The sequence below is a fragment of the Cryptomeria japonica genome, chromosome 1 (assembly GCF_030272615.1).
Source record: "Cryptomeria japonica chromosome 1, Sugi_1.0, whole genome shotgun sequence".
Lineage (NCBI taxonomy): Eukaryota > Viridiplantae > Streptophyta > Pinopsida > Cupressales > Cupressaceae > Cryptomeria > Cryptomeria japonica.
In genome coordinates this window covers 347,988,720-348,060,808 of record NC_081405.1, presented here as the reverse complement: position 1 = coordinate 348,060,808, position 72,089 = coordinate 347,988,720, and the positions used below count along the sequence as shown (strand labels likewise).

At 36.8% G+C, this 72,089-nt stretch overlaps 1 protein-coding gene across 3 annotated transcripts; it reads right to left on the bottom strand.

The window, feature by feature from the left end:
- Positions 1-40,085: 40,085 nt before the first annotated feature.
- On the bottom strand, positions 40,086-66,176 carry LOC131069151 (uncharacterized). Of its 3 annotated transcripts, XM_058004510.2 has the most exons (11): positions 65,834-66,175; positions 64,696-64,756; positions 64,208-64,479; positions 63,754-63,955; positions 43,353-43,496; positions 43,000-43,109; positions 42,753-42,871; positions 41,460-41,676; positions 40,986-41,031; positions 40,753-40,870; positions 40,086-40,507 (listed from the first exon to the last, which is right to left on the bottom strand). In XM_058004510.2, exons 1-8 carry the CDS (start codon positions 66,098-66,100, stop codon positions 41,610-41,612), a joined length of 1,242 nt encoding a protein of 413 aa, XP_057860493.1. In that variant the 5' UTR covers positions 66,101-66,175; the 3' UTR covers positions 40,086-40,507; positions 40,753-40,870; positions 40,986-41,031; positions 41,460-41,609. The 3 variants fall into 3 exon arrangements, with proteins under 3 accessions (XP_057860493.1, XP_057860492.1, XP_057860494.1); XM_058004509.2 differs by lacking the exon at positions 40,753-40,870; XM_058004511.2 differs by lacking the exons at positions 40,086-40,507; positions 40,753-40,870; positions 40,986-41,031; positions 41,460-41,676 and adding an exon at positions 41,727-42,085 and having other exon boundaries at positions 65,834-66,176.
- Positions 66,177-72,089: the final 5,913 nt, after the last annotated feature.

Sequence of the window (72,089 nt, the reverse complement as noted above, 5' to 3'; positions counted from 1 at the left end):
ACTTACAAAGCATAGTACCATCAGACCAAGAGAAATCTACAAACCTATTTTCAATAGTTACACATCTTTTCGGAAGTTGCAAAGCAACACAAGCATTATACTTGATGTTATAAGTCCTCTTATTAGAGGCAGGGAGTTGATACTTACTAGAGAGGTCATCCCATGAGATGAGATCATTATTCAAAAAAATATCCTTGAAGCAGCAAATGCCTTTGTTGGCCCAATTTTTGGCCGAGCAACCTTGAGTAAGAGCTAGGGGTTTGCCATTGTAGAATAAATTCCACCAAATTGACCTCTCCCCACATGTGAGATCATCCCTATTGGCCCAACTATTAGCTATATTATGCTTAACAGTCTCCCACACCCTCCAAATTAACTTGAACATCGATGAACCTGCGACAGAGACAAGGAAACTTCCAGCTAAAAGGTCACTAAGAGGGAGGGATTTCCAGGATTTAGCAGCTTTAGGAACTCCCAACCTGATATTATTCCTGATAAGTATCTTCCATGGCTCATTACCATCCAATGCATGGAATATCCATGTAGCTGCTAGTGCAATCCCTTGAACTTTAAGGTCCTTCAGCCCCAATCCCCCAATTGCCTTGTCCATACAACACCACTACCACTTAACCAAATGTACCTTTCTATTCCCTTTTTTATTCGACCACAGGAAGTTTTTGATGATCTTTTGTATATCATTAATTTGGTAATTACTGAACATCCACACCAAGGAGTAGTAGATATTATATGAAGGGAGAATTTTTTGACAAACGTGTACTCTCCCTACTAGTGAGAGGTAATGGTTGTTCTAGTTGGTGAGTTTCCCTTCAATCTTGCTTTTGATCCAACTCCAAATATCTTTGAGGCAAGGAGAAACTGAGAACAAAATCCCTAGGTATCTGATAATCTTGTTAGGTCCTCCCCACTGAAACCCATAAGGAGCAAGCCAGTCTAGGGGGGTGATCAAACCAACTGAGCAAGGGGTGAAACCACAATAGTGGGTTACAATTTTTGCTAACTTTGACACTGCAATATTCTTTTTCAGAAAAAAAACTTCAGATTCAAACACCTATTACTTCTAAATCGTAAGGAATTTGTAGATGATGTGAACTAGTGATTTGTGTCACCTTTTATGTAGATTCTAAAAATATTTTTTTGATAATTTTTGGAATCAATTTGTGTCCATTTTTCTATCTCCCTCAAAAACTAGTTTTTCTCAAAAAATAACATTTTTAAAGAGTGATACTCACTCTGTATAGCATAACTTTTTTTCTATAAAAGATATGAATGTGATTCTTGCGAATTTGGTTTTGTAACATCCACATCTAGTGTTTGCAATTGGTTTTGTAACATTAGCTTTAATATTTCATATTTTATTAATATTTAAAGTCAAGTTAACTGTAATTTTGACATATGTTCGTTTAATATTACATAACTTGTTGTATATGCAACTAAAATCAATTTATTTATTTTTGTTGGAAAGAGGACTTCAATACCTAGTGCGTAAATATTTTTCAGAAATTTTTGGGTGACATTTACTATTTTCCCATAAGAATTGAACAAAGAAGTTTATGTTCGGTGAAACCCTACATTCATAAGAAATAAAATAAAAATATATTAATGAAATTAAATATATTAAAAATTATACTATTTGGAAAGATTATAACAAGGGCTAAATACTTAAAAAAACAAAAATTCTAAATGAATTCATTTGAACCCCCAAAAGCTAATGTAAAATTGGTTTTTTATTAGCATTTGATAGATGCAAAGGAGACTCCATTACAAGTATGATTTAGAAGTAGAGAGGTTATATCCAAGAAATTTTGATCTAAGAGCCTTTGATCTAACTCTCTTCAATTAATTACTTCAAATGGGACCTCTTAAAGCTTAAATCAATATATTTTCTAAAAAAATGTATGATTTCAGCAAAAATCAGGATGTACGAAAAAAGTGGGAACCAACATTGTGAGTTCACCCTGGGGTAGATTTAAACTTAGAAATTCTGCACCAAATGCATCACAGAACATCTTAAGTTTGGAAGATAAAGAATCCATGTTACTCTCAGATAACTCAAGAAATAGTGCAGTATCATCTGCAAACTGTATGCTAAGCAGATCTGATTTATCACTTAGAGTAATTCCCTTAACTTTAGGAGATAGGGTGTCATGTCTTAACAAGTAGTACAAAGCATCCGAGGCAATAACAAAAAGGGTAGGGGAAAGAGGACAACCTTTCCTAATAGACCTACTTAACTCAAAGGTCTGTGAGATGGATCCATTGACTTCAATCTATGCATGGGCATCCTTGAGGAGGACCTGGACAAAGTGACATAATACCTCAAGAAACCCAAATGCTTCAAGCATCATGGTGATGAATTTCCATTCAACCTTGTCATAGGATTTTTATCAGTCTAGAAGAAACTTGGCTACCTTCCGATCCAAGTTTTTGGCCCATTCCATTGCCTCCCAACTGGTGATCAAGTTTTTAAGTATGTATTTGCCTTTAATGAAGCTTGTTTGAGTACAAGAAATGAATCTAAGAAGGATATTTTCCAGTCTAATAGCTAGCATTTTGGCTAGAATTTTATTATAAACATTGAGGAGGGTGATGGGCCTCCAATTTTTTATAAGAGCCTTGCCCCCCTCTTTAGGAAGTAATTTTATGAGGTCTCTATTAATTTCAGCCCCAAGGGAACCTTTCTCAGTGGCTTCCCTGTAAATTTCCTGCAAGTCATCTGCAATCCATTTAATGTTGTATTTATAGAATTCAATGGAAAGCCCACCAGGGCCTAGGGCCTTATCATTATGAAGTGAGTTAATGGCTCTCTTGATCTCCTCCGCCATAAATGGTTGATGGAGTCGTTGGTCTTCTTCAGGTGAAAGAAGCTTGGGAATGAGAGAACGACATCTTTCCCTTGCAAGAAGGGAGGTAGGTGAGCCTTTAGATGAAAAAATATTTTGGTGGAATATTAGGAATTCTACCATGATGCCTTCCCCACTAGATATCTCTTTGTCTTCCACCCACAACTTATCAATTCTTTCCCTAGTTTGTTTCTGCTTCAAAAACCTAAAGAAAAACTCAGATCCTTTATCTTCCTGATCCAACCATTGCATTCTACCTCTCGCCCTTTCTCCTATTGCTTTGTCATGTTGTAATTTCCTAAGTTTGTCTCTATCCATAGCCACTGAATGGATGATGTCAACATTACTCAGATCATTTTGAAGTAGTTCTTTTGCCTTGTGCAGTTTGGAAGTGAGGATAAGTTCAACTTGCCTCACATCCTTAGCTTTCTTTTTGCCCACAGTCTTAAGGATGTTTTTCCAACTGGCCACAGAGGTGTTCCATCTTACAATATTGGAGTTAGACTGAGAGTTCCATCTGTTAAAGAGCCTGACAATGTGGATAGCAGCGAGAACATCTTGATCTTCCAACAGTTTTGTGTTGAGAATAAACTTGTTATTACCCTTAGTCTGCTCCTTTATACCATCCTTGAAATAAATTTGGGCAATAATGGGGTGATGATCAAATAGAGAGGAGGGTGAGACCCCCACTGGGCAACCTTGTTGATCAGGTGCAAAGGAGAAGAAGTCCTTATTGGCATAGATTCTATCAAGTCTAGAATAGATTCTACTATGCCCTTTTTGGTAGTTACACCAGGTAAACCAAATTTCTTTGTGGGTAGATCTCATGCCTTCTAAAGGATCATACGATCTATTCATTCCTTTTAGCATGTCCCGATTAATCTTTTCTCTACCTTCCAATCCAAATTAGTGCCTCCCATCTTATCCTCCTACCGCTCAATCATATTAAAATCTCCTCCCATGATCTATGGGATGTCTGGCAAGGACACAAGCCATTTCCATAGATTGGCTCTCTTCCTATAATCATTTGGAGCATAGACTGTACATATACCAAAGGTGTCATCACCATTTTTAATGGAGATCCAAACTGATCAATTACATGGGGATATTTCAGAGCAGACGATTAAGTCTTTCCATTTGAGGTTGATGAGGATCATGACTCCCCCCTTCCCCTTGTCATGTTTGGTGCAAAACTTCAGAGCATATTTCCAAACACAATTCAGGTTGATATCCAATGAGAAATTAATGACTTTGACTTCTTGGAGCATGAGAAAGTCCAAGTCTTTGTGTTGATTCATCATTCTTCTAACAGTGTATTTCCTAGCGGGAGATTCCAACCCTTGGATATTCCATGAAATGCATTTCATGGTCAACTAGATCTTAATTGTCTTCCTTGGCAGCTTTGAAGCTGCTAAAACACTTTCTCATGCTGGATTTTTGATTGGACTTCTTATGCAGAGGAGATTTTTTATTTTGGACCCTAGAGGTCTACCTCTTTTCTCCTAACATTTGCTTCTGCTTTTGAAATCTCCTCATCCAAAGCTCCTCTATCCCGAACCCCATCACCTCTAGTGACAGAGTAGTTGGAAATTAAATCAGTCTCTACTTCAGACTCATGAATTCCCACTGAGGAATCATCATTCTAGTTATCTACCTCGATTATGCCAAGCTCAGCAAGAGTCGGAAGCTTGTTAGGATTGGGTTTGCCAACCATTGGGTCACCAAGGATGATCTCATAAAAAAAACTATCAAAATCAATCAACTTGTTAGCTTCAAGGGGTAGACACCATAGTATCAATGGATTGAGAAGGATGGGGGCAATCTCCCTCCCCTCGGGAATCCATGGAAATAGTCAATTCCTTGGTCAGTTCAAGTTGGCTAGCAAGAACCTAAAATTGATTAGAATATGAAAAAAATGGAGGGATTGCTGGGGGGAGGGGAGGTTATTTCCATCCTTCCCAAGTAACTGGTGTCTCGTTCTAACCCCTCAAAATTCCTAATAATGGATTTAATGAGATAATTCTTCTTGTTTTTTTAGAAAATTTAATCTCAGACAAAGCTTCAAGAGAATCTTCTTCCATGAGTGTCGTGGAGGAGCACTTCTTATCATGCCAACGCGCTCTAATTTTTTCCAATGCAAGTTCTTATGCATTTTTCCTCTTAGACCTCTTGTTCTTCCTAGTCACTACCTAGAAGCCTTTGTCCTTCATTTCCTCCAACTGTAAAATGACTTCTAAAACAACAGAATGAGACAGAGGATCGACATTGAAGTAACCAAAAGCGGCAGAGTTATCAATAATAGGGGGTTCAAGTGGTTTGTCATTCAGGAAGCCAACAATGACCTTGTTTATGGCTTCTCTGAGGGAGTCAATTTTTCCCAATAGAGGAGGATTATCGCCAGGATTGGAGTCCAAAATGGAAGGGTTACCTCCATTAGTGTCAGGTTTACAAACATGATCAATAGGGTTTTTAGAAGCCCTTTTCCTAGCATTGAGAATAGGGCAAAATCTTCTGATATGCCCTTCCTTCCTACACGGAAAGAAAGTGTTTAAACCACCTAGGGTTTCAATAAGATAGGTGAATAATTCACCACCAAGATTAATTACAATGAATCTGGGAATATCTATGCCAGGATTGACAGGAACTAGAACTCAGGAATCTAGGTGGGGAACAAGGTTCGACAAGTGGTCAATCCTTATCACTCTATCGATGGGTTCCATGATTTGAGTAATAAAATTCCAAAAAAATGGGTGGAAAATTATTGATTTGAATCCATCGAGGGCATGAGAGTGTCAATATTTCCTCATTAATCGCATCAAAAGACCATTTTAGAGCCCTAAATGTGGTTTTCCCCACGACCCAAAATTGTTTCTTGAGGACTTCCGCCTGAGATTTATTATCATTGAAAACATAATGAAAACACCTTTTTGAATCATTCTGCAAAAAGAGAATTTAAACCCTAATTTTTTTAGCCAAACATTTTTCATCTAATCATCCAGAAATTTCCTAACCGGACATTTATCTATGTCAATAGTCACAAAAAAAATAGCTATATCTTGCAATCTAGTCTTTTCCAGATCAATAGCCTTAGCCATCGATTTGTTAGGCCAAATGGATAAGGTAGGCAAAGAAGAGGGAGGGACCTTACCACAGTTTCCTCCTCTACCATCGCTATCTGGTTCAGTCGCACTTACCAGAATGAATTTTGCCTCTTCGAGAACCTGCACAAATGAGCCAATAATGGCATCTTTGAATGTTTTACCATTAAGACCGTCGGCCTCGACCTTTGAAACCAGCGGCTGAGACGAATTAATGATCAGCCCGTTCGAATCCTCGCCCATAGGGAAGCATGTACGATTACACAAACCACAGTCCTACCTACACCAGTAGAAAAGGCACAATAAATACAGACAAGAAGGGTTGCTAGAGAGAAAAAAAAAATAGAGGCCTTACCACCATGGAGGAGGCCTTACCACTACCTCCACACGCAGGAGGGAAACCTCGTCATTGAGCCTATGTGTGCGGGCCACGTCAGAAACCCTAGGTTGCAGACCCCCTCTAAACATTTATTAGTGTTAAAAAAATATTTTATATTAAAAACAAAAAAATGATATGGTAAAAATATTTTTTTTACAAAATAATTTTTTTTAAAATATTAAATAATAAATTATCAAAAATGTTCTTTCTAAAAAATAAATTTTACGTAAATTCAATTTATAGTACCATTAAAAAAATTAATACAATAATTACAACTTTCTTGCAAGTTGCAAAAAAAAATAAAAATTATGCAATAAATTATTTCAAAAGGACAAACAAGACCAATTTTACATGAATGAAAGCTAGTTACAAATTGTTCATTATTGGGTCCAATAGAAAATTTCAACGAATAGAGCAACAAAAAAATGGTAGACCATGCAATTACTTTACTCTCAAAACTATCATATTGAAATAGGAGAACATATAAAAATAATATCTTTTCCTAAAATTTACAAATAACTTTAATTGTGGAATAAAGAATCAAATGTGACTATTGTTGTTGTGATAGATATTGTAGTCACATAAATCCGTCCATTCTAATTAAATGAATATTTGCTATTTATTTAATTAAAAATCCACTAGCCATCAGTTAATTAAATTAATATTTAATTAATTCATCTTCAAACATTCTCCTATTAATTAAATAAATTATTCAATTTATTTTAATTAATTCATTAAACCAAATTCAAATCAATTAAATGAATAAATCATATTTATTTCATTTAATCCCCTATTCCTCTTTTAAATAAATTAAATCAAACATTTATTTAAATCATTTATCCCCCCCACTTGCATTTTCCTACAAATGCAACTTGCACACATTTATTGAAATAAATTAATTTATTTTAATTAAAAATCTTATTTTCCCTCACCCACAAAATCCACTTGCATTCCTAAACACCCTTCTAGATTCGTCTAAGCCCTTCCTAATTAACCTAATCCATCCTGTAAATTATTGTCACATTCCTAAGCAACTTGGAGTCACTTCTCAAAGACTTCAAAGTCTTTGAAAAGCATTTAATGCTTTGTGTGTTCAACAATTTAACCTCCAAAGTCTTCCAAAACCACTGATGGCTCTTACATGACCATCAATGGCTCGTACATAACCATTTATGGTTATTTCAACTTGCATTCATGTGTCTCCTCAAGCATTTATTGCTTTGACCATGTTTATCCCTTTTGCCTTTGCACAAGAGTTTATCCATTAGATAAAAGCTTTATTCTTTGAATAAAGATTTTATTCATTCAACTAACCTTGACCTTAACTTCCAAGTTAACTCCCAGGTCATGTCAAGCATTTAATGCTTATTCCCTCTCCTCTCAACCTATCTCACATTGACACTTGTCATCCTAGGATTGGGTTGAAAGCCCTCACATGGATCTCAAATCATTCAATCTTGACCCTTGTTGAGATTACTCAATCTCAACCATCCATTGCTCCATTTTTCCTATAAATAGAGCCCATTCCTTCATAATCCAAATCCTGAAAACTTGTATGCATTTAATCTATAGTGAATTGTAGAGAGCATTTTAGCATAATAACTCATATAATTGTCATTTTGGTTTAAATCAAATCATCTTAGTATCTAAAGCATTTAGTATTAGCTTTCATTCATATTTAGAACAAATACTTTAATCGTGAATCTCCATAAGCATCCATAGTGCAAAAAGCTGCTGAGAGCTACACTATTTTGGAACTTGGAGAGGAGAGGAACAAGGAAGGAGAAGCTACCAGCATGGTAGAGAGCATTTGGAGGAGTTTAGTTGCTTTTTGTAGATTCCTTAAGCTTTCTTTTTGCTTAGTAGTGTCTTTCTTGATATGCTTGCTTAGGATAGTTTTTAATTTATGATTTTCTAACATCTAACAATCGACTCTTGTGGTTTCTTGTTCAGGTGTTTGTTTATCCTAACATTGTCCTTTTTTGTAGAGCATCATTTGGTGAACCCGACATGAATCCAAACACCCAAAAAATTTTAATAAAAACCAACTAACATGTTTGAATGTTGAAATTGACACACAGGTCGCGCTTTAGCGCTTTTGATCACGTTGTAGTGCTATTGCAACATGTTATTCTAGTGCTATTGTTCTTACAATAGTGCTATTGTACCAAGTTTGGCGCTATTGACATTATTTCAGCGCTTTTGAACTTGTTTTGGCGCTTTTGAAATTGTTTTGGCGCTTTTGCAGTTGCTGTCAATTTTTTTCCTTTTAGCGTTGTTGTATTTATATTAGCGTGTTTGTGTTAAATAACGCTTCTGTTTAAACACAGAGTAGCGCTATTGTAACATAACGTTGTAAAAAAGACCTTGTAACCAAAAAAGTAAAAAAAATTACGCTTGTAGAAGCCCACAATAGGTTCGGTTTTTACTAATTGTTCGCTTTTTGAGCAGGTCTAAAGATAACTTACCTAAAAATCAAAAAATTAAAATTGGACAAAAACAACTTTCATTTCCTTGCAAGTTTGGATCATGCGTTTTTAGTGCTTTAAAATTGAATAAAACAAATTTGTTTTCTTGCAAGTTAGGTTCACTTTATTTGGTGCTTAAAACAAGACAAAACAAATTTCTTTCTTGCATCAAACTAAGAATTCACAATCCACACTTCCCTTTTGGTGCAAATAAAACTCACAATCAACTTGTTTCAAAGCGATTTTTCTTCATGCATACGTCCTTCAAATTATGTTGACTAGGATTTTCGAAGTTCTAGTTTACTCAAAACTTTGCATTTGAAGTTAAAAAGAACACCATGATTGTTGGAGCAACATCTCCAAATAGTTAAAACACATTGCGATGGCAAGTTAAAAAGAACAAGTGCATGTCGTGTTTGGCACACTTGTGCAAAAGAGTTGGTCAAGTGGTCCTACTTCTAACACACACTATCCTCTCCCTTGGCTTTCATGGTCCTAGGTGCAAGAGAAAAGTGTTAGTAACACTCAAAGTTTATATTTTTAAGAGAGGCCTGCCAAGAGACACATCACTCTTGGGAACGACCTCGAGCGGTAAATCCTTCGAGCCGCTATAGAAATCAGGTGAGAGCGAAAGTTGTAGCCTTGGGTATAGTTGTTCCTACAGTGTAACTTGCCGGAAGGACAAATGGGCCCCACCACAATTTACAAGGCTCTTAAGTGAGTCACTGCAGAATGAACTTATGTCCAAAAATATCAAACATTACTAAACACCTTTAAGTAGTAGCCCACCCATTCTATTGATTGAGAATGTTTGAGATACAATTCAGTGCAAGAGCATAGATGGTTTTGCTCCCAAGATACTCACCGTACATATTTCCTTGAGTAGAAACATAGCTTTTTGAAAAGTCACTTGTGGCTTGATAAAAGTGGTGACTCCCCCATCATAGGGATTATCTATTTGTTATACTCATGCAAGACTTAGTATATCACATCCTTACCTGCCACGGTGGGATTCATAAGGTATGTAGTACCAAAGTCAAAGAAATATCAAGATGTGGGCTGAATTTATCACAATTGGCCATTTGACTTTAGGGATACAAATTGTTTGAAGTGTTTTTGTTTTGAGTCAAAGACCAAGTACAAATTGAGCCGACTTCAGGCTTTGGAAAGAAAACCACCTAAAATACACTTAAAGGAAAGGGTCATAAAAAGTCCAAGGATTGGGTTGATCTAGACCCATACTCATTTGTGCCTTTAAGGCAACCTTCTTGTGTTTGTGTGCTTGCTTTGTTTTCTTGTCAAAGAAACATCATAAAATCCAAAAATCAAAACAAGTCATCCAACCAAACATCTTTCAAAAACAACCAAAAGATCAAAAACAAAGAGAAAAGTATCAAACTTTATGACCATTCTTCACATCTTGAGAAAGAAGAATCTTCATCAAAACATCAACTTGAAAAGAAGACCATTGAGTTCAAAGCCTTTGATCAAAAGGAGGAAATTCTTCTATCTAAATAGACAAATTTTTGTCTCTCATAGAGAGTTTTTTTACATCACATGCGTCTCTACCTTCAAGGCAAAACAAACGAATTTGATTCAGAATCATTAAACCGCAGAGCTTTTATGCAATATAGAGCTTTGAGTTATCACAAAAACCAAGGAGGCAAGATTAATCCCAACTTCTTCCCAAATGTTTGTATCACATACAACATAGCTCGAGAAATGCCACCAATGCCTAAAAGGGAAGAGGTAGAATTTGTTCCATTTGTGACACAAAGCTTTTATTGAAGTTAAAACATTTCATCCATTATCTCATTCATACATCATCACTTCATCATCAATCCGTTCCAACACTCAAAACATTAAGAGGTTCTTGTCCTAAGTTCTCTTTTGGATATTGCTTGAATCAAACACATCCCATCACTTTTTAGATTGTTTCTACATCTAGGATAAGCTCATCCTAAGAGACATATCTAAGCAAGTTAAAACTAGTTCATGAGTGAATCCTCTCATTACTAGGCAATTAAGTCTGTAACACATCTCAGATTTCTCTAAACCTTATCACAACAAACCTTGTCAAAAACAAACAAGCAATTCAAAGAAAGAATTTCGGTTACATCTACCTTTAAGTGCTAGAGATCCACATGCAACACAATTCATCAACCATCAATATTTCATTTCATCAACAACTCATCATCATTTTTCACCCAACTTCAACAAAGACTCATAAACAAAATGTCTCAAACCTAATTACAGTCAAGGCAATGAGAAATAGAAGTTGAAGAAGAAGAGGAGGAAAATATCAATGAATTTCAAGGAGCACTTGGAGGAAATGCGAATGACGAAAACCCAAGTACTCCTACTCTTGCAACAATAGAAAGGCCCCAGCATAACCCTCTCTTTAACAGACTTTTTGATGAAATACTCAAGAGCAATACAGATGCTCACTTTTTAAAGCTCGCTCAAGAAGGAGCCAAGCTTCCCTTTGACTTTGATCTTGCCCAATTAAGACAAGCATCAGAACGACAAAGTCACCATGAAGAAGAAAGAGGTAGAGATCCCGTCAGATATAACATTCCTCGAGGTAACCCATCACCTCCTCCTCCAAATGAAATAGAGATGTTGCGGCAACAAGTTGAAAATCTCACCCAACAACTTCGTAGAGGTGTGAAAACTAATCAATTCTCACTCAATGACATATGTCCCTATCCCTTTGATAGGAATCTTTATATGCCACCTTTTCCACGAGGAATTGAAACACCCAAATTCAAAAAATATGGAGGAAAGGGAGATCCTCGCGATCATGTCAGAGAATTTCATTCAGCTTGCCTCGAAGTGGCATATGAGGACACATACCTAATGCGACTTTTTCCCGAAAGCTTGGGAGGAACAACCACATCATGGTTTTCCTTACTACCAGGTGGCATTAGGACCTTTGAAGAGCTAGTTCAGAAGTTCTTGGCACATTACTCTCATAACATTGAATGCGATATCACCATGGTTGATCTGTGTAACACTAAACAAAAACCAAGTGAACTATTCTCAGTATTCCTACAATGATGGCATCAAATGTCTAGCAAACGTTCTCTTCAGTTACCTGAACAAGAACTAGTGGAAATATTTATTTCCAACTTAAACGAAGAAATGGAGTTTCACCTAGATATCAAAGACATAGACTCTTTTAATGACATGATCACCAAGGGCTTAAAATGTGAGTGAGCTCTCATCATGAAAGGACTTATCAAAATCTATAATGAACCAAAGGATGGTCCTCGCCCATGCTTCAATAGTGAAAAACCAAGCTTCTGGAACAAAAACAAAAATATCATCAACGATGGGGTTGTGGATGCCAGAACTATCAAAAGTGCACAACCTGTAGTTTGATTTGCAGGACAAAATCCCCCACCTCAGACTAACACAGTTGTTCCTTCAAATCAAGGCCGCATCACATCTCACGATGAACCCAAACCTCGTCAACAAAAACAAAAGCGAACATACACTCCCTTAGGGGAACCCATCGAAACAGTGTTGCGACAACTGGTTTCTCAAAATTTGGTAACTCTACCTAAAACATCAAACTATGAACCTCAAGTCAAACCTGCATGGTGGAGGGATACTGAACATTGTGATTTCCATCAAGGGAGAGGACACAAGACAAGTAATTGTCACAGATTGAAAGATCTTATTCAGGATTTTATTGACCGAGGTGAAATTGAAATCGAAGGGCATGACCCAAAGACAACAAACAATGATCATCTGATGTTCAAAAATCCACTTCCATCACAAGAACAAAGGGGTCCTTCCACTTCCAGGAGAGACACTAATACCACTGATTATACGCAGGCTGCGTATAATTATACTGTAAATCACCTGTATGATGCCAGTTAACAAATTGCAACTATAACCATCAAAAATCCCAGCTCCAATTGCAATGTTGTTACATGTTGCGGCAAGGTTACCATAAAGGCAGCTCCACAAGGCACCACCTTCATACCAAAGTAGTACAATCTTGTGGAACAATTAGACAAAACGCCTGCGCTTATACCCATTTTAGAGCTATTGCGCCTATCTCCATCTCATTAAATAATCTTGGATCAAGCTCTCCAAGAGGCGTCAGTCTCTACAAACCTAAATACAGATCAATTCCAAGCCATGGTTGGAAGTCTAAAGTCATCACCTTGTTTCACTTTTTTCGAAAGTGACAACTCTTCCTTCCAGCAACCTCATAATGTTTCACTACACATTGAAGGCTTTATCAACCAACATAGGATCAAGTGAGTCTTGATCGACAATGGAGCAGGCTTAAATATTTGTACACTACATTTGGTCACCGCTTTGGGATATGCAATAGAATCAGTGGATCCCTGTAAGAAGATCACAATCAAAGCCTATGATGATGCAGAGCGTTCAGCCAAAGGAGTTGTGGTACTACCAATCCGAGTGGGCCATGTGGTGAAACACATCATCTGTCAGGTTCTGGACCTTCCTCTACCATACAATCTATTGTTAGGAAGACCTTGGATACATTTCATGCAAGTCATTCCATCTACCTACCATCAATGTATCAAGTTCCCACATAATGGTGTAGAGATCACAATCCTGGGCGATGCAAATCCCGTTGCATATTGTCATAATATCATTCATCAACCAGAGATTACTGTTCCTAACAATAGAGAAGCCATTTCCTCCACATCATATATAAGTCCAGCCTCTCTTGCCAGTTCAAATACCACTATACCCAAGAAAGAAAAGATTAAGATGAAAATAGCAGAGGAAGGTCCTGGGGAATACAACTTAAGTCAACTCTTTTGTGTGGGACAAATTCCCACTTCTCCTAGAACACATGGCAAACCGTAACAGTTACTTCAGCAACCACTGGTCACGCCAGCATGTGTTTTGACGCCTTTCATCCTTGGGAAGAGTCAAGGAGAAGAAACCAAAGATGAGGACTTAGCGGAATGGATGTATAAAGATCCCATCACCATTGATATGCCGCAAGCTACACTTCCCACGGATCGGTATGGCAAAGGCCTCCTCATTATGCAAAGAATGGGTTATGATGGTCAGAGTGCTTTGGGACCTTGCAAACAAGAAAGACATGAACCATTGCTGCCAGAATTAAAGCCCAAAGATAATACAGGCCTAAGCTTTGAAAAGGAGATCTTTCCTAAGCTCAGATTCAAAGGAAAACCCAGCAAACCACTATATCAACCTATTACAAAGAGGACACCTTTCATTATCAAAGCAGCATCAAACACCATCGCAACTGCCCCACTGAGGCTCAAAATCCCAACACAACCATCTACAATGCCAATCATCCCACCAATCAAACCAGTAATCCCATCAGCAACAACAATAACATCAATAGTACCATTAGCAGCAACAATTGTATTAGAACCCATAGCAGTATCTACAACACCAGCAGTTCCAGGAGAAGCAGCTAAGTCAACATTACCGATACTCCTTATATCGTATTCATTGATCCCCATCATCCTTCCTGCAGCAGCGATCATTTCATCTACAAAGGTACATCAACCGATCACACCTACAGTATTTAACACAAAGGACATCCCAATATGGTATAGTAATCAGATGCTGGAAAGTGATTCAGAGACCGACTCACATGAATGGGAATTTGATTCCATTCATCTTAATACTTCAGATGAGGAAGACACATCAATACCTCCACCTCGCAAAGGCATCCCTGTTTACGGAGAAGCACAGATAAAGACCTCTTGGGTTCTTGAGCTGGAAAATTCTTCCATAGATCCTACGTCTAATTCCGATAGGGAGAGTACCATCAATGACCTTCACCATAACATCTTAACCCTCAACAATACATCTAATGAACTTAACCTAATCGATGAAGTAATGCCCATTATTCATCATTAACTCATTAAATGGAACCAACCAAATCCCCCGTGTCTTGACCTTTTCCAAAATGATGAGGCACTCATTGACTTTTTCGAACTACGGGATAACATACCAAGCGGGGATAACAAAGCTGGATTCACCATTGAACTTAATAGCGTAGCATACTTCGGGGTGGATGCCAAACCTTTCAGCTGCAAAAATATAACAATAAAACATGGATCTTCCAGTGAAAACCACATCGTGGCACTATTTGATTCAACAAAAGTAAAAAGAAAGAGTGTATCCAATGGTGAAAACCTCTCTGAGGCGCTCGGGGATGAAAGGTTTGACATCCTTCCCTACAGTACACAATGGGAACAATCAACGATTCTCATCGAGGAAACCAAAGAATACAATGTGGGGACTCCTAAAACTCCTCACCTCATACATCTGGCATCTTTTTAACTCCAGAGGAACAACCTAAATTAATAGAGTTCTTTCAGAAGTGTCAGATAAACTTTGCATGGTCATATGCAGACATGCCTGGGCTTGATCCTAATTTAGTCATGCATCACCTCACCGTAGCGGAAGGAGCCAAACCTGTCAAGTAGAAGCTTTGTAAGATGCATCCTCAGATTGCAGTACTAGTCTAAGCAGAACTCAAGAAACTTCTGGATGTTGGTTTCATTAGACCAATTGATTATGTAGATTGGATATCCAATATAGTGTCGGTCGGCAAACCAAATGGGGGCATATGTATTTGTACTGACTTCAGAGATCTAAATAAGGCATGTCCTAAGGATGACTTCCCCCTACCAAACATCGACATCATAGTAGACCTAATAGCAGGGCATGCCATGCTTTCACTCATGGATGGCTTTTCAGGATACAATCAGATAAAAATCGCACCAAAGGATCAACATAAGACAGCCTTCACATGTCCATGGGGCACATACTGCTGGAATGTAATGCCTTTCAGTCTAAAGAATGCAAGAGCAACCTATCAACGAGCAATGACCACCATCTTCCATGACATGATGCATACTATGATGGAAGATTATGTAGATGACTTACTAGCAAAATCACTCACCAGAGAAGGTCATCTCAACATATTAGATAAAATCTTTGATAGACTGGAACAATACCATGTTCGACTCAACCCAAAGAAATGTGTCTTTGGAGTAACCTCCGGGAAGCTTCTAGGATACAGTGTCTCAAACAAAGGCATTGAGGTCAACCCAGCAAAGGTAAAAGCAATCTTGGACATGCCACCTCCAAAGAACATCAATCAGCTAAGGACATTACAAGGACGGCTACAATCCATCCGCAAATTCATTGCACAACTAGCAGATAAGTGTCACCCCTTTACACATCTGCTACACAAAAACATTCGCTTTCAATGGGATGCAAGATGCCAGCAAGCCTTCTAGATGCTTAAAGATTATCTCATGAATACACCATTGTTGATCCCACCAGATCCAAGTAGACCTCTGTTACTCTATATATCAACAACAAGTACAGCATTAGGTGTACTATTGGCACAACTTAATGCAGAAGGGAAAGAGTGTGTTGTTTACTACATCTCTCATACACTGGTGGGCTATGAACTCAATTACACACCTATTGAGCGAGCTTGCCTAGCAATAATCCTGGCAGCCACTAAACTGAGGCACTATCTATTAACACACAAGGTACAACTCATTGCAAAGATTGATCCACTCAAGTATTTACTCAGCAAAGCAGCATTAACAGGCTACTTGGCCAAATGGGTGATGATTCTAAGTGAATTTGACATTGATTATGTAGACCGTAAAGCTATCAAAGGACAAGTCATTGCAGATTAGTTGGCCGATGCACTCCTCATAAGCGATCATCCCCTCATTTCCAATTTTCCAGATGAAGAGATATTCATGATCACAACAACACAACCATGGAAACTATACTTTGATGGTTCATACACTAGGCATGGCTCGGGGGCAGGCATTTTGTTTATCACACCTCAAGGTGACAGCATCCCAAAGTCTTACAGGCTCGCATTTCCATGCACCAACAACATAGCAAATTATGAGGCCTTGATCATAGGACTCAGGCTAGCCGTACAATGGAAATTACAAGAACTACAAGTATATGGCGACTCCCAACTAGTCATTCGACAAGCAATTAATGAATATCAGACCAAGGATGACAAACTCATGCCATACAAAAACATGGTGGACAAATTAAAGGCATCATTTACTACTATCACCTTTGAGCAGATACCAAGAGATCAGAATTGAGTTGTTGACGCTATGGCTACCATCGCATCTCTCCTAGATCTTCCACAGAATTCAACATGCTACGAGTTCTTGGTAGAACAGCTTTGGATCCCTGCTTATGATATCCCCGAATCCGAGATGATATGCCACCTTGTCGGTTCTGAATCCCCATGGTACGGTGAGTTCTACACCTATCTCCACAATCACGCCCTTCCTCCTAACCAATCGAATAACCAATGTAAAACCTTCATTCGCCAAACTGCTCGATATACCATTATTGCCGAAACCCTATACCGATACAGTCTTGATGGTACTCTCCTTCGATGTCTGGAACAGGATGAGATAACAAAGGCCTTGGAAGAAGTACATGAAGGAATTTGTGGAACTCATGCAAGTGGTCAGTCACTAGCCAAGAAACTCCTGCGCAATGGATACCATTGGCCATCTATGAAAAAAGACTCCTACTACTTTATCAGGAAGTGCAAAAAATGCCAAATTCATGGAGACCTAATACATGCACCGGCACAAGAATTGCAACCAATCACGACACCATGGCCTTTTTGTCAATGGGGCCTTGACCTTGTGGGTAAAATCCATCCATCTTCATCCAATGGTCACAAATTCATTATTACCACCACCGAATACTTCACAAAGTGGATCGAAGTTGTTCCACTTACCCAAGTCACTGAAAAGCAGATCGCCTCATTCATCCTTAATTACATCATCTTTCGGTATGGTGTACCCATGTCCATCATCACAGATAATGGGCTTCCTTTCAAGAATCAAGATGTCTGTGAACTTTGTGAGAAATTTCACATCCAACGTCGCTTTTCCACTCCCTATTACCCACAAGGCAATGGTCAGGTCGAAGCATCGAATAAAAACATATTAGGGATCCTAAAGAAGACAGTCAATGATGTCAGTCGTGATTGGCATGTTCAATTGAATCCAGCACTATGGGCATATCAAACTAGAATTCGAACCCCTATAGGCGCAACTCCATACTCATTGGTCTATGGTGCAGAAGCTATTTTACCTATTGAAGTTGAGATACCATCACTATGGGTTTCCTTGCACAATCTCATCGATGATGAAGCATACAGAGTATCCCGTCTTCAGGACTTAGAGCTACTTGATGAGAAGCGACAAGCTGCATACAATCACCTCAAAGCCTATCAGTAGCGCATGAGCAAAAGCTATAATCATCGAGTTAGAACTCGTACATTCAAGGTAGGTGATCTTATTCTTCGAGAAAATCCTCGTAACCAGCCCAATCGAGAACATCAAGGAAAGTTTGAATCAAATTGGTTGGGTCCATATGTTGTCACTGTTGTATTTGGGTCTGGGGCATATCAGTTGGCTATGTCAGAAGGAGAACTGCTAGCAGATCCGATCAACAGCATGCACCTCAAATGATTTTATACCTAAAAGTTGTACAGAGCATCAAGCTCCCATATATACCGGCAAAAATACCAAAAACATCCAGATAAAATGACCTGAAGAAAATACAAAAACACCAAAAAGTGTAAAGAAAAATCATGCATCCAAACAGTGAACAACCACTCTGGTGGCACCTTGGGTAAGTGCGATGGTGAAAACCTCGCAAACAGGTGTCACTCATAAAGGCTATCGCTCCATTGTCTTTCAGACTTGTTGTGATCACATTCACTGTATCCATATCCATCTGTCCACACCATGGCTTGTTATTAATCTAAATCAAAATAGTGCTTCATTCGTCTTGCATCCCGCTTTTCCATAGCCATGTCAAAACTGGGGGCAATGCCCCTAACATATTTTGATGGAGGTGGATTCTACATCATTTTTATGATTCATTAAATTCTTCATTCAAAACTATCTCACAAAATATCAAAAAACATTGGAAAACTATTTCACAAAATACCAAAAACATTCAAAACAATCATCAAAATCCAAAAACATTCAAAACAATCACAAAATCCAAAAACATCAGAAAACATCAAAAAAATCAAACAAAAACATGGCAACACATTGAGCATGCTCATCCGAGCGGATACAAAACAAACATTGAACAATTCTCGCACGATGATCACTTCTCCAATCGACCAAACAATCAACATCAACACTCAAAACTATCTTCAACAAGGATGCATCCTTCCTTACCAAAACAAAGACAAAATGACGTTTTCTTTGACAAGAAAATTATGTGTTAAGCTATCAAATACTTGGTTGATTTGTGATTAATTCATTCATTTATATGTATCAGGTTCCTACAGCATTGTTTGTGTATCTTCAGCACATTATTCCGATGAAGTTCTGGGGCATGTACTAATGGTGTCTACATGGGAAGTTCACTAAGCTACATGATCTTATGCAAAATGTAGTCATAGATCACTACGGCTTGCTGACTACAGCGTATACCTCGACCATATGAGCATGAACCATTACCAAGGATCCATATTCTTAATTCTTTATGTACATATTGTTTGCTTCCCTAACAATGCTCCTTCTTTGGTTCCTCCTCATCCAATATGGAGAAAGGTTTTTGTCTCTTATTAAGGTGTGAACTTGTCTGAGGATATGATCAGCCCAAGATCAAGGAGGACGATCCAAGTCATGCATAAACGGAGATGATCCTTGTCTGTTCCACAAGCAATACCCTAGTCAACTTGACCCATTATATCAAGTCATTTGTATTAACTTGCTATATCAAAATCCATGTAAGAACTACTTTGGTCATCTTGAATCATTATGTCAAGATGCTTGTATTTTCTTACAACATTTTAAAGCTCAATGATGAAAATAGAGCACTATGGATCGTCATTTCATCCCATCTGTATATATATTGCATTCTATTCCATATCGCCCATCCATTCACTCATTCATATGTATGATTTTTGTATGCCAATATGAACAAGGTTAATATGAACAGTTATGTAAGAATTGAGCTGGTCTTGGATACAATCGCGACCGAGTACTCTGATACATCATCAATGCATCATGCAAAGTCTCAAAAAACCTTGCATTCAGCATGGTCATATCATCATTACATTTAGTTGCATTTTGCATCAAGTACATTCATGTCATTTTTAATTAAATTGCATATAGTTCATTTAATTTATTGACATTAGTCTTCTTATATCATTTGCATCATTGCATAATCATGATGATTAGATTCATTCATATGATCAAATTGTCCTTGATTGTATTAACCATTTACCATGCATTCATCTAGTGTCAGTTATCAATTATCATTTTATCATCCTTTATCATCCTTTCTCATTTATCGTTGCACCCATTCATTTATCTATTCATTAGTTGAAAGGTGTATTCATTCATCAATTATTAAGTGTCTTAGTATGCTCATTTTAGGATTCATTTACATTGCATTCATTATCCTTTTTTAATTGCATTAAGGTGCAGTTATTAAACCATAAGTTGCATTATCATCACATTATCATTTTTACTTAATCATATTTAGGCATTTAAAATCATAAAACCATTTGTCTCCAAACATTGGTTCATACCATTTTATATATCCATTATACATATGCATTCATTTAGACATCATCATATAAACATTTGTACTTTACATTTTGTTTATCCATATTACATTCATCTAAAAACATCTAGATGCATATCCATACATAAACCATTCATTCTTTGCATTAACATCATTGCATATCATTATCTAACCATTCATTCAAAATATTGCATGCATCATTTTGAATATATCAAACAGGAAACACCAAAATCCTGTTGATAAATCATCATGAGCATACATCATCATCATGGCATTACATACATAAAGCATTACATCAAACAAAACATGCACACATGTATAAACCTACATTCATATGTCAGTATCCAACATCATAAATCATCATAAAAACATGCATATAGGAATCATCTCATAAATGCATACATGTACATGTATCCATCTAAGCAATAAACTCATAAAAACACCATCCTGAATAGCATCCATACATCACAATATGCATATAATCAAAATATGGGATCTCCTCATATATATCATCTCATGTATCAGAGTACAATGAAGTCTACAAAATCGGCTACCAAGAGCCATCCAAGACATAGTCCAAAATAACAATACAAATATATATATGCACAATGCTCTCTCAGATGTCACTCTGACCAGATGTTGCACCACCATCACCCCCTACTCCCCCACTAGTCCCCGCACCATTCGATCTATCTCTCCGTGGAGGCCCCATCACACCTCCACTGCTCTACATCCTCTGGGATCGCTCTGATCTGGCCTGTCACATCTGTGAATAGCTCAATGCTCGTTGACTAGATGGTACCACCTGCTCATATAGGCCCCACCAATAATCAACCTCTCCACTTGCTCTCTGTACCTCCCTCGCCAATGCCTCTACAGATGGCCCCTGTCCTTGTACTCCCTCCAAAACCCTCACTCTCTCCTGTAACTGGACCACCTTGTCAATAGCCTGATCTCTCTCCCATAGCACTACAGTCAGCTCCGACTCTCATGCAAATAGCTGCACATCTCTCACTGCAACCTCTACCTCCAGATCCTCCACCCGTGTCTCAGCTGCTGTCAGACGAGTATGCAAATGTGCTAGCATATGCTCCCGAGGATCACCACCCCCTGTTGCTTCCTCCCCTATCTCCATAGGTGCCTCTCTAGTAGCTCCCTCCCCTCTGTCCATCGAGATCTCCCTCTCCATACCTCAGCCACCTAATCTGTCTCCTCCCAGCACCAACGGCCCCTATGGTATTCGCAGTGGCAATCCACCTCTCCCTCTCTGCTAGACCTGACCACCTAAGCCACCTAAACCGCCACCTCCACCATCTCCTCCTCCTCCTCCCCCACCTCCACCATCTCCTCCTCCACCCCCACCATCTCCTCTCCCTCCTCCACCTGCTATCAATCCTTGACCTCCTCCCCTCCTCTGTCTCTGTCCCCTCTCATCCTCAAACACAGGAACCGGCTCTACTGGATCCAATATTCGTAGAATCGGATGAGCTACCATATACTGTGTATACTCATCTGACACCCCTGCATCCACCACCCTCCGTCGTATCTCCCATGGCCTCGCCTGAAGCATCTGGAACTCCACCAATGCCTGATCATATGGAAGTACTGCCCCCCATGCATACCTCTCTCGGACCACTCTCGCATACTCCCCCAATCCCCTAGGCAGTCCCTGCTGCCATCCAAACTACCTCAGAACCCTGCCCGACACCTGTCTCTCTACATGATAAGATGTCCTCCCAATGAGGAATCGGGTCATGAAAACATATGGCAGTGCCTCCGCATCATCCTCCCACGGCTCACACTCCAGATAAGGTCTCCAAATCATGGCATCCAAATCATCCAATGTCCGCCACCACCACTCTAACTTCCCCAGGTGGGGTGACTCATCATACCACTATACATAAACATATAGGGCTAGTCGACTGCCCCGAAATCTCAAACTCACTAGTCGGGTCACTGGTAAGTGCTCCCACGCCCAAATGTACAACAGCGTAATGAGCCCCTCCCGCGGTATACCACCTCATGCAGCTCCTGATATAAGTGTGCCAGCACGCACGGTCCCCAGACAAATTGGGTCCCCTCTGTAATCATCATCTCGATCACGTGCCCCCAACCAACAGCCAGACCATGTGATCGCCTATTTGGGCACAGTAGTCCTCCCACAATGCCTGACAAAACTACTGGTAGAGGCTCGTACAATGTCGCGATGTCCTCCCAAGCTATGGAGCCATCATCAATAAACACGTCCTCATCAAAGACTCGTTGAACTGCTATAGTCCCCCATGATCTGTCATAGGTGACTAGCTCACCCCGAATGGGAATATGAAGGGTACGCCACACATCCTCCAAAGTCACTGTCATCTCCCCCTGTGCAAGGTGAAATGTGCACGTCTCACTGTGCTAGCGCTCTGCTAAAGTTGTAATCAACCCATGATATATCCGAATCACAGGCATATGCATCACATCGTACAGCCCAGTCGCTGCAATACAATCAATCTCAGCCTCTGTCAGCCGATCCCACAACCCCTATGTCGTTGGATGTCTCTCGCGTAACTGTAACACGCGTAGATCCTCCTGCATACGGGCATCAATCAATCATCATCAGTTGTTTTGTTTTTAAACTTTCTTAAGTTTAAACCTAGACTATCAACAGATACTTTGATCAAGTATCTTCAGGTCTCAACAGGTAAGCAATCATGGCACACCTAGACTTCAACAGGCATTTATCCTAATGACCTAAGTCTCATCAGGGCTGCTATGGTTCAAAACAACTCTCACTTCACATCCCTATCCATCCATAATTGGCATCAGGAGATTTTTTTTCACACACTAGGGCATCTATCATCCTCAAACAATAGCGCTAAACCCCTAACAAAAGTGCTAATCAACCCTACAAAAGCGCTAAAATTGCAAAAGCGCTACAAGACATATGCAATAGCGTTGCTTAAAGACAAAAGCGCTCAATTGACCCCTCAATAGCGCTCATCAAACAAAAGCACTTAAACATGCACACAATAGTGTTAGTATTTTAACCAACGTCCAAACAACAGCACAATAGCGCCATTGCGGCAAAAAAGCGCTAGTTAATTGGACAAAAGCGTCAAAACATAGTTTCAGCACTATTGTCCTGATTCAACTTAGACTCAGCAAAAAATATTTCAAAAATGCATGAAATCCAAAATTTTAAATTTGTGTACCGCTGGTTCGTAGTCGTCTGGCTACTGGAATCGACGGTCTCGCTCGAAACGGTGCTCTACAATAGGTACCGGCATCCTGACTGCTGCTCACTCCTCTCAAATGTCACTATCAGAGCTCTGGTTTCACATTGGTCACGGTAACAAATGATCCTGTTTTCACTCATTTAAACCCTTCGCAGTCACCGTAACTTTCCCCCGCTCACCGCCATGGTCCCCGTACACTTCCCAAGCCTCCCATTTCTCCATATTCACTCTGTTTTCTTCCATTCTTTTATCGTTATTGTTAATTCTTCTCTTCTACCACCCTGCCAATTTTCATTCTTTTCCGCGAGATTGCCCGATTTTTCAAAAAAAATTGGCCCATCTCTCGAGGGGGCATACCACCCACTAAACTAACATTTATGGGGCATATTCTTCACACCTATTTTTCTTTCTTTGAAACGACCCAATAAACTGCACTGTCTCAAAGAGGGGCAAATGTAGTCACATAAATCTGTCCATTCTAATTAAATGAATATTTGCTATTTATTTAATTAAAAATCCACTAGCCATCAGTTAATTGAATTAATATTTAATTAATTCATCTTCAAACATTCTCCTATTAATTAAATAAATTATTCAATTTATTTTAATTAATTCATTAAACCAAATTCAAATCAATTAAATGAATAAATCATATTTATTTCATTTAATCCCCTATTCCTCTTTTAAATAAATTAAATCAAACATTTATTTAAATCATTTATCCCCCCCACTTGCATTTTCCTACAAATGCAACTTGCACACATTTATTGAAATAAATTAATTTATTTTAATTAAAAATCTTATTTTCCCTCACCCACAAAATCCACTTGCATTCCTAAACACCCTTCTAGATTCTTCTAAGCCCTTCCTAATTAACCTAATCCATCCCCTAAATTATTGTCACATTCCTAAGCAACTTAGAGTCACTTCTCAAAGACTTCAAAGTCTTTGAAATTCATTTAATGCTTTGTGTGTTCAACAATTTAACCTCCAAAGTCTTTCAAAACCACTAATGGCTCTTACATGACCATTAATGGCTCTTACATAACCATTTATGGTTATTTCAACTTGCACTCATGTGTCTCCTCAAGCATTTATTGCTTTGACCATGTTTATCCCTTTTGCCTTTGCACAAGAGTTTATCCATTGGATAAAAGTTTTATTCTTTGAATAAAGATTTTATTCATTCAACTAACCTTGACCTTAACTTCCAAGTTAACTCTCAGGTCATGTCAAGCATTTAATGCTTATTCCCTCTCCTCTCAACCTATCTCCATAAGCATCCATAGTGCAAAATGCTACTGAGAGCTACACTATTTTGGAACTTGGAGAGGAGAGGAATAAGGAAGGAGAAGCTACCAGCATGGTAGAGAGCATTTGGAGGAGTTTAGTTGTTTTTTGTAGATTCCTTAAGCTTTCTTTTTGCTTAGTAGTGTCTTTCTTGATATGCTTGCTTAGGATAGTTTTCAATTTATGATTTTCTAACATTTAACAATCGACTCTTGTGGTTTCTTGTTCAAGTGTTTGCTTATCCTAACATTGTCCTTTTTTGCAGAGCATCAAATACCTCAAGCAATGCTCTAGCAAAGGAATGAAGGAGATTATATTGTTCAAATGGATAGCCACTAACTTGTTCACCAAACCATTTTAAATAATAAAGTGTAAGAAAGACTTCCTCTTCTAATTAAAAATATTATAATTAAGAAAAACTTACAAATTATGCAACTTCTCTTCTAATTAAGAGTAATATTAATAAGGAAAACTTATAATTTGCATTAAAAAAATGCCTATATTACTCCAAGCTAACTGGACTAAGCATAAAATATTTGTTTAATAAGGAAAACTTGGACTATAAATAAGGAAAACTTGCAAAATATGCAACATTTCTTCTGATTAAGAGTAATATTAATAAGGAAAACTTGGAATATAAATAAAACAAACTTGCAAATTATGCAACTTCTCTTCTAGTTAAGAATAATATTAATAAGAAAAACTTGCAATTTTCATAAAATAAATACAATCATATATATTAAATATTAATATTAAATTGTAATCAGTTAATAATTACTAATTTATTAATAATAAATGTCAAAATCTTAAATTTCATATATTATGACAAGTTTCTAAATTCATATAAAAAAAATAGAAACTATTTAAAAAATTCATATTAAAATATTTTAAAAATAAAAAATAATTATATCCTATTATTTCAATTATGACAAGGACCCATTCATGGGTTTCAAAGGGTTAATCCTTTTTGCAAGAATCATGGAAATAAGGAGGAGATTTGGTCAAAACCTGAGCGGGGATGGCTTAAGATTAACTTTGACGGGGCTTCGAGGGGTAACCTGGGTATCTGTGGAGCGGGATGTGTGGTCTGTGATGATGAAGGGAAGGTTCTTTTTAAAGGTGCAAAAAGGTTACAAGATGGAACTAACAATGATGTAGAGGTGCAAGCGGCTTTGTCAGCAACTAATTTGACAGTGAATATGAAGGTTTCGAAAGTCCATTTGGAGGGAGATTTCCAAGTTGTGGTTAACGCTATCATGAAAGGTGTAACCCCGAGTTGGAGATTAAATAAGTTCATCACCTTAATCTACTCAAAATTAAAAACTTTTCAAGATTTTTGTATTTCTCATGTAAGAAGAAGTGAAAATGTCATTGCTAACTAGTTGTCTAATGTGGCATGCGATTTAGCCAAGGGAGATGTGAGGTGGTGGGATGGAAATGATAGCAATTTTCAATGGAATTAAGATGACATGCTAAGTACGGTACCATTGGTATACTTGAAATATGTTTTTCTTCTTTGTTCGTGTGTTGAGGTTGGATCGAGTATTACGGGAAATTAACACCGAATTTTTCTGCAACGGCGGCGGATGTTGAGAGAGCTTCATTAATACTTAGAAAAGGAATTTATGCTCATCCAATGTGGCAGATGAGCGAATTTGGTGGTGGTGATAGCGGTTTTTGTGCAAAGTTTGACGGTTCTGTATGGTTTTCAATATGGAAGCTAATTTCACTCTCAAAACTTCTAAACTCATGCCTGCCTTTTGGGATCCGATTCTTGAAAAAAACAGTTGGAAAACATATTTCTAGCGAGGGATCCCCTGTTCTTGAGGGCTATTCAACTAGTTCTTGGTGAGGAGGTGGTTGTCATTGGCCACAGATACCGAACGAGGGTGAACATCTATTTCTTAATTATGGCGTGGGGGATTGAATTCAGCTATTCCTGTGAGAAGGTAAGAAATGTGATGATGGCGATAGTGCCGAGAGATTATCTACTTAATATGGGATCTCTGTTGGAGTGGGTGGTCCCGAGTTGGGATTTTAATGTTTCAGAAGGCATACTGGAGGAGCAAGCAGAGCTTCAGGGCAAGCATATGAGGATTCCTTTCCTGCGACGCCGAGAAGAAGTTAAAGCAAGTTTTCGTGATGATGTGAGGAGAGGGTGGGAAGGCCTGAAAATATATGTTCAAATTATGGAGTTGGAGGAAATTATCAGGCAGGCGAGGGAGGAAGATAGGGTGGTGGATGAGATGCGGAGGAAGCGGTCGATTACTAGGCACCTCTCTGAGGAATTGATTAGGCAAAATGAGTTGGATTTGAAAGCGGTTGGTAGAGTAAACAGGGTGTGGGGTGTTTCGTGCGCACAAAATGCAGAAGAGGTGAAGAAAGAAAGATGAAGATACTGTGAGCTAGGGTACCTCTTGGTGCCATTTCCTTTTTTTGCTATATTTTTTTGAAAATCGTAGCTTTAAGTTAGATTTTGTTTGAACAATATATGCCAAATTTAGTATGGCATGATGTATATGGACATTTTCGTACTCGTAGATGTGGGGTAGGGTTTGAGCAGGGTACTGGTTTGAGAACATCTGTTTATTGATGGGTGGTTTGGAGATTTTGTGGTTGGTTTTTTTGGGTGGTTTGGTAGTTCTTTTTTTCAAGATGATGATGTATTGTTTCAGTTTTTATTTAATAAAATCACAAATATTACAGAAAAAAAAAAAATTAAAAAATTAAAAAATTAAAAATAAATAAATAAATAAAATTATGACAAGTTTCTAAATTCATATTTAAGACAATCTTAATAAAAATATTTTGAAAATTAAATTGACTAAGTTTTTAAATTCATATATAAAAATCTTATCTAGTGTGTGGTTGACTTTTTATATGAATAAAGATTTTAATTTTAGTTATTTGACTTAATTCATTTAAGTTATTTGATTTAATTCATTTAAGTTACTTAATTTGATTTAATTTAATTTAATTTAAGTTGTTTTACTTAATTTAAGTTATTAATTTAATTTAAGTTTTTAACTTTAATTTTTTAATTCTTAAACAATTCTTGAATTTTAATTAGCTAGTATAATTTGATTAATTAATAAGAAAAAAATTCAATTTTCATGTATAAGTTGATTGGTTAATAAGGAAAACTTACAAGTTTTATAAACTTCAAGCTTACTGGGCTTAATATAAGTTGAACTTAAAATTAAACTAAGATAAGCTAAATAAAATATTTTATTTATTTAATTCAATTTCATTTTAGTTATTTAAATCAATTTCATTTAAGTTATTATAAACATTATACAATCATATATATGACATATTAATATTAAATTATAATCAACTAATAATTAGTAATTTACTAATAATAATTGTAAAAATCTTAAATTTTATATATTATGACAAGTTTTTAAATTCATATACAAAAATAGAAACTATTTTAAAAAAATTCATAGTAAAATATTTTTAAAAAAAATACAATTATATCATATTGTTTCAATAATGACAAGATTCTAAATTAAGATTTAAGATAATCTTCTTAAAAATATTATAAATAATAAATTGACTAATAATTATGCCTTTTAATATAGATAATTTTTTTTTTAATTGACAAATTGGTTGACAGACAAATGCACAACCACTTAAATGGCTTTCGTTTTTATTGGGAGAGAATCTTACATCTGTATATGAGCCTAATACACCTCTCAGCGTAATAAATGTCAAAATCTTAAATTTTATATATTATGACATGTTTTTAAATTCATATTTAAAAATAGAAACTATTTTAAATTTTGATAGTAAAATATTTTTTAAATTAAAAATATATTTATACTATTAAATAATTACTAATTTACTAATAATAAATTTCAAAATCTTTACTTTTATATATTATGACAAGTTTTTGAATTCATATAGAAAAATAGAAACTATTTTAAAAAATTCATAGTAAAATATTTTTTTTTTAAACAATTATATTCTATTATTTCAATTATGTCAAATTTCTAAATTCATATTTAAGATAATCTTCTTTAAAATATTTAAAAAATTAAATTGACTAATAATTATGCCTCTTAATATAGATAATGTTCTTTTTTTAAATTGACAAATAATTATGCCTCTTACATCTGTCTATGAGCTTAATACGCCTCTCGAGGTAATTAAAAATTTATTTAACTAGAATGAATGGAGAAACGGATTAAATAATTAATTATTTAATCATGGAAGAATAATTAGCTTAGAATAAAGGGATAAAATAATTAAGTGAATTATTTAATCAAAGAGGAATAGTTATGATTAGACAATTAAGATCAAGATTAATTGATTGGAAAGAGATAATAATGAATATTAATTAAATAATGAAGATTATTTAATTAATAGTTTAGAAGAACAATAATTAAATATTTCAGATTATTTAATTATAGAAAATTAGAAGAAGAATATTAGTACTAATTAAATAATTAAAATTATTTAATCAGTTTAGATGAACAAGGTTGGTGAAAAATGTTGTCAAAGACTTAGGACAATTTTCAATGTCTACAACTTGTATTACTCCAAGTACAATTGTTCATGTTTCTTCTACTAGTACCAACAAGTCTATTTTGGATACCCCTCATGATAACATTGAGAATGTTTTGTCTACTTTTCCAAATGTGTCCAAAGTGTCAACCACTATGTTAGATGACTTTCATAAATTAATGACAAAAACTAGTCCTATACCTAATGGGCCATCTCTCGAGAGTATTCATGTCATTGTTACTACAACTTCACCTATTGTGGCTACTACTACTCAAGTACAAGCAAATCCATCTCAAGCCTTAGTTGCAAGTCTTGATGATGATTCTTCATTACCACCATTGTTGTACCAAAAAAGCTAAGACCTTTTCAAGGATTAGGGTAGACAAAGCTAAGAACAAATATGCAGATAATGTTGTTCCTCTTGCTGACAAGGACATTGATCAAATTCAGGACACAAATTATACTATTAGTAAAGTTGATTTGGGCAAACAATCTTATGACACTACAAAAGGAGATGCTCAAATGGCCTTATATGCTCTCATTACTAGATATGATGAGGACAAAACCAAGAAAGATAAGTTTAAAGTACAGGGAAAACAACTTATTACTATTCTAATCAAGGTGACTAAATCTTCAGAAGCAATTGAACTAGTGACTTCATCATTGGATGAATAGGTCATGAGGTGAGCTGAGTAAGCAACTTCACGGAGCAAGGTAGTGGGTGAATGGATGGATAGAATGCTCAGTCAAAGAAAATGACTATTGAGTTTAGTTGTCACTATAGTTAAGAATCTTGAAGCTATGAAAACTGAGGTGGATAATACTATACAACTCTTCTCTCAAGAGTTGGAACCACCAGAGAAGGATTTTGATACTTAGTTGAAACTTGAAGATTGATGTTAGCATTATGATGTATATTGTCATTGATGTCAAATCTTGTGGTCCGGATAGGTCCAAATGTGGTATATTGAGCAGTAGTGGAAGACATGTATGTCTGTGATGTTGATGATCGTTTGGTGGTTTTCCCGAGGATTTGGTTCTTTGGAAGATGTGTAATGACATTTGTGTAGTGTGTGCATAGTGATTAGGTCCGATATTGATAATGGATGTAGCGTGTTGATTTGTTCTATGAAGTGTGTTGTGATATATATATGTAAATGATTTGAATAAGTTAGAGTGGCAATTGAATGGTTAATTGTATGAAGATATGTGGAACTGAAAGGAAGAATCCATTGGATATGTGAAGTGTGTGTTGTGGATAATTACTAGAAGTAGTTCTAGAAGTGCAGACTATACTGGATTATATTTTCTCTCTTTCTCTCTTTAGCAGTGAGCCTTTTTGGGTAGTGAGTCATCCTTGTAAAAATCACCATAACCAGTGTCACCTTAACCGGTGTTTCATATTGAGAACTCGCATTCTTCGTGGTTTTTCCCTTCTTGGGTTTTCCACGTAAATTATAGTGTTCATTGTGTTTGATCTATTATGTGCATGTATTTTCATATTATATTTGCATTAATTAATTGTGTTAGATGTTCCAGATTTGTGAATGAAATTGGAAGAAAGTTTAATTGACAACCGATTCACCCTGCCACCCCCCTCCCCACCTCTCAGTTGCTTGGATATTCAACAATTAGTAAAAGAGTTGTGGTTCCTTGGTATACAACTTAACCACTTGGGGTAGACCTTGATCCAATGGCACATGCACCTAAATTATCTATCACTATCTTCAATGGATCTGACTATAGTTTTTGGAAAGTGAACATGAGAGGTTATCTGGTCTCCTTGGGCTACAACACTTGGAAGGTAGTAGAGACTAAGTATGTACAACTGGCGAATGGTCTTACTACTCCGGATGAAATTCAAGCCTATGAAGAGAATGAAAAAAAAAAAAAAAAAGGTATGCTATCTTTAGTGCAATATAAAAGATGGAACTAGCAAAAGTTATTTCCTTAAATACTGCTTATGATATTTGGGAAAAGATGAAAGAAATCTATGAAGGAAATGAGAGTCAAATTATCAAAGAGGTTGACAGCTAAGCAAAGATATGAAAATTTGAGGATGAAAGAAGGAGAAGATATTGTAAGCTACTTTCAAAAGGTTGATATTGTAGTGGATGAGATCAGAGAGCTTGGAGGTACCTTGACTGATGAAGACATAATTGACAAAATTTTGACGACTCTATTGGTGAGTTACAGTGATAAGATCTCATCTTTTGAAGAAACCTATGATTCGAAGAAGTTCACCAGAGAACAATTGTTTGGCACCTTCACTGCATTTGAAGTAAGAAAGTTTGGGAAGAACAAAGACAAATCAGAGGCAACATTCAAAGCTACTGAAGATGATCCGGATGATGATAGTTCAAATGAGATGGAAGCGAACTTTGTGAGGAAACTAAAGAAAGGCACTGACAAATACAAAGGTGTGTTACCATTTAAATGCTTTAGATGTGGAAAGATTGGTCATATAGCTACTAGATATCCTGAAAAAGGAACAAGACAAAAATTTAGAGAAAATAAAGGAAACTCCAATAAGAAAATCTATTATGTTAAAGATGATGTTGGCAGTTCAGATGATGAATCAAATTATGAAGAAAGTGACTGCTTGTTTTTGGTACAAAAGGATACTCCTAGGATTGATCTCTAAAACTGTTGCTACTGCATTACATACTACAAGAGATAAAAATAAATGGTTGATTGATAGTGGATGTTCAAATCATATAACTAGTGATAAAAGTAAGCTCATAAAGCTTGAAAAATATGATGGAGGTTATGTTAGATTTGGAGATGATCAAACAACATAAATTGTTGGGATTGGTTCAATTACTTTTGATGGAAAACATCACTGACAATGTCTACTATGTGAAGGGTTTGCATCATAATCTTTTGAGTTTTGGACAGATATGCGAAAATGGATATAATGTTGTGTTTCAGGATGATGGGCGTGAGATCTAGAAGGAGTCTGAAACTTTTATTACAGTTGGAAAAAGAACAAATGAAAATATGTATCAGCTGAAATGAGCTACAAGACACTGTTTGTTATCTCAACTTGATGACAACTGGTTATGGCACCGAAGGATGTGTCATACCTACTTTGACAGCCTGGTTCAAATAAGTTCAAAGTGTGCAGTAAGAGATTTACCGAGATTGACCAAATCAGATAACATCTGTAAGAAATGTCAAGTGAGAAAGCAGACAAAGAGCACATTTAGAGGAAAGGAATATTCGTCTACCAAATTGTTGGATTGGTACACACAGATCTATGTGGTCCGACCAAAACAAGGAGCATACATGGTGAGAAGTATTTCATGTTATTGATTGATGATTATTCTAGAATGACTTGGGTTGCATTTCTAAGAGAAATCATAAGCATTAGAGAAATTTAAGATATTCGAGGCAAAAATTGAGAATGAAGTTGATAGGAAAATTAAGTGTTTTTAGGAGGAAAATTCATTTCTAATGATTTTTGTGAGAAGAATGTCATTCGAACACAGTTATGTGCCCCTCGAACACCACATCAGAAATAATGAAGAGTTGCACTCTTTCAAAGGGTGCTAATGGTGAAAGGGTGTGTCTCTTGCCAAAGCGCATACTGATGAAGAGGTGTGACCTCTCCCTCACATTGAGAGATATAAAGGAATCAAAGGCATCCAATGACATCACCATCAATCAGATCATATCATATCAGAACTGTTATTAAGTTACAGGCAGTAACATACATGTTCTTGGTGGTATGCATGGGGATGTGCTTAATATGCATGCTTAATATATGAAGCTTGATAATGGTCTTATGCAGGACAATATTAATATTAATATATACTGCAATATGTATGATAGTCATAATAGACATCCATAGTACAAAGTGATATTGCCATAACTTTGTCCTAAATCATAAATCTATTATAATCTTTCTATTCCCCAGGGGAGATGGTTGTTGTTAGGGAGGGGCAGAGTAAAACCACTTCAATAGAAAGCCCCAAGCGTGAAAGGACTCCTCATGAAATCTAGGTTGCAGGCCCTAAGGGTGAATGGACCGAGTTTCGATAATCTGGGTTTCATTAAGGAGGTGGTGTCAAGCGCCCTAGGCAACCAAGCCCTCTTATGGGAATAGGCCCAGATTGGTTTGGGTTTAGGCATGGTTTTTAATGGCATCATAAGTCATATTACTAAGAATTAGTAAGTTATGCTCAACTAATAGCAATAGAAGGTAGTAACATAGATGTCGCTCTTGGTAATTGATAGTGTATAAATAGAGGACATTACAAATGGTATCAGAGCCTTGATCTTGCCATCCTACAAGGTAAAGATGAATCAATAAATCAATCTAGTCAGTGCGAAGGATTCTAACAGTGTGTATTCATGTGTATGCTCTATGCTTGCATTTATCCAAGTGTATGCCTCGTGTTCTCATGTGTATGCTCTGTGTCTAATAAGTTTCCAACATGTTATTCCATGTGTGTTTCCAAAGACATTTCATATTAGGAATCATTTTCAACACTCCATGATCATTGCTTGAGGACAAGCAATCTTAAGCGGGACGAACTGTAATGTCCCCACTTTGAAGTGGAATTTAATGGTAAACAATAATCATAAAGTTAAAATTCAAAAGAATAAAATTAAAATTAAAATATAAAAAAATATAGTTAAATTTAATTAAAACAACAATTTAGTTAATGCATGGTCAAAAGAAATGGAATGAAAAGTTGCAACTCCCTTAAACATGAGATATAAAAGGGAGAAGAGAACCTTATTTGAGGGGGATAATTTGGGAATCAAAAATGCAGATCTGATTTAAATAAGTGCAAATCTTATTGTGAAAGGTTGTGTCCCTTTTAAAGGGCAGAAATAATGAAGAGTTAGCACTCTTTCAAAGGGTGCTAATGGTGAAAGGGTGTCTCTTGCCAAAGGGCATACATGATGAAGAGGTGTGACCTCTCCCTCACATTGAGAGATATAAAGGAATCAAAAGGCATCCAGTGACATCATCGTTGATCAGATCAAATCAGAACTGTTATTAAGTTACAGGCAGTAACATAGATACTTGTTCTTGGTGGTATGTATGGTGATGTGCTTAATATGTGTGCTTAATATATGAAGCTTGATAATGGTCTTATGCAGAATAGTAATATTAATATTAATATAGACTGCAATATCTATGACAATCATAATGTACATCCATAGTACAAAGTGAAATTGCCATAACTCTGTCCTAAGTTATAAATCTATTCTAATCCTTCTATTCCCCAAGGGAGATGAGTGTTGTTAGGGAGGGGCAGAGTAAAACCATTTGAATAGAAAGCCCCAATAGTGAAAGGACTCCTCCTGAAATCTGGGTTGCACACCCCAAGGGTGAATGGATGGAAATCTGGTAATCTAGGTTACATTAAGGATGTGGTGTCAAGCACCCTAAGTAGCCAAGCCCTCTTCTGGGAATAGGGTCAGATTGGTAATTGACAATGTATATATAGGGGACATTACATAAAGAAAATGGATGAAGGCTTGTTATTCAATTACAAGTTTCTTCATGATCGTAAGTGGCTCCCTCAAAAAATTTCAATTCTTCCATGCACCTCACGAAGGCAAGTAGGATATCTCCCTATCCTCATATAATTTTAGCCACAAAATTCTCAATCATACCCTCCAATCTTGAAGATATTGAAGATTTAAAGGTTTAAAAGTGTATGAAATAAAAGAAGAAGACACGTCTTCAATTTGTCGATGATATTTCTTCTTTGTTGATCCTTTCTATAGAAATATATCAGTAAAGAATTATGAACTCACTTTTTGGTTTAAAAAAATTGATTATATAACCATGAAATTGTTTTTTGATTAAAAACAACAATTAAGGGAATCAAATATCAACCCAATCTATAAATATGTATACATTTGTCTGTGAATGTATTGAATATGCATTTGTGTGTAATGAGTTGTACACATGTGCATGCACACAGTAAGTATACAAATGCATTTTCACATACATGCACACAATAATTATTGTTTACACCTTTCTGAATGAATGAAGGAATTTTAATGACGTCCACGAGACCCAACGGTCTAAGGGACTAAGATGAAACACGCTAGCCCGTTTTAAGTTCATTTCTATGTTGGCTCTCTTCTTGTGGATCTTTATTAGGAAACTCGTTTTGTGGATTCTTGTCTCTTCAAAAAGCTCATTCAAGTTGTCCACCTTTAATTCATTAGCAAACTGATTACGAATATCATCATACGTTGCACATTCTTTGATGAAATGTGATTCTGTTCCCATCCTTTCTTCCCAATCTTCTTTGGGGACCTTCCATCTCCCAGTTTCAAATCTCAAATGATGAGACCCCGTCCTTAACTGTGCAATTAGAATTTTGGCCTTTCCATTGATCGCAGATCTCAAATGCACTTTTCATCATGTTCCCAAGTGGGGTTAAACTCTTTGATATTATGTTTTTTTCCTGCCTAGCTAATTTGTCCACATAGCATTCCTAAATTTTTCTAACACCCACTATTTAATCTCTTCTTTAGTGTTAGGGCAATCATGATGATCATGTTCCACTTGTTCAACCACTTGCTATTTTAATTTTTCCAATTCTTTTTCATGCGAGTTAGTTCTCCCTCTTCCACGATCATTTTGGGTTAGCGGTGCTTATCCATATTTTCAGCCTTTTTTAGATAACATAACAATTGAATGACCGTTGAAGCCTCAATTGGAAACATACTAGCTTCAGCTGAAAGAATGTCATATGGTATCGTTGATTTGACTTTAAGATTGCTAGTAATTAGATGCTTTTAAATTCTTTCTATTTGTCGCCATTTGTGATTTGATATACTATTCCCCCAAACTTCACACTCTTAAAGGATAACCAGCACCACTAACAAACCGAAAAGGGTTTTCCTAGTTTTCCAATCCTACAACTTTAAGTTTCTACATCTATTTTGTATCCTTTTTTATCTACATGTCTCCCAAGTAAGCCTATCGTGAAAATCAATTCCTAGATATTTGTAATCCACCACTACATCCAAAGGGCTGCCCTCGAAGATAAAATTTGACTTGCTGCTTCTTCTCCTTCAAAGAGAAGATCATGACTTCGGTCTTGCTAGTATTCACTTGCATCCAAACCTCTTGACAAAAGAGTTCAAGAGCCTTCAAATGCTCTTCTAAACCTTGTGCAGATTTAGCAAGGAGAATAAGATCATTTGCATATAAAAGCAACTTCACCATGTATCCCAACTGAATACCTTCCCCATTAATATTGTTTAACCACTCATCTATATATATGTATCATGTGCACATGTACATGCACATGCATATATATATATAGAAAGTTGGTGTTGCTTACCTAATTATTATTTGGAACAAGGGACAATCCCTTACATTCAAATCAAACACGTACATTCGGTTTTTTACTAACCATGTCACACCTCGTAATAATAATCAAAATGCTATCAAGCCCAAAGCAGTTAGTGAGTACTAATATTAGTCATCTTGCTTGTTATCCATGAGTTCACTTGTCTTGAAAGTTATTTTCAAATGCATAGAAGAAGAAGAAATAATTATAACGTCCACGAGGCTAAGTATAGCCTATGGGACAGACCCCTTCAGCAATCAACTTCTGCATACCACGCAAGGTTTTCAATCTTGTATTGTTGAACTATTACCACTTAATTCCCATGCAAATACCAAATCCGTTACATTTCTCAGATGAGTACATAATCGTCTTTATGTTTCTACACATTCTCCTCGAATAATATGTAAATATAATCAAACATTATCTCCTATCTGCTCTAGGAATAAAGCATGTTGGGAAATCATGCAAGTCATTACAAATACCAACGCAGTTTCCATTATTGTGTTTCAATGACGAGCATCTCAAAGAGTACAAAAATTTTTCATGATGACAATTAAGTTCATGTCTGCTTGCATAAGCAAATATGCCACATTTCCTCCAACATGAAACAGGATTGAGGAGAAGCATTCCAAAGAATGCAGAAATATTTCATAATGACGATTAAGTTAATGACTGTTTGCATAAGCAAATGCGCTATATTTTATCCAACATAAGACACAAGGAAAAGCGACACAATTATCTTGTAGTAGTTAACTGTCCTAATAATATCAATGTATATACGTATAACAATCTCCACCGCCTTTCATTGTGAGTTGAAATAAAACCGTTTAATTTGCACGTCTGGTCTTTTACCATCCCCAAACGAGCAGCCACACATGAAAAATGGAGATGAAAAAGTACTTGTTCTGCCCAAGATGTCAAAATGTCTGGTGTCCAATCCTCCATTGCATACAAGGCAATCCCTGAAGTCCTAGTACACAATAACACCACAGTCAGCACCTTCTTTACCATTCTTCCCCTCGGTGTGTTTGCATAGCACCGTGGCTTTGTTTGAAGTTGAGGTTAATTTAATTTCAGGGTGCGTGCATGCATAAATAAATTCCTGTCAATCATATCTCATGTCTATTCAAGCCCTCTGTGATTGCAGAAAGCAGTTCAAATGCTTATAAAGCTGTACATTAATACTACCATCTTGCCGATGTTAATCAGATTAACGTACAATTGAAATGCCATGATCATGTCTGCAACTAATCAGGAAAACCTCTTTTTCTGTTTATTGCTATGTTCTGACTTTATATCTGATCAAAGGGCAGTTTCATTTGACTCAGTCTGTTGCCGGCGCCCATATTACCATTTAGGATTATGTCAATGATATCAGATTATCTAACTATTAGATGTCATTTACATGTTTGCAACCATCCAGCACTTCCTCTTTTATGTTTAATACTGTGTAGTGAGTTTCAATTTGATCAGGGTCGACTTCATTTGAGTCCATCTTGCCAAAAACCATGCACATCCCTTAGTGAGAAACATGCTTCTGTCCTTTTTATCGCAAACAGATACGAAGCTCAAATATGGCCAGCATTTTTCAAGCTTTCTTGTACTCCGTTACTGGGGCCACATAGGTCGTAGCCTCCAGTCATACAAGACTTTCTGTCAACTGAGAAAAGTAATTCAGTTTGGATGACCCTGAACATAAATCAAAAGTGATCCCTCCCAAGAGCAACTATTCCCTAGAAACTCAACTACATACTTATGCCGTAACAGCCTAGGATTTGTGCATCCATAGCGGACTTAAATTTGATCACCATATGACCATAGTGAAGCTTATTTGCCATAAAATACAATTAAAAAACTGTTTGATTATCAGATAAATAGTGAAATTTTGGGTGGACCGTCAAAAAATGTAAGGATTATGATAAAGATATAGGTTTATCCTTTGTTGTTTATTCCTTTGACATTGAAGCATCCCAACAAGTAGAGGGCAACATCAATCAGATAATTTTCACAAAAAATTACTAGACAGGAGTTTACTGCTAGATGATCTTATCCTTCCAGAACCTCCTATTTCTGGACAGAGGCAAAAAAATGAGTGAAATGAATATTGGGATTAAAACTATAATGAGAAAGAGAGCTGGCAGACCAATGCAAGAAGACCTGATTCATGTAGAATTGGTCATCCAGAATAAACCCTAAAGGTGTTTCCCTTCAACATCCCAACAAGCAGAGTGCAACACCAAACAGATACTTGTCATAAAAAAATTTTAAAAATAAAAAAAATTGACAGGTTGACAGTAGATGATCTTATCCACCAGCAAGCCCCTATTTCAGGATAGAGCTCAAACAAATGAGTAAAATGAATATTGGGATTAACACTGATGAGGAAGAGAATTGCCAGCGCAATGTAAGAAGACCTGAGAATTCACCATCCAGAATGAACCCTTAAATATTCCCCTTCAATTGTCCTTTGGTGGATGTGAAGACAGTAATAGCGTTTTAGCTTTAAGTTAATGTAGAGAATTAAGTTGTCTTTGTAATGCCTACAAAGAAGGTACATGTCCCACATTCCCATCTCTGCCTTTCCCCCTTCCCCAACCAATTGCTAGAAGCATGTTAATTTGTAATTTTCAAAAAAAACGAAAAAAACTTTTCTTGTCCACAAATTAGAATTTGAGGGTACTTATAGGCATCCACTTTTTCCACTAAGGTATTGTCTCAACAAACAAACACTAAACTCACCCTTACTTCATGTTATTTATAATTTTCATTGCATGCTTACAAAAATCAACTTTACATTCCATGATTCCATGATTTGGGAAGTTACCCAAAGAACAATCAAGCAAACTCAGCCGAGGTACACAAGAAACAGAAATTAAAGTTAACTGACAGACAAAAGCAGTGCATTTCTAGTGCATGTAGATGTACTGGTACATGAATAAACCATCCACAACATTTAGCTTCCAAAGGAATAAGGCCCTCAAGAAATGCATTCTTTTGTGATCAAGCACTACACATATGCTATAACATAAAAAAGCTGAACTTGTTTTTGACCAAAACAAAATCCTGAGTACAGTTGATCGTTGCAAGATAGGTGATCTAAATTCAGTTTCAGTGCTGTAAGCCACAAACATTACAATTTTGCACTTGTGTACCCTGAAAAATACTTTTCAGCAAAACTAGATGCCCTATGATATCAAAATTGGCATTACAATCACCATCAAAATGATGACCTGAAACTAACCATGAGCTAGTCACATCTGAATCTACCAACTATCAACAAACACATGCATTCCATGCTCCACAAATATCTTCTCAAACTGGAAATACAAACATAGTATAATAACTCACATTAAAAAGAATTTCAGCACACGTACTTTCTGCCATCTCTGAAACAATGTTTCGAACTACCAAAAAGGTGGACTATTATTCAGGGTTTGTAGAAGATTAGAAATTCCTGCTCCAATATTATGAATTATCCTCTCCCCACATATCCAGTGATATACTCTCTTACACTTCTTCACTCCATTCATTAACATCATTTGCTATTTATCAAACCTGACTGTACAAAATTAACACAATGGACTGAAACTGAGTACACTTCTACATACAATAAAATATACTGCTACTAACTTGCTGCACAGAATCATAAGATACGATACAGCATCCTACAATTGCTTAGAATGGCTTTGTTCCCCTTCTCTTCCATCAATTAATCTTATCAGCAGCTTATGTTCACTTGCCTGCAGTTGTAAATGCAATTTAGGAAGTCCATAGCTAAGAAATTATATAAAATTGCAATTTGCTTTCGTGTCAACTGGCAAAATTCACTATCCACAAAAAATGGCAAATTATGAGCCCATCTTAGTCCACTGCTTACAAAATCATATACCAATAGCTAACATCATAATGAACAGGCAATAATACAGAAATAGCAATGCATGAACCCAATCTCAATGTACTGCTCACAAAAGAGTAATCAAGATACCAGCTACTAATTCGATATAAAAACTGGTAGCTAGCTTTTGACAGTTGACCACATAGGAACTTCTTTTAGTCTTCACTAAGCTTTTCACCCACAGCACATCCAAAGGATGAAAATATATCTGAGCAAAGGACACTTATATTGAGATACCCACTATGGCTACCCATGACTTATTCTTTAATTAAATAATCACCATTTTTCACCTAATCCCCAAGACATACAAAGAAGAATCTCACCTGCATCGTTGATGTTTGATATAAATGCATTCTGAAAATGGAATGGCTGCATAAAAAATAGAGTCAAGGTTTAGGCATATATTAAGTAAAACGAATTTGAACAAGAATATTACTCACAGCATTTCCAAAACTGTGATGACAATTCAAGTTTTAGCAGGGATCGAAAAAATATCTGTGCCGCTAAATTAAATAAAATATAGCATGCAGCTGAAGAATTAAACATATACACAACACACATATAGGAAAAGTAAAAATTGCTGTCTGAGAACATCTTTTAACACGTGGGCTTTTTGTAAAGGTATAAAAAATTAATACAACTTCTGATAATTCATAATGAAGATTCCACAAACCAAATACAAGGACTAAATTGCAATCAGCAGATTATGATTGATCTTTTCAAAATTGCTCCTTACTTTTGTTATTTCTTTTCTCATTTTGTACACATTATTCAATTTTATATTCTAAGAACACAACCTGAGGTGCTGAAAGTAGTCACTGTAGGTTTGCTTCTTGCTCTTGGTTAGTCCTGTAAATTACTTGTTGCCACAGTCGTAATCAGCACATGGAGGGGCCCATGCTGAGAGATATGGTACATCAATTTACTTGATAGCATCTTACAGTCTATTATGATCTCCTCTCTAATCTCCTCTCATGTGATCTTTTCTCCTCAGCTTCTTTTCTCTTTTGTTGCCTGCAGTCAAGAAATTTAGCTTGAACTCAATAGTATTTCAAGCACATGAATTCGTAAAAAATAAAAAAATGACCTACAAAAAATACATAACTAATTTCTTGCATTGTTGCATTAAGACATATTACATTTAAAACAGAACAATAAGGTGCCAAAAGCAAGAATGTGGTCCATGAGAATGAGTAACTCCATGTCCCCATGCAGCTGCTTAAGTAAATTTTCAGCTTAAATTTAAGCAACTGGGAAAACAAGAATCTTTCCCTATTTTAATAGAGCAGCTACTGTTCAGAAATTGAAAATAGGCTGTGAAGAGAAAAAGGGTGCTGGAAATTTGCAGCAACTGCATATAGAGAAAAATGTAAGGTGGTTCCATAAGTTTATGTCCCTCTTTTCCATTTGCCTCCAATTTTACCTACAAAAAATATTATTAACACTATTCATTCATACATAATATTGAGCAGCCAACTGCATATTTTTTAGATGGCTGCTTTAAATTAAGCAGCAAAATTAGATATTCATATACTATTCATTCATATGAAGAAATAAGCAGCAAACTGCATATTTTTGAGATGGCTGCTTTAAATTAAGCAGCGAAATTAAATATTCATGGGACAACTAGCTCCACAAGTTACTCCTAAAAAAATTGAGCAGTGGCTGGTAGCCAAAATAAGCAGAGCAGCTTTATGGAAACCTGCCCCGAGCAAACAGCTCAAGAATCAATAGATATTCCTCTATAAGCAGCCTTCACTATTGTTTGCCCATGAATGCACTCAATGTGATAAAAAAAGGTTTCACTTTTGACAAAATCTAGAGGTTTGGGCAGCCTTTAAATGCCATCCAATCGTAATTATTAATACAATGCCCAATCATTGCAGGAAGGTTTTTTTTCATCCTAGCAACAACTAATAAGAAAGCTATTATAAAGATAGACGTGAAATAGCGGTATTATTAAAGAACCAAAGATGTCTGTTGTCTAGTATAATCAGCCAATGTATAAAGATTCACAATGAATCCACCAAAAGTCTAGATACCCAACAAATTTACAGAAGATTAAAAAATTTGAAGGAACAAAAACCTACGCAAATGCAGTGTAACCAGCTCCAGCATTAGCAGAAGTTAACAAAGCAGCATGTGCACTTGCAGCAGCCATTGCATCTTGTGCTCCAGGTGGTAAAGGATTCTTCCTATCACCGTCAACCTGCATTAGAAATCAAATTGAGTGACAAAATGCCTTGGTCATCGTGAATTAAAAACTCATTCCACACAACCTACTTATCCATGATAGCAAACTGTTTCAGAATTATAAATGCAATTAAACATATATACCTTGTCCCACTTGCTTTTCTTGTTCCTATTATCTATCTTTGTATTGTCAGTAGCTGATGTAGCAGTCTGCAGTGACACATTCGTACTGGCAGCCATCACCCCAGCAGTAGCTATTAACAAAAAACCGGAAAAGAAAAAAAGAAAAAAAAAAAATCATTACCAGTCAATAGAAATTCTAGATTTTGAAAAGAAAACCAGCAACAATTTACATCAGAATGTTTTCTGATAATATGTTGGTGATTGTTTTGGTTTAACAATTTGCTGATAGATGATCAACAAAAGTTTTCTTTAAAATTCATTACTGACAAGCGGAAAACAGAAGAATGCAAAGAACATTAGAGTTTTGACCATACTTTTCTGACCACCAAGAACTTGTACGACTGGCTTTGGTACTGGTTGTACTGATGCAGGTTGCAGTCCTCCATGAACAAAATCTACTCTTTGACTCTTCTTCTTTTCTTGTTCTCTTCTTTCTAGTTCACGCTTCAGCTCCAAAGCTTGCCAAAAAGATGTTACTTGTCAGAAACAAAAACATCGATGCCTTAAACAATTAGCTCTGTAGTTTTTTCTTTCAGGATAAAAGAATGAAATACCAGTGAACTTCTACCTAGTTTTAATTCCATCTACTGCATTACTGGGCAGCCACTTTATGTCCCTAAACAAGATAACAGTCATATTGTTTCCCTTCCTCATTGATGTGCAAGGTACAGGACACCTATGTCACAAGGTTCAAGTTCAAGTTCATATTGGCAACAATAAAATTCGGATGAAGCTCGAGAATGGGAAAAATTTTGGAAAAAAAAATGCCTTATATAAATTGATTTTTTCTAGATATAAGTTTAAAATCCATAAAAAACAAATAATATTATATTACATTTGAAAGCATAATAAAATGAAAAACGTTGTAATAAAAATGTGTTTAAATTAAGAACAAAATGTATATATAAGTTATAAATCCATTAAAATATAGCTCCATGAATCAATGTTGTAACAAAGTCCTCCAAACGACTTTTGGCAAAATGGAACAAACCTGCAAAGGGATATATGAGTTGAATTTTAATGGGGCTATTAAAGGCAATCTGGGACAGGCAGGTTATGGGTGCATAATCAGAGATGATGAGGGAACGTTCTTATATGGTCTCTATAGAGCAATTGGTATGGCAACAAAGAATGAGGCAGAAGCAACAGCCTTAGGAAGAGGCACAAAATTTTGTTCAGATAAGGGGATTAGTTCAGTTGATTATGAGGGTGACTCATAAGTAATAGTTAATATAGTTAAGAATAAGCAAAGTTCAGACTAGAGATTAGCACAGAAAATAAGAAATATCTCTCAAAATCTCAGTAGGAACCCAAATTATATGGTCTCCCATAAATAACAAGAAGCTAATCAGGCTGCAGACTTCTTGGCAAACGTCGGTGTCATCTCAGGGCGCCGAGAAGTTGTGACAGACAGAGTTGAATAGTGGAGGGATCTCCAGAAGATCATTGATACTGATCATTCTAAACCAGAAATTCAACATTGAATGGGCATAGGATAAAAGAAGTACATATCCCATGACTCTCGAAGAAGCCAAATGAATTTATTACCTCAACAATACTCAAGTGAAGTGAAAGAAATCGACAGAGACACATAAGCAAGATAATCATACTGATTTAAAAAATATGAGATATGGATGTCCAAAACAGATTGGAAATCTACTTGCAGGATGCGTTGTAAGATTTTTTGTCCTTCTATTTTAAGGACGGGATTTCCTTAAAATACCAAAGTAGCCATCGAAAAACAAGGCAAGCCTATCTCTTAGGCTATATAAACACCCTTGTGCTGTGGTCGTGTATCGGGATAAGCTCCTAAGAACAGAAACCTATGGCGGGAAGGAAGTATTTTAAGATCAAGTGCAACTGTGTAGAGGACCCGGATACTCAAACTCGCGGGTTGTTCATTGTTGATGAGGACCATATCCTGCCTGCAAAACAGAAAGTTTTGGGTTGGGATTCTGCTTCAGGTGTGCATGTGCATGACAAAGTCTTGTTGGAGAGGATCTTCCACATGATGGTTCAGGCTACTCAGCTCGACTATAGAGCTGCCAGGTTTGCAAACAAGCTGCTCAAACCAGAGTTTAGAGATGCAGTCATCACTTAGTCTGTCAAAATAAAGGTCACTCCAAAAAGCGGCTCTATTGCGGGCATTTTCGGTGCAGAGGCTGTGGCAAAGAAGAAAATCGTGAAGGAAGCTTTCAATCCGTTTAGGGAAGGAATGGAAAATTATAACACTGTAGCCTTTGGCAAAATTATGTTAGTCTGTATGGGATCTATTCTCAGCCTCACAGATTGAGAGAATCAATACTTTGGCTGAAGGGATGATCACCCATGGTCATTGGATGTACAGGGCTTTTTTGAAGTTAATATAGTGATCTACCCCCTCAAGTAGATACATTTTTTTTTAAAGAGTCCATTAAAATAAAATAATATAGCTTGTGGCAGGTAATCCCTTCTACAATCATTTGGGAATTTTGGAAAGAATGGAATAGGAGGGTTTTTCAGGATCAATCTATGCCCAAAGAACAATTAATTTGCAAGATGGAAACGGCTATAGTTGAACTGGTGAATTCGGCGACCAGGAACAAATCATTGAAAGAAAGTGTATCCACCAATTGGGATGATGGAATGACTAAGCTTTTCAAAGCACTAAAAGCTCCACTCATTTCTGGTGTCAAAACCTCTAGTCAAGATAGAAATCCGCGAGAAGAAGTCAAGTGGGAAGCTCCTGAGAGGGACTGGATAAAAATCAATTATGACAGGGCCTCCAGGGGAATCCTAGTCCTAGCGGAATAGGCTGTGTGGCTAGAGATGCTTCTAGTGCCATACTTGCAGAAAGGTCTAGACCAAAGAAACAGGACTCGGACTCGAACTCGGGACTCGGCTCCAGACTCGGCTGGACTCGGGAAAGTGAAAAACTCAAGAAATTTAGAGATTTTTAAAGATTTAAAACTCGTTTCAGGCACCCTTTATTGAATACGTCTTAAAGACACAATAACATCATCAAACTCGGCTCATTTGATTACATACACAAGTATACATCAATCACATAAACATAAACGCAAATTGTAGCTGAAGGAAATAACAAACATAGATATATAAATATTGTCAAATGTATACAATATTACAAAACTCGTGGAATAAAAAATCCATGTCATCATATGATCATCATTAAATTTTCCCTATTTTTCGATGGGGGCTTGGGGGCGGGTCGAGGGGCAACGCCCCGCAAGGCCAAAAAAACTTATTATTTAATAAAGGTGTCGGGTGTTATTTGTTATTTTTCTATTGGCTAACATGTTGTAACCCTAATTTTTCTCATTCTCAGGCAAAGGTTGTAGTGAAGAAAGACGATACCATTCATTTAAAAATAACTTTTTAAAATGTATTTTTTTTGTCATTTTACTAACCCAGCCAGTAGCCGAGTTTGGGGCTCGGGACTCGCCGAGTTTGGCGAGTTTGAGCCAAACTCGCCAGACTCGGATGAGTCCGAGTCCTAGAGACTCGGCAAGCATGACTCGGACTCGGACTCGCCGAGTTTAGGCGAGTCCCGTTTCTATGCTACTCTAGACACATTGGGATTACTACCAACAATGTGGCAGAAATGAGAGCTTCCCTCACAGGTATGGAATTGGGAAAGGAAATGGATGCTGAGGATGTTCACTTGGAAGGCGATTCATTGATTTCCATCAATGCTATTCGCCACAATCAAGCACCAAACTAGAAGCTAGATAGATGGTTGGAGCCAATCAAAAAGTTGATTGATGGATTAGAGGAGTTCAAAATTTCACATATCTATAGAGAGGGCAATGGCATTGTTGATGGTCTTGCCAAGCTAGTTGCAGAATAATGAGGGGAGCTGTTATGGATTGAGTATGAATAGGTTGACATGTGGCTCGTTTGGTGGACTCCATGTAAACCTCGACGGACTTACTCGCATATTGCCTATTAATGATCATCTCTTACGAAATTTACTGGCATGTGGGAGGATGGGAGTTAAGTACATAAATGGAGGCATGGGAAGGTGATTACCATGGTAAGACATCAATGCGAAGGACAAGGCTTTATTGGCAATTGGGCTTCGCATAGGATGTAAGATACGACTTTTCTTGGGGATGTTAAAGTTATGATGGAAACAGTTGGAGATTGTCTATTTATAGACATAGCAGCGGTTTGTGACTCACGGATTGTTTTATTTCGAAGTGTAAGGTTGGGTTGAATATGGATACACTTGTGATTCTTGAGTCCACTAAGCGTCAGATGTTATTTCTTGGGGAGGTGACTGAACAAAGGTTGATGGTAGTGATAAAATTTGGGCACCCTCTGGCATTGCATGTGGTGAAAGCCGTTCTGGGACAAGAATTTTTTATGGCTTACCATCGCCATCGAGTTAGTTCTGATATCTATGCTATGCTTTTGGCGATGGGTCTGTATTTGGGGGTGTCGAAGGCAAAGATTAAGTATCTATGCCAAAGTTTGTTTAAGCATGCCTTTTTAGGGGAAATCGATGCGGTTCTGGATAATGTAGATCAGGATTTGAAGATTCCCATGCCCCAGCACTGTTATCTGGTTAATAATGGATGTGGGGATTTGCAAAAGTTCCCAATTGTCATGACCCTGGAGCTGAAATTGCTGGAAGCGCGTTGGGGTGCCATGGCGCATAGCGTCCTGTTTCTGCAAAGGCTAACTCATGTGGCGGAGTGCCCAAAGGAGAATTGGTTATGGTCTTATATGAAGAAGTGGGGGTTGGTGGCAGATGATGAGGAAAATGCGGTGAAGGAGGAGGTGGCCCTGTCGACTAATGGAAAGAAGTGGGTGGAAAATGATTTCAGAGATGTGGAGGAAATCACCAGGGGTTCGGCCCATCAAGCGTACGATATAGACTGCACTATGGTTGTGCGAGCTCAAATGGTGGCTATGGTTAGGGCGAATGATGATGAAGAATAGCAGATTTACCCTATATAATCTTTTTGTTTATCCTATATTCCATCCACATTTTGGTAATAAAGTGAATGATGTTTAGTAGTACATGAACTATAGGTGTTCAAATGGCTGTAGTTTGTAGTAGAAAATATGGCTATGCCCTAAAATAATGGGCTTAAGTTATGTATATGGGATGAACACGGTGTTGATACTTTAATGTAAATCTGTTTTTTGATAATATAAAAGGGAGCTGGCCCATACCAGCTATTAAATTAGCAACAAAAAAAATAATATTAAATTAAATTTAAATACATTGTAATAAATTCAAAAGCATTATGATTAAAATATCTTAAAAAATTTAATTTAGATATTATTAATATATAAATAGCAAAAATATTATAATTAAAAGTCTAATTTAAGTAATAACATATTAAATATAAAAAAAAATCATCAATGTTCAAAAAATAAACATTAATATTTTGAAATTAAAAAAAAACATAGAATTAAACAAAAACAAAACCTAAAAATTAAAATTAAAATATTAAAAGCCTCTAATATACAAATCGACCAATTATTGGGGTTATAAACCAAAAACCCCTATCCCTATCTTTTGGGGAGCACTATGATTGTTGCCATATCCTTAAATGTAGTTATTGTAATGCTTTGAGCTGTGTTGTCCTTGGTTCAGGAGAAAAAATTCCATTGATCCATTGTTTGGTCACTGGTAGGTATGAGAAAGAAGTAGGAGGTGCCAAGACAGGGAAGAGCATCCAAAAAATACTAGGGTGAATATTAGCATGAACAAGAACAAATTTTTACCATTTCTTTGAAGTTCATTGAGTTTTGAATTTCATAAATGAAATTCCAGCGAACCTTGTGACTAAGCATGACACCATGATATCCTTCTTGTGTCTTAGCAGCACAATTGCACCAGAAAAAATGTTCAGGATTCCAGAAACATGATGGAACTCTTTGGTCTATATATTGATATTATTACAAACCATACAATTGAAGTTATTCCTTGTGAGCAATAATTGACTCTCATTGATAGTATTTTGCCCTATCTCTTTTAGTGTTTTTCCTTTCTCCTAACTTACCATTTAACTTTTATTTTTCCTGTATGATTTGCAATCCAACTCCATATGCAACAAAAAAAAGAATTGCTTAGCATGCCCCAAAACTATAAGCATCAAATTTCACAATTTACCATCTTAGACTCACAAGCATAGTTACAAATCTCGAACTCAATGCAGGCACGACAAGCTGATTTTTGACTCGAACTCAAACTTGGCAAAACATGACAAAGACTCAGTAAAATTGAACAATCCAAGAAATTCAGAGATTTTTAAGGATTAAAACTTGTTTCATGCACCCTTTAATAAATAATCCTCAAAGACAATAACATCATCAAATAGAAGCTAATTTGATCACATACACAAGTATACATCGATCAGCTAAGTATAAACGCAAATTTTAGCTGAAGGAAATAACATACTTAGATATATAAACATTGTCAAATGTATACAAATTTACAAGATTCATGGAATATGAAATCCATGGCATCAAAACAAATATCAAAACTAAAATTATAAGACTATGGCTCAAAGGAAGTTACATTACTCATCCCAACATCACAAGAAGTCATGTGCAGGCATCTAAGATGGATCATGGATCAATGATGTAGCCATGATATTTGCTTATGTCTCAATGACTAGGGTGTATATTCAAGTGAGGAATTTATTAGTATTTCTTTTACGCCTTCAATACTGCATGTTTTGTTGACAAGCTCATTAAGGTTAAGCAAAAAATGAATGGTTATGTTCTATTTTGACTTTAGCTAGGATACTAATAGATGGGATTCTTCTATGAGTTGTCTATGCAAGGAATGATTGATGCATTTTGCTTTATGAAAATGGCATTTCTCAAGAACTATGATTTAACTTGTATTCAGCAATACAAGGAGTGTAGCATGCAAACTTTACCTATAGTGGTTCTTGTATACTAAATAAGTTGTCCAATATATGAAACAAGATAATCCTTGATTGTGGCTTTGAGTGTGGAATATGCAGATATTTGCAACAAGGAATATGTATTTTGTAGATTTTTATGATCATGATTCATCATTAGCCTATTACTTGCTTAGACTTATAGTTTGATGGGGTTTTCAAGGTAACACCAAAACGAGGTTGAGGGAAGGACCCCTCGCGGGGTTGAGGGGTAGCGCCCCTCATGGAGATCTAGGGATAGTGCTCCTTGCGAGGGTTTGGGGCTAGCGCCCCTATCGAGGTCAAGGGGCAAGGCCCTCATAGGGTTTGTTGTGACCATTTCACACATCACCCCATCACAAATGGGGACCCCCTCTTTTGCTTTAGTTTTTAGGGTTTTAGAAAGGTTAGGCAGTAGTTCAAACCTTTAGATGAGATGAAGTTGAGTAAGTTTGTTCCTCAACACCTTGGTTGTGAGCAACATGTGATGATCATTTCATTTGATCATCACCTCCTGTGATGAAAACAATAGAATCAAGCGTAAGGATTATTATGAGATTGAAATCATTGATGCAACATGGAGACTTAGACTGTGAAAGAAGGCTTCAAACAACGACTAAGGACCCTTTGAGTTGGCAAGGTAAGTAACTTTTGCTCAAAATTTGGCTATGTCACAATCAGTGACCCCTCAAAAGTCCAAACTTTTCCAATCAGTGCCTCCTCCAAAACCCGATCTCTCCCTTGCTCAATCGGTGATCCCTCTAGAGTCTGATCTAAGATGAGGATATTTTCGCTGAGCGAAATGAGCATGTCAAGAAGTCCCGTGGTCACAGAATAAAGTTTCCAATGGTCACTCTATACTCTTTAAGCAAAATCCCGTGAATGCTAAGATTGCAAAAGATCATACGGTGATTCCAAGGTTCCAACAATGGACTAGCAGCTTTCTGATGGATATAGGCTCATTTGGCTTTGACTTTGATGTTTGTTGGTAATCCAAAGGGACTTACGTGCATTGAAGAAGACTTAAACAAATTTGAAACTTCAAGGAGATTTTGCAAATGGCTTAGCAAAAGATAGCTCTTTTTGAAAAAATTTCTCAATGAAATGCAGAAAGCAAATAGAAAAAGGGTTTAGAGGGATTCTAAACTAATCTAAGGAACTCAAAACATAACAAAGGTTCAAGTGAAATCGACCACCCTTTGTTTGGCCAACATTAGACAACAACACAAAGAGAGGTGCAATCTTCAAAGGTTGTGCATAAGATTTTCATATCGCCAATGAATACCATCAAGACGAACAATATTCATTCAAGGATTGAAGTTAAACATACACATTCAAAAAGCTTAGTGGAATCTTGCACTGCAAATAGAAATCATCTACTTACAAAAAGTATGAGGGTATGATTTTACCATAAAACAATGCTATTAATCTCATTCATCTAGGTCCTTGAAAGCAAATCTAATCTAAGTGAGGAAGCAAAACCATGCAACTTCAAAATAACTCAAGTAATCACCAAAATCAATGAATCGCTCTTATTATCTTGATAGTCTTAAGCAACAATTTCTTACAAATTCTCCCTCTTTGTACAAATGAAGGGGTGAACCCCTTTTATAGGCCCCAAAATGAAAATGGACAACCTAGATTACACTAAGATCAACAGCTGAGATTCGCCCATGCAAAACCCTAATTAGGGTTTGACCAAGAAAGACTAAACATAGTGCAACATAGTGGGCATGGTCATCAATGAAGAATCTCGCCTACTAACATTAAATGCACACTATCTCCTAAATATGGCATCCATCATGCAATAAAAGACCAACCACTTGGTTAAGACGTACACCAGGCAATAAATGACCCATCATGTCGTCACGCATTTAATAGATTGTCGTCCAAAATAGGATGACCATTATCCCTTTCATTGATGGCAAATGCAATGAATCTGGCCACGACAACCTCCAACTCTCCTATGGAGACACTTGGCATTGTCTCTAGTTTTAATTCCAACATGGCAGTATCCTTTTCAGACTTGGAGAAAAACTTCTCCCATCTTGGCACAACTTCTTGAGTCTTGTGCATTGTGTTGGAGAACAAGGAAACATTTTCCAAAAGTTCCTTCGAGAAGGATTCCACAAAGAAGAATTCAGGCAACCTATCCTTCAGGTTGTCCACTATTAGCTCCTCATCAATTAATCTTCTTGCAAACAATGTCTCCACTGCATTGAGGATTTCCTCCTGAACCTTTTTGACCGATGCTCTCAATAATGTTGACTCCCTGTTGGACCTCTCAAAGAATTTCTTTCTAGTGCTTAGTGCATAGAAACATCGAGGGAAATCATATGCCTTGTTTTCCTCGATGACCTTTCCATCAATCAATGTTTGCCTGGAAGTCTCCATTAGTGCCTCAAGGTGTGGAATTGTTAAGTCTTGATAAATATGCACATCCTCCCATGAATTGTCCACGCTCTCCAACCTGCTTAGGATAGCCATTATCCTCTAGTAGAAATGGGCCTAGTCCTCAATAAATTTACAAGCTGAAGTGAAGAGGTCCTCTACCCATTCCTTAGAGCATTGAGCCATTTTCCTTATTTCTTCTATCCCATCCATGGATTCCTTCAAAAGAAAAGAGGGAGGAACAAAAGTTTGATCTTCCTCTCTGAATGGATGCATCAAGCGCCGCACAGACTCACACAAGGCTTTGTTTTCACTCTTCAATTTCTTGTTTTTCTCTTCTACTCTCTTCATCTGCTCCTTCAATGCTAAGGAAGACTCATCAAACTCCTCTATCACTTGTGCCTTGGAGGCACACCCTAGGTCAACTGTTGTAACATCATACTCATCTAGAGCAATCTCATTCCTGTCCTTATCGACTTTGGGCACGGCTATGTGTAAAGTCCTAGATCCTGATTCATCTCTCGTATCTTTGGAGAATTTCTTCGCCACTTTCTTCTCTGCTAGATTGTTTATCTTATTCAAAAGCTCTTCAAGTTCCAACACAAGATCCATCTCTTCCTCTAGCTCTTTCCTCATTCTCATTCAGCCAATCTGGAGCAACTACTTCTTGATCCTGCATTCCCAACTGTACCTGTTCTTGTGAAACTTACTCAAAAGGCCCTAAGTCTCCCATGTTTGTTTCCCTAAAACAATCCTGGACTACTTGTTCTAGATTCGGAGGGACTTCTTGTCTTTGATTCTTCGGTTGAACAAGCCTCTAGGAGGCACTGGCACTGAGAATATCCTGCACTTGTGAAATGTCTTGATCATCCTCCTGTGGCTTATTTCATGTGACTTCTCTTGTAAACATTTCAACTTCGTGCACGCTTGAAGAGTTGTCGAGTGACTATGCATCTACCATTCTTGGCCTCTTCTATTGTGATTCTTCCTATTGAACTTCCTTTCTTTTCTTTGCCTGTGAATTCCCAGGAACACTTTTCTCCTTCCCACGCTCTATTCTTTCCTGTGGAAAGGCCTCTTCTCTGGCTTAGGCTCCTAATGACCCCTCAATTGCCTCATCATGCGATTCCAAGTCTCCCATCAGATTGTAAGTTAGGCGAGCATTCTTTGCTTTCAACTTTGAGATGTGTCGTTCAACCCAATGCCTAGTGAACTTCAAAACTGGCCTACTTAAGATATCTAAATCATCAACTTCAAATTCTAACCAGTTAGGTGTCTGAATTGGCTTATCCCTTTTCATACTCCGACTGAACAGTATTCACATCCTCTTCTATTTGATCCAGCACTTGTGTGATTTCACAAATTCTTATCAGCTTAAGAGGCAATCTGGAAAGCATACTCTTCTTGATTTCATAGTAATCTTTGGCGGTAGCCCAATAATCCTCCAGTTGAATCTTGTGCCTATGCTTTAGGTCAACTACCATCCTTATTTTATCATACGGATCAAAGAATATCCTTACGATATGAGGTGCTAGGTGGTAGAATATTAATTTATCTACTAAGTTCTCCACTACCGCCAATGATGGACACATTTCCTCATAATCTCCTATGACAATTGAAAACTTGAGCCCCAACTTCTTCTACTTCTGAACTTTGTCATAGGCAGTCAACTGTCTAGTAACTTCTAATAGCACCATCTTGTCCGTCGATATCTTGAAAGTTTATATGGCTAGGTAGAAAATCCTTGGACCCGAATGTAAGTAAAATTTGGAAATTGAATGTACCACGCCCCATACTTCTTTACCAACTTCCTTGCCTCCTGCAACAACCTTGTGTGAAGTCCTCCTTGCAAAGTTCTGGTAATATGCATAGCGAAGGTGTTGCTTGCTTTTTTGAAAGAAGTAGGATCATATACGTGCAGTTGTGGATGGCACTCATGGACCTTCAATTGTCCTAAACTACGTTCCATGGGTCCCTTGCCTGGTATCCCACTGAATTTACCCATTCTAGTCAACAGGTAGACAACATACGAGCTCATGTAGAAAGATTGAGATTGCTTTAAATTCCTTAGTTGCTCGTCTAGGTTGTTGCTAATTATTTTTGCCCAGTCTACCACCTTATGCCTTCCATTACTTCTCTGATGAAGTCCAAGATTCGAATATGTAAGCATGTGGACATCCCATGACCCAGCTCACCATCAACACAAGATCGGCATATTCTTTCTTGAATATCCATGTTGGTGAGCTGATTGGACAACTTTGAAATGTGAGGCTCCAACATCTGCATCCATATTTTATTGATGATTCCAGCGCATCTCTCAAAGCCAAAATCATAAATCAAAGTCGCTCTTTCCTTGGTCTTATATATCATGGACTAGAATGCAGGAATTCCAAAAGTCTCACCAATTGATTCAACGGTAAGATTTGCCAAGAGTTTGCCATCAAGTGCCAGAATCGCTCTTCTTTCAACATCATAATGCTTTGCACATTCCATAATCAGCTTCGAGCACTGAATGGCAGGAGGGAAGCCGACAGCTGCTATAATTCCACTTCTGACTATTTTCTTGGCGATAGTTGATGGAGAATGTTCCTTTGTTCCAAATACTCTCTTTTTGAATTCTCCCAACTTGAAAACTTTCCAAAGTTGGTATCGCTGAACTCTCTCCATTTTGAAATGATTTTTGTCTCCAATTGGAATCCTCTCTGTTTGTTCTTGATTTATGCTTGCCAAAAAGTATTTGCCACCTTGCTAGATTCCGCCATTCTTGCAAAATAAAATAATTAATATTAAACTCCTGACAAGAGAATTCTAGAAATTTGCCAAGTGAAGAATTTTGTGCTATCAATTCCAGACTTGGAATAAATAAAAACCTCCAAATTAATGACTTGTGGATAGTAAAATCTCGCCCTAGCTTTTCTTCAGTTTGCTTCTTGCTTCAATTTCTCCCAAATGTGTTGTGAGAAATGAAATCCAAATCCTTGCTTAAATAGAAAGTGTCCAATAAGTTGCTAAGTTGGCGAGGAGATAAATTTAACAATTGTATTAATTCATTCCAATCACGTGTCATGTTTCCTTAATGAAAAGGAGACAACTCGCCATTCCAATGGGCCCTATCGTCACTCTTGAGTTCAAAAATAGGAACTTCCATAATTTTCCAAATTATGCTTTATTAATACGGAATATTCCTTTTGCATGTTGCCAACTCATCATTTACAAGATTCTTTCCAACATGGGCGTACAAGCGATATTTTGGAGGATTTTCTTGACTTGAAAGAATTTTCACGATCTTTTCCATTTTTGAAGGATTCCTGAGCGCCTATCAATCTTGGAGAAGGAAAATTCCTTCCCTTGTGAAATTTTGCTATTTCATGCTCTATGAATGCTTGCGTATGCTTTGTCCTGAAAGAAGAATTCTCTAACATTCAACAACTTTTTCCATTTTCAAAGAAATTTTGCCCAGTCTACAATCCAGAGGAGGAGAAATCTCAACACTTGTCAATTTTTTCATTTCCAGGAATTCTGCATACTTGGGCGCATTTTGGCAAGGAGGAATTTTGGTACTTTTGAAAAAAAAATCCTACATTGCCAATGAAATGTGCTCTCTTTCTTGTCCTGGGCGCAAAGTTGAGGTGGAGGAATTTTGGAAACGGAAAAATCCTTCCTTGCATGTGTTTTGCGCCCTCCTTCTGGCTTGGAGCGCATTTGAGAGGTGGTGAAGGATTTTTTGATAATGGAAAAACCCTCGACTTGGTTTTGGCCCTCTCCTCCTTACCTTAGACGCAAATTTGAGATGAAGGAGGAATTTATTGGTAATGGAAAAATCCTCCTTAACTTGGTTTTGGCGCCCTTCACCCTCCTTGAGCACATTCTTGAGGTAGTGGAGGAATTTTGCCAAGGAAGGAAAATGCTCCTTGACTTCACTTTTGTGCTCACTGCCTGCCTAGAGCGCATTTTGATAATTGAGGAAGAATTTTGGTGAGGAAGGAAAATCCTCCTTGACATGTGAAATGCGCTCTCCACCTAGTCCTAGGCACCATTTGGGGGTAGAGGAGGAATTTTTAGTGAAGAAAATATTCCTTCATGCCCAAGAATAGACTTTTCATGCCTTTGTCATTTCGGGAAAGAATCCTAGACACAGCCAAAATTTTGATCATCACTGCTTTTCAACTTTTCCGAATTAGAACTTGGATATTCAAGAATGTTTTGTTGTCAGTGTCCTGCCAAATGCCAGAGATAGACCTGCCAAAAAATAGACTAACTAAAAATAGTAAGTTCTTCCAAACATCAAATTAGAGCAAATCGGGGAACAAAGATGCTAAAAATAGACTTAATAAAAATAGTGAGCTTGTTTAAATGCAAAATTAGGCCAATCCAAGATGCAGCGAAACTTACTAAAAATGGTGAGTCCTCAAAATTTGCTCAAATTTCACTAGTAGCTTCCTTGAAGTGATCTCATTTCATTGTTACGTTTAGATTTCTCAAAACCCTAAGTTACTGACCTCATTTCTAAGTCTGAAGGGTAAAAGCCCTAAAATAGACAATACAAGCTTCCAGACAACCAATTTTTCTCAAAACACTGGCAGATTTAACCAAAATTTGTCAAAACACTTGGGGACCTGAGGAGATCGAAGAAACCGTTGCTAAACTACCCAAAACACCAAGTGGACCAAAAATGTAGGGGGTTCCTGTTGTGACGTTTTCACACATCAACCCATTACGAATAGTTACCCCCACTATTTTCTGCTTTCTTGGTTAGTTGTAGAGTCTTTAGCTATTAGTCTTTCACTTGGAAGAGGTGTAGTATCTTAGGTAGACAGGAAGTAATCAATTCATGTCTCTCTCTTTAGGATGAAGTGAGTTCAATTAGTTTTCAAGGCTTACGAAGTGATTGATTCATGATGATCATTCCATTTAATCATCGTTTGCTCGCTTAATGGAAATGGAATGCAAATTTCGCTAAGGCAAGTTGATTTTAGAGGTCAATACTCTAAGGAAAAGGGAGCTGAAGTTGAAATTATCATGAGAAGCTTGGAGCAAATGGATCAAGACCTTGTAAATGCACAGGTCTACTGTTTATATCAATCTGATCTGCTGCCTATACTCAGATATATCGGTGTATGAGAATCTTTTCTATTCCATCAGGTTTGGTTCTCTGATTATTGATTTAATGTTTCCTCTTCTTTTCCTTCGATGCCTGCTTGATTATTGATTGCAGTTTGTGTTCTTATCTCTTTGATAATGTTCATATCATTCTTCCAAATTTTCTTATAATTCTGATTTAAGTCTACTCCTAGATCTGCTTTTAATGCTTCAGATATTTTGTTTTATTCCATGGATCCTTCCTTCTCAAATGAAAACTTCTCCCTTTTATATCCTCCAATGTGAGTGAGACTCACACCTCTTCATATTGGTCACAACATTTCACAATTAGCACCCTTCGAAAGCATCACAACCTTTCATCATTTTCTGCCCCTTTGAAAGAGTCACTTCCTTATCTTCTTCCCATTAATGCTTCCTTAATTCCTTTGCCCCCTTCTTTCTTCCTTATCCCCTTTTCTCCCCAAGTGAAGTTCTCTTCTCTCCCTTTTATATCTCGTGTTTGAGGGAGTCACAACTTTTCATTTCATACCTTTTGACCATTCATTAAACTGAACTAAATTTTAATTATATTAAATTTTATTTTACTCTTTTATATTTTAATTTATTATTATTATTTATTAATACATTATTAAATCCTATTTCAACAAGGTGATATTACATTGGTGATCAAAGCTTCAGGATCAGCGAGTTCAAACTTAGCATCAGCAACCTTGCAACATCAAGAACAGCGATCAGCACACAAAATCAGACTCAAGTTTATGGAAATTAGATCACATGATGTAAAATCAGATGTTTCCATGATCAGAAAATTCATTTCCAGATTTAGTGAAGGTTGTGAAAGCTTGGTTAAGTACTTTTCACAATGTTTTGATTCAAGTTATGTTTGTTTCCAGGTTCGATGCAATTAGGAGGAACATGCAAAGCAAGTGATGAGGATCAGCTCCAAGATGAAGGCTTATCGGCTCATATACAACCTCAAGATTTCACCACATAAGCAAAGACATGGGCCCAAGGAAGACATTGCACTTCAAGTCTCAAGCTCATACAAGGCAGCTGATGGGATCATCAAGCACAAAGCACTACAAGAGTAGGAGTCATCTACATCAAGAGGAGCACGAGAAGACTCTAGGCTTGGAATGAAGGATTTCCACTGCATGAAGAAGATAATATTATACAATGAAGATCAATGCATTCAAGGCAAGGAGGGGTCAAGCATAAGGTCTACATCAAATGCAGCACTAAGGCGAAATTCCCAAACGAGAAGATGAAAAGTGCAATGATCACGAGGAAGTACAGCTACACACTTGTGATGAGTTACAAAGATCAAGCAAGCTGAGGTGGCACCCATTCATTGCTTATCTAATCATATTTACAAGACTAAGGCATCTAGATTCAATGCACCTAGTTCATCCATCAAGAAGATAACTACCATATGTGGGCACAAAATCCGATGCACCTACCGTCATCATCTATTGGTCAATTATTCAAGGAAGGACATGTGTTCCACAAATGTAATATTATCATTGGTCAAGCATTAAATGCTTTGTAATGGGTGTAACAAACCCTAATTAGGGTTTCTATCTTTCAATCTTGGCCATTGATGAGGATTTGATCGTGGCCATTCAATTGTAATGAGAGCACTATATAAGGCTCCACTCTTTGATTTGTAAAGGTCAATAGTTAATAGTGGATATATAGTAGAAAGTAGCAGATAGCAAGCAAATAGTTAGAGTAGAGTAGGAAGATAAGGCAAAGATTGTTGCCAAGACATTGTTCTAAGAAGCATGTGAACTTCATTGAAGATACGGTCAAATTAATATGTCGATTCAGCAATTTGCATAGTCTCTACTTCTCATTTAATTTTTATGTTGTTTTGATGAATGGAAAAACTTTGTGTATGATAAATGGTGAAATTTGTACATCTAATTGTAAAGTGTCTTGCATAGTCAATTGGATCCATCTTAGCCATGCTTAACTTCAATTATCACTCCTTCATTGATATGCTTCATCTTGAGGGTATCTATGCTTGTAGTGGTTATTTGAAAATCATCAAGCTATCCCTAGAAGATCACACTAGCCTCGTGGAGATGTTCACTGCATGTCAAAACAAAGCTTAGTTGAGTTTCACCAAAGATTGTCCATCACTCTTGCATTCTTAGGAGTAGATTAGATCTCTCTCAACCCTCATCCTTTAGTTATTTTTCCAAATCAAGTTAATTTCCACGTTCTAGTAATATTCAAAGCACTAAAGATTCAACGTAAGTCCACCTTGTGATTCCAACAATATCACATCAAACAATTGAGTCTATCAATTGATGGCCAAATGCCCCAGGTTTTCTAGTTTAGCTCCTAATCGCAAGCAAGCTACTTGGTGGAAAGGAGCTACACATCAAAACCAGTTTATTGTTTTTGATTGTGAAGAAGATCCACTCTTAAAGACCTTATTTGATAATTCATCTTCTTATACTTTTGACTTTGTGGCTCCATCTCTCCTCACTAAGCCCCCTCCTAAGGGAATGGTGTTCAATTCTTTAAATCCTTCCATTAAGGATGGTGTCTCTTTTCTAATTCTGATGTGCGCTCACTTTCTGAGCCCATAGTGCACATCACTACTAATTATGTGTTGAAAAATCCCCTTTTGAATGCCTTGGTGACCTCATCATGAAATTTATTTTGCAAATAATGTTGATTAGGCCACTATGGAAAGAAAGAAGAGGAAGACTACTCTGGCTAGAAATGGTAATAATGCAAAGGAGATGATACTTCTATCTTGTGTAAAGAATGGGTATCATTGTTTAAGGAATATTTTTATAATTTGATTGATACATTTTGGATGGATAAATCTTTTTTTAAGGATCTAGTGAGCCTCTGAGTTACTAGAATCCAATGCTTCGATTCCTTTCTTTGTGGTTCTCGGGTGCCCTACCCAAGTTACCTATAGCAAAAAATGTTATTTATAATTAGCATATAAATATAGTATTTATTATTTAAATCAGAGTTCTGTGACTCGCGGCGAGTCACGCGAGTCACGCGAGTCAACGGGCCTGGTGACCCCTGCCGGGTCACGGTGACCTTGACCCGGGCTCAGACGGGTCAGGGGGCGTGACTCGCCTGACTCGCCGAGTCAGCGAGTCACTCCCTGACTCGCCGAGTCTGAGGGTCATGACCCGGCCAGAGTCACTTAAAACAGTGTAGTAAAAAAAACATAACATTTTTTAATTATTTTTTGGCCTCGCGGGGCACTGCCCCTCGACCCCGCCCTGTATCGCGACAGGGAACGCGCAAGGGGCGCTGCCCCTTGACCTCGCAAGGGGCGATGCCCCTTGACCCCAACTTGGGGGCGCTGCCCCCAAACCCCCGTTGAAAAATATAGGGGGAAACCGCACCGATAGAAGTAGGGAAAATCTAACCTACGAGTCTGATTAGGCTCCATATAACAACACAACTTAGAAATCTTGGTAATTGGTATTTAGATTTAGTATTTCAAATTTCCTATAGTCTCATTTGACAATGTAATTCTTATACTGGAATAGTGTCATACATCTTTTCAAAACTAGTTTTTCAAGTACTATATGTATATGTATAACTATATCAGCACCACCACCCCGCCACCCCCCCGTCGCCGTCCCCCTGTCATCCCCAAACTTAGGCCCTTGGCCCCCCTGTCCTGGAAACGCGTCCCCTCATCCCCAACGCCCGTGGAACACTGGAAAAATAGGAAGCCATAGTTTTGCAACCAGCTGAGAGGAAGAGGTAAAAAGCTTGCACAACTCACATTGGGGCAACACTACAGTCCGATTGGCTCACTGAGTCCACCGATCCAGTCTTCACTAATGAGAACCTTGAGTGGGTTGACCAGGCAGACAAAAAGGCTGAGGCTGTGGCTATGGCAGAGGAGGAGGATAGAACACGATCAAGCACAACACCTATGGCTGCTCAGACTAGCACATCACAGGCAGAGACTATGGCTAGTGGCTACTCAGTCATCCAGGACCTACCTTAGACGCCTTTCTAGGAGGCAGATAGACGAGGCTGAGCCAAAGCCTAAGCCATAGACTTGTTTTTGTTTACACTTTAGAGTTACATATATGTTTGGGAACATTTGAAGTCATGGATTTTATATATATTGGACAACATTTATAACTCTATATATCTATGTTTTCTAATTCCTTCAACTACAATTTACATTTCTACGCATGTGATGGATGTATGTTTATGTATGTGATCAAATTAGCTTCTATTTGATGATGTTATAGTGTCTTTAAGCTTAATTCAATAATGGGTGTATGAAACAAGTTTTAAATCGTTAAAAATCTCTAAATTTCAAGGGTTTTCTTATTTTGCCGAGTCATTGCCGAGTCCGAGCCGAGTCACGAGTCGAGTCAGCCTTGCCGAGTCAGAGCCGAGTCCGAGTCTGGGAACTTTGATTTAAATACATTTTAGGCATTTAAATTATATCTTCTACACTACTTGGGATGTAAAATTTAAAATTATACAATGTAAAAGACATAATTTAAATATTTAAATACCCTGTGAATTTTTTTAATTTTTTATATAATATTGAATTATTAATTTGACTTGTAAATGGTTGTCACATTTATGTTAAGGAGTTTTCTTAACATACACCTTTATAATCCACCCCTTGCTGCCATCATATTTGCACCTCTCAGCATAATTAGTGCCACAATAGCTTGAACTCTATACACATAAAAACCTGATAATATATTAATCCTTTAAAATTGTATTTTCAGAGAGCATAGTATAGTTTAAAAAATGTTTTTCCTTGGCAATTTCTCTGTAGATTGGTTGCATAATGATGTTGAAAGTAATTTTTTTTATCATATACAAAGGTAATAAAAGCTAACATTTATAGCAAAAGCTTAAGCATTATTTAATTTATCAAATTATAATATCACTAAAAAATTCACTTCTTAAGAATTTAAAATGAAAATGGTACGTAACATGTAACAAGCTCAGGCAAAGATAAATTATTGCCTGTACAATTACTGGCTCAAATTTTAAAGATCTTCAAATAACAAAAACTACTAAGTACTTACACATTACAGTACCTAACTTTTACAGGTGAGTATGTTCATATTTCTAGCTCTACAATGAAATTTAGCTAAGTTACCGAATCGGAATCGGGTACGTGGGTACGGTACGCAGGTACGACAAAAAAGATTTGAGGGAGCTGGGTACGTTTTGGGTACGTTGGTATAAAAAACATATAAAAATCATAAATATGTATATTAAAATTTAAATATATTAATTCTAAATTAAAAAAATATTTCTATATATTAAAAATTACATATATTAAATATATACTTTATAAATTTAATATTATTTTAAACTTATAATTTTATTATATAACTATTAAGATATAGTTTTACGAACAATATACTAATATAATGTATAATAATTTTAAAATAAACTATTTTATATATTTCATTATTAAAAATTAAACATATAATTATAAATTAATATTAAATATATCTTATAAAATTTATATTATTTTAAATTTGTAATCTAATTATATAACTACTAATATATAGGTTACGGGACAATATATTAAGATAATGTATAATACTTTTTAAAATCTATTTTGTATATTCCATTATTAACAATGAAGGTTTGCGACAGCATCCATGGATTCTGTCATGGTTATTACCATTCGCACAAACTACATTTGTCTAAAACATTTTTGTTCAACTCGAACAAATGAAGAAACTACTGCCGTCGCCTGAGCATTGTCGTGAGTTGTTGCCTGAGCATTGTCATGAGCCATGAGCCGTGAGACGTGAGCCATTGTCGTAAGCCAAGGACAAACGAAGACAAGTGTTGCCGAAGACAAATCCGAAATGCGTTTTCTATCTGCTGCCGTCGCCGAAGAGAAATCGTAAATACGTCTTTTGTTTTTGTTTTAGGGTTTAAATAACCCATTTTCCTTCCGTGAAAGTCAACCTAGACGAATCTAAGATGAATCGTATCCGAATCCAAATCCAAGACGAATCGTATCCGGATTTGGGGGAAAACCTAGACGTACCGGTAACTTAGAAATTTAGAACAATATCATTAATAAATTAATTCCACTGATACAAATACATTGCCCTACATTTGTTTTACTTTTAATCATGAAAAAATATTCCAGTGACAACAATCAAAGCATATGTGCATCTTTAAATGACTCGATAATAGATGTTTGTTAAAGCCTTTGAGCAAATGTTAGAATATCTAATGTTATTTAACTAATATTAAACAAGAACATTAGCAGATAAAGACACCAAAAAAGATTAGACTTCAATACACAAAAAATAGTTACCTAAAGCATCATAGTAATCACTTGGGTCATATCCATGTGGATCAAACATATCCTTTCTGAAACAGCTACCAATTTGATCTATCTCCTGATACTTAACAGCCCGTTGCAAAAAGTCAGGATTACGATAACCCTTTGAATTGCGCAATTCTTCATTGAAGCTTCTTCCAGCATTCTTTAACATAAGATATCTATTGATCTTATTCTGCATAGCATCAAATTCCAATACATAACAGTTCAAATTGCAGCCAAAGAATAAACTAAATTACTAAATGAGATAACACATGTTCTAGTAGATTCCTAATCAACACCTATATTTGGCTTCCCCACAAAATAAAATAAAACCAACAAATATAGAGAAGCACCACTTCTACATCACATTATGAATTCATGTGTCAATAAGGCAAGATCACCCACATTACTTCAAAAAGGTAACGACAGAGATTATGAAACTGACTCGTAGCTCCTCTGAGCACTTGCTTGTTGGAGGTGGTGGAAGAAAGTCTGCCAGAGGATCCTGATTTGGTTGTTGCAGCTCCATTTTGGCTAATCCATTCAACTCAGAAGAAGCTACAACTTCAGGTTCTTTTGTTGTAGCAGAATCAACTGATTGTGTATCACTTTCGGGCTTAGCAAGAGCTTCTGCCAGCAAACCTGGTTTAGGGGTTGAAGTCTTACCAGGAGTCAAGTGTTGACCCATTGCTGGTGGTGTCTTCTCTGTAGGGTCTCCTGCCAAAAGGCCCAAAAGCAAAGGCAACATTAGATCAGCACCTAACAGATGCTAGTAAATCATTTCTACTGATCAGAACAAACAATACAGCTGACTAGATCGATAACTGCAAAGCATGTCCTTCATTTATGAGACTTGGAACTTTTCGCACATAGCAATCTTCAAACTGCTGATGAAAATGGCAGCAAACTACTCTAGGAGAAAATAAGTAGTACCATTTTCAACTTGAGTCTCTTGACCAAAAACAGCTGCACCAGTGCTAACAATTTCACCCTCCTGCAACACAGAAAGAGGCACACATTAGAGCTTAAAATGCAATATCAATTTAATTCTACAAAACTACTTAAGTTTTAAATTACAGCTTTGTTTCAGATTCATTATTACAAACATTAACAGAAAAAAGGAGCTGTTAGAAAACCTTGGAAACATCCAGAAATCAGAAAGCAAAGAACACAGCCTAAGTTTTACACTACAAAACTACTTAAGTTTTAAATTACAGCTTTGTTTAAGATCATTATTAGAAACATTAACAGCAAAAAAGGAGCTGTTAGAAAACCTTGGAAACATCCACACGTCAGAAAGCAAAGAACACAGCCTAAGGTTTACAAAGTGTGGAATCTCATGAAGCATTACATGTTAAAGCTAGTTAAAAACAATCAAAATACCCTATCATCAAAAAACTGCTCTATCACTCAAGTAAACATTTCCAAGGCCTAAAAACATGTGATGATTAGATTTCCAAACTATTCCGACATTAAAGACTTGATAAGATATAAAACATTCAGTTGCATCAAGTAGATAAAAAGGACAAACCAAATTCAAGCATACAGCATTTCCATTATGTTAAACTAGATAGACTCGAGGAGATGATGGGTAAATTTCAGGGAGACACAGAAACGTAAACGTTTTCTTGGGAATCCCTACCCCTTAGTCATTTCAGGTATGGAGGACCAACTGGCGAGGAATGATCTCCAAGAATGTCCCTTAAGTTTACCCAGCACCCAAAACATTCCCAAAACAGGGGATCAGCAACCAAAACATTACGAGGGCAGACCAGTTTCCCTGGTAACAGTTTTGCAAAATGATTTTTTTAAATGTAACAATAAAAGGGGGCGTGGAGGCTCCAGAAGACCAATCGCAGCCCTTCTGAAACACTAATCTCTATCCCTAAATCAGCATATCGTATCCTATCCAGTATGTTAAATCACTTAAATGACAAAACAAATCTCCCATATAAGATAATTAATGAATAAGGATAAGACGTAGGTTATGACCCAAATCCTAACATCCATTCCGCTAAAAAATCAAACCCTAAAAGAAAAATTAACAACACCCTTTCCAAACTCTACTTACCTCGGGCTCGGGAGACACAGCCGTTTCATCATGAGCGTAATCCACAATTCCCAGACCACATTTGCTGGGCCGTTCTGCCTCAACAGGATTTGTAATCGCAGGAGAAGGGCTTTTCGAGGCGTTCTTTTCAACGGCTGCAGAAGCTTGTGGCGAAGGAGACGATAAAACTGGAGAATTATCTTCGTCTTTATTTTCGTCTTCTTCCATGTCTTCGTCATTGTACAGAGAAAGCAGAGCAATTCCTTCGGCTTTTTTCTTACTGGACATTTTTACAGTAGAAAGGTTTCCCAGAGAGTTGAGAAATTGTTTTAAAATTTTGAATTCGATATAATATAGGGGAAAGGACCCAGTAGTTGAGCATGTTCCAATTGTTGTGAGGGTTGTTGATACCTTTTGTTCCAAAAATTGAACAAATAAAACCTATTGTTTGAAACAAAAAATATCAATTTTTGTTAGGAAATGTACCAACAGTTGTTAGGAAATGTACCAATAGTTGTTAAGAAATGTACTAATATTGTAAAAAGTAACCAATCAGGTGATGCCACATCGGCTGCACAACTATTGGGGTCTCTAATGCACGCCTATTGGTCTCACTTTTTTTGGGGGCTGTTTTGGACACCTTGGCAAAAAGCATGCTGATGTGGCATCATATTTGATGATGTGGCCCTGAAACCTTAGTTATAAGCAGGGGACTTGCCAAGTAAGCTGCTGTAAAAAAATCGGAGTGATTCGAAATTTCCAAGTAGGATTTTGAGAAGCGTGAAGTTAGGGTGCACGACTACTGGGTCCTTTCCCCTATATAACGATGTAGTGCATGTTAAACAAATGAATGATTTTACTAACGTCTAGACCGATCAGTCAAGAGTTTACATTTAAGGTATTAATGTGAACCAATGCTTCAAAGTCAAGCAGAATAAATTATGTTATTTTAGTATTAAAAAAAAAAGAAAAAAGGTCTGCAATCTCGTGATAAAAGCGTGTCATTTACACACTCTTTATAAATTAATTGTATATGCAGAATTTTTCTCATAAAAAAAATTATATACAAAAATTGATATTATGTTAGAAAGGGTTTTCTACACGTTTCCTAAAATATAAGAAATTAATTGGATTTCTTCATGATTGAGATTTTTCAGCTTCCATCATAGTGTTTTCTTTGGGCGGGTTGGTTCAAAATCAATGGAAAAATCGAAATGGATATTTATATAATGTTAATGATTAATGAAAAGAAAACAATTTAGATATAATAATGGTGAAACTACAACTAAGCTCAATACTAGACATGTCTGTTGTCAAACCTAATACATTTGTTCTACATGTTTTTAGATCCTTAACTGAAAATTAATGAAACAATTTTCAAAAAAAAATTTCATGTTCGTTTTTTTATTGTGGATCTTAATCAAGAAACTTGTAGTTTTGTAAGTCGTGTCTCTTCAAATAGTTCATTTATACTTTTCACTGTTAAATTATTTTTTATATTATATATGAATATCCTCCTATGTTGCACATTCAATGGTAACATGTCATTCAATTTCAATCACCCTTCTTCTGTGGAAAATACAAGTTCTTTCTTCCCACTCTTCCTTGTCCAAGGATCGTCCATCTACTTGTCTCACATCTAAGATGATGAGAATCGGTTCTAGCTGCACAACTAAAAGTCTAGCCTTTCCCTTAATTGCAACCCTTAGGTAGTCTTTTTCATCATGCTCCTCCAAGGGATTGAACTCTCTGATTAATGTGCTTTTTTTGACCAATCTATTTTATCCACATGGCAGTCCTAAATTTTTCTAACACAAACTTTTTTTTCTCTTCATTAATGTTGGGACAATCTTACAAGTTGATGGCCCATCTACTCATCCACTTATTGTTCTACTTCAAGTCTTCTTCTTACAATTTAATCCCTCATCAACAATTTTTTTGGGCCAATTTACTTATCGATGTTTTTTCCTTTTTTTAAATAACTTAGCAAACAAAGTATTGTTGAAGCCTCCATTAGGAATGTTCATGTGTCTACCAAAAGAATTCAATTAAGGGAATGTTGATTTGACCTTGATACTATTAGTGATTAGATGCTTTTGGATTCTTTCTAATTGCCTCCACTTGTGGTTTGGCATGCTACTCCCAAATCTCACAACCATAGAGGATGATTGGTGTAACCACAAACCAAAGATTTTCTTGGTTTTCCAATCCCATAACTCTATTTTCCTACATATGTTTTGTAGAAGGTAAGAAACCATCCACCCTCCTTGAATCTTTTTTGATCTACAAGTCTCCCAACTAAGCCTATTGTGAAAATCAATTATGAAGTACTTTTATTCTTCCACCATCTCCAGCTAGCAACCCTCAAAGATGAAATTAATTTGTTGTTTTTTCTTTTCAATGAGAAAATAGTGACTTTAGTTTTGCTAGTATTTACTTGCATCCCAACCTCTTGAAAAAAGAGTACTAGAGCCTTCAAATGTTCTCTCAAATCATGTGCAATTTTTTCAATTAGGATAAGATCCTCTAGATATAAAAGTGGCTTCACCACATACCCTACAAGTTGGATTGCAATTCCCCACTAAGAACCACATGGGACATTAGCTAAAAAAACACACAATGATTTTCTTTTTGAAACAATTAAGCACAATGCTTATGACACACTAGTGCGACTATATACAACATAGCTAACCATTGTGCCACTGTCGCAACGATACATTGCACAAGTAGAAGAATTTGACACCACAATATACTATCACCTCAAAGGAATGTTGATGACACCTTACATGACACCAACAAAGGGTTTCAACCTTTACAAACTTCACAGGACTAGGAGAACTATCTCCCCAAGCCTAGGTTCAACAATTGGACATCCTCGAGCAATGACACACTTTCGAATGCAAAATATGTCATGTAACTTCCTAATGAAAACACATATAGAGGTGATAAAAGTTTCTTAATACTCACAATACCATGGGGAACAACTTTTGTTCACAAAATTTTCTCATCTTAAGCCTTAAAGTACTCTTTCCAAATGAATGGGAGGATTGCAATGCTCTCAAAGGACTATAATGTCAATCTAGACCCTAGCGCCCATGTGAGACACTAACACCCATGCACTAGAATCCTATATTGGCACTAGTGTCATACTATGGCACTAGAGTCCATTCTAGGCATCGTACTCTAGCCCAGATAGTGTACTCTAATTTGAGCATTGGTGTCTTGGTCAATCTACAATTTGGAGCTAGGTATTGACCTATAGGACGCATTGAACACTGAGGGACCACCTATTAGAGCCTACATAATCCTATGCACTTTGAATCAACAAAACATGACTTGAGGCAAACAAATATTTGCTTCCCCTAAGCACGAGATGCCATCAATGGATGTGGGAGAAGGTAAGGAGGAGTATTAGGACCTCCCTAACACTCCTACATGTTTCCTTAAGCAGAAAGGGCACAAGGGAAAGGAGAAACTACACTTCCCAACTTTACAAGGTTTCATAAGTGGCCTCGAAATGACCTAATGTCCCTAGGGAGGAACACCTAGAGACTTGATGACCACATGACAAGATTATAACAGCATCCTAAACTATTCCAAGACATTATGTTCATTTTTAAAACCAAATTGAAAAGTGCCTATGTTCATTTTAACACATATTAAATTAAAGCAAAAAAGCATTAAAGGGTGCAAGTGTGCTCAAATCCAACACTAAGACATGTAACCAAGATATCAATTTCGCCATTCCTTATAGATTTTACATATATAGTCTATTCCATAGCAAGAGGTTCAATGATTAATATTATAATTTGCACATTTAGGACTCAAATATCCTTCCAAATTATAACAATGAAATGATAAAAGAATGAAACATAAATGAACTAATACCAATGGTGATAGAATCACAAGTCTTCATTCACGTTCCTCCAATCTTCAATGGTGGTTTTTATGCCACCCAACCTCATGAGATCAAAAGCCATTGTGCTAAGAGATGACCACGTCAACCACAAGCACACTCACACCAAACATGTTGAGAGAAGGCTTACACACATGTTATATGCAAAGCATACACATCAATGAAAGTACATGCAAGTAAGATCAAGGTATAAATATAAATCCTCATTGGGCATGAAAAACAATGACATAAAATTAGATACTCATCGGGAACAATCACTAATGGAGGGGAAAAAAACATCATTGGGGATGATCACCAATGCCATAATCCAAACAATCACATTGGTCACAATCATCAATGGTGCAAACTATCAAAGTAACTTGAGGGGAAAGGATTAGATCCCAAAGTGAGGGCGTGGAGTGTTAATGTGAAGCTCACCAATATGGCTAGGTTAAATTTAGTGCTCCTCTCACAAAGATGAGGAGACTTTATCATACAATATCCCCACTCCCTAAGAGACTATGTCTTCCACTATTGGCGGTGAAGACGATAAGCAAATCTAACTTAGGCTACCGCTTTGGGTCCACAATATATAAATAGACCTTTAGGCCAACTTTTAGAGTAGTATCCTAATAGGATAAATGTATATAATAACATTGTATTATATATCTAGAAGATATAAAATAGACAAAATAGTAGAATGAGTATCAACTGAGATAGATGTGATTGTGATCCAGAACCCTTGATGTACTTAGAGATTAGTCATATAATATAATGATGTTGTTGTTGGTCCAATCATCAATTTTATGGTTATGTTTATGTGTTATTGAGGTTTGAATGGTATTTTATATTGATTTATTATTATCTTTGTGTTATCCCCAATTTAGACATGTGGAAAATTTGGGGTAACTCCATAAATTTTTGGCCCATTTGTGGTTTAATTGCTCTATGCATGCATCTCGAGATGCCTTTGTTATCTTGCGCATGATTGTGTTTTGTATTCCTAAGTTATATTCCTTTTGATTTCTAGGTGTCAATTGGGCCTATAAACCTGATTTACACTATTATGGGCTCAAGGTGCAAATTTGGTTCATAGACTCGATTTACACCTCCCTGTATGCCTTCCATTTTGCACTAGGTGCCAGTCGGGTTTGTAAACCCCAAATGCACCTTGTCAATAAATGTTATCCCCGGTTTAGACATGTGGAAAAATTGGGGTAACTCCACAAATTTTTTGCCCATATGTGGTTTAATTTCTCTATGCACGCATATCGAGATGACTTTGTTATCTCATGCGTGATTGTGTTTTGTATTCCTAAGTTATCTTCCTGTTGAGTTATAGGTTTCAATTGGGCTCATAAACTTGATTTACACTATTCTGGGCTCAAGGTGCAAATCGGGTTTACAAACCCGACTTGCACCTATTAATGGCACTTAATTTTTATTAATGCTCATTTTTCAAATTCGAATAAGAGTCATTTTGCTTTTGTTTTAAATATTTTTCTCTTGCATTCTCGTTTTGGCTTATCATTTGGACTAAGGTGACTTTGCGAAGCATATTTCCTCTCCAAATTTGTAGGATTCTTTCCTCTTTGCTGGTAAGATATTTTCCATTTTGTGTTTCGTAGTTTTGTTTTTCCCATTTTGAATATTTTCAATCAATGGGTATTCGGGTTTAAAAACCCTAATTATTTTTCGATGTTATGGTTTTTGAATGCATCGGCTCTTTTCGTTTTTCCCACATACCCATCTTTATTTTCCCTATTTTTCGATGGGATTCTGAGATTGTGCACCCACATTTTGGTGTTGTTTGACTTCATCGGCCTGAACAACACCACATTCTTGGTGTTGCTTGATTTTGTGAACCCGAGTAGCACCCAAGTCTATTTCATTTTGCACCGAGGGTGGGGTTTGGGTTCGTAAACCTAAACCACACCAATCTTTGGTAGAGTTCAGGTTTACGAACCCGCACCCCACCTTACCACTCAATCAATTCTTGGTGTATGGTGAGCCTTGAGGTCTAACCTACACTGAGGACCCATTGCATAGTGTATGGCGAGCCTATGGGCCCGACCTACACCATTTCAAGTCTTTCCCTCCTTGGTGTATGACAGACTTATAGGTTTGCCTTGCACTTTGTCATTCCGAACATTTGGTGTAAGGTAGGCCTACAGGTCTACCCTAGACCACTTCAGTCATTGCACACCTTGGTGTATGGCAGACCTATAGGTCTACCTTGCACCTTGTCTTTCCCTTCTTGGTGTGTGGCGGACCCATAAGTCTACCTTACACTAGTTTTACCTTATGTACTTTATAAGTGTATTTTGAACCTATGGGCCCAACTTACACCTATCACAAGTTTTTCCTCAGGTGTAGTTCAAG

What these genes read in the sequence shown, in the direction of transcription:
- LOC131069151 (XM_058004510.2), bottom strand. Translation starts at nt 66,100, where the DNA reads ATGTCCAGTAAGAAAAAAGCCGAAGGAATTGCTCTGCTTTCTCTGTAC. An exon ending in AGAAAAGCAAGTGGGACAAG is followed by an intron (nt 42,872 to 42,999) that starts GTATATATGTTT and finishes TTTCTAATGCAG; the next exon opens with GTTGACGGTGATAGGAAGAA. An exon ending in GCTGGTTACACTGCATTTGC is followed by an intron (nt 41,677 to 42,752) that starts GTAGGTTTTTGT and finishes TCTTGACTGCAG; the next exon opens with GCAACAAAAGAGAAAAGAAG.